Source organism: Carcharodon carcharias, chromosome 35 (genome assembly GCF_017639515.1).
Source record: "Carcharodon carcharias isolate sCarCar2 chromosome 35, sCarCar2.pri, whole genome shotgun sequence".
NCBI classification, from domain to species: Eukaryota; Metazoa; Chordata; class Chondrichthyes; order Lamniformes; family Lamnidae; genus Carcharodon; species Carcharodon carcharias.
Window position 1 is genome coordinate 6,703,506 of NC_054501.1, and position 67,056 is coordinate 6,770,561.

At 56.6% G+C, this 67,056-nt stretch overlaps 1 protein-coding gene across 1 annotated transcript; it reads left to right on the forward strand.

The window, feature by feature from the left end:
• Positions 1-20,865: 20,865 nt before the first annotated feature.
• Positions 20,866-26,508, forward strand: LOC121272793 (trichohyalin-like; the record flags this gene model as incomplete). The annotated part of the gene is made up of 7 exons (XM_041179566.1): positions 20,866-21,282; positions 21,760-22,356; positions 22,768-23,109; positions 23,521-23,952; positions 24,400-25,158; positions 25,534-25,758; positions 26,044-26,508. Coding segments are annotated over exons 1-7 (3,237 nt in total), but the record flags the coding sequence as incomplete, so codon positions are not given.
• Between the last annotated feature and the right edge of the window lie 40,548 nt (positions 26,509-67,056).

Genomic DNA, 67,056 nt, shown 5'->3' on the forward strand with positions numbered 1-67,056 from the left:
TGGGATGGGGTGTGAGTGTGTGGGTGAGAATGTGCATGTGTGGGTGAGAATGTGCGTGCATGGACGAGAGTGAGTGTGTGGGTGGGTGGGTGTGTGAGGGTCTGGGTGAGAGTGTGTGAGTGTGGGGGTGAGACTGAGTCTGCGGGTGCAAGTGAGAGTGTGAGTGTGCGGGTAAGAGTGTGAGTGTGGGGGTGACAGTGTCAGTGTGGGGGTGTGAGTGTGAGTGTATGGGTGAGAATGTGAGTGTATGGGTGAGAGTGTGAGTAAGAATGTGAGTGAGTGTGTGAGTGTGAGAGAGTGAGTGAGGGTGTGGGTGAGAGTGAACGAAAGTGTGAATGTGTGGGTGGGTGTGTGTGTGTGCATGTCAGAGTGTGAGTGTGTGGCTGAGAGTGTGAGTGTGTGGGTGAGAATGTGCATGTGTGGGTGAGAATGTGCATGTGTGGGTGAGAGAGCTTAAGTGTGTGGATGGGTGTGTGAGGGTCTGGGTGAGAGGGTGTGAGTGTGGGGGTGCAGGTGAGAGTGTGAATGTGCGGGTGAGAATGTGAGTGTGTGGGTGAGAATGTGCATGTGTGGGTGAGAGTGTGTGAGTGTGTGGGTGGTTGTGTGTGTGTGTGGATGAGAGTGTGTGAGTGTGGGGCGTGAATGTGCATGTGTGGGTGAGAGTGAAAGTGTGTGGGTGAAAGTGTGAGTGTGCGGGTGAGACTGTGAGTGTCAGCGTGTGGGTGTAAGTGTGTGGATGAGAGTGTGAGTGAGAGTGTGAGTGTGTGGGTGAGAATGTGCTTGTGTGGGTGAGAATATGAGTGTGTGGGTGAGAGTGTGAGTGTGTGAACAAGTGTGTGAGTGTGTGGGTGGGCATGTGAGTGTACATGTGAGAGTGTGAGTGTGTGGCTGAGAGTATGAGTGTGTTGGTGAGAATGTGCATGTGCGTGTGAGGAGTGTACGTGTGAGGGTGAGAATGTGAGTGTGCAGGTGAGAGTGTGAGCATGTGGATGAGAATGTGAGTGTGTGGATGAGAGTGTGAGTGTGTGGATAGTTGTGTGAGTGTGTGGGTGAGAATGTGAGTGTGTGGGTGAGTGTGTGAGTGTGTGGCAGGGTGTGTGTGTGTGGGTGAGAATGTGAGTGTGTGAGTGTGCATGTGAGAGTGTGATTGTGTGGCTGAGAGTGTGCGTGTGTGGCAGGGTGTGTGTGTGTGTGGGTGAGAATGTGCATGTGTGGGTGAGAATATGAGTGTGGCTGAGAGTGTGAGTGTGTGGGTGAGAATGTGCGTGTGTGGGTGAGAATGTGAGTGTGTGGACGGGTGTGTGAGGGTCTGTGTGAGTGTTGTGGTGAGTGTGAGCATGCGGGTGAGAGTGTGAGTATGTGGGTGAGAGTGTGAGTGTGGGGATGAGAGTGTGAGTGTGGGGGTGAGCATGTGAGTGTGCAGGTGAAAGTGTGAGTATGCGGTTGAGAGTGTGAGTGTCTGTGTGAGAGTGTGTGAGTGTCTGTGTGAGAGTGTGTGAGTGCATGGGTGAGAATGGGAGTGTGTGGGTGAGACTGTGAGTGTGGGGGTGAGTGTGAGTGTGTGGGTGAGTGTGAGTGTGCGGGTGAGAGTGTGCAGTGTGAGTGTAAGTGTGGGGGTGAGAGTGTGAGTGTGTGACTGAGAGTGTGAATCTGTGGGTGAGAGTGTGCGTGCGTGGGTGAGAGTGTGAGTGTGTGGTTGAGAGTGTGAGTGTGCGGGTGAGACTATGAGTGTGAGTGTGAGGGTGAGAGTGTGAGGGTGAGAGTGTGAGGGTGAGAGTGAGTGTGACTGTGAGTGTGCGGGTGAGAGTGTGAGTTTGTGGATGTGAGTGTGAGTGTGAGGGTGAGACTGTGAGTGTGCAGGTGAGACTGTGAGTGTGAGTGTGAGGGTGAGATTCTGTAGGTGAGAGTGTGCGGGTGAGAGTGTGAGTGTGCGGTTGAGAGCGTGAGTATGAGGGTGAGAGTGTGAGTGTGCGGGTGAGAGTGTGAGTGTGAGTGTGAGGGTGAGAGTGTGAGTGTGTGTGTGAGAGTGTGAGAGTGCGGGTGAGATTGTGAGTGTGAGTGTGAGGGTGAGAGTGTGAGTGTGTGGGTGAGAGTGTGAGTGTGCGGTTGAGAGCGTGAGTATGAGGGTGAGAGTGTGAGTGTGCGGGTGAGAGTGTGAGTGTGAGTGTGTGGATGAGAGTGAGAGTGTGTGGGTGGGTGTGTGAGTGTGTGGGTGAGAATGTGAGTGTGAACGTGTGGGTGAGAATATGAGTGTGTGGGTGGGTGTGTGAGTGTGTGGGTGAGAATGTGAGTGTGAACGTGTGGGTGAGGATGTGCGTGTGTGGGTGAGCGTGTGAGTGCACGGGTGTGAGTGTGAGTGTGTGGATGAGAGTGAGAGAGTGTGGGTGGGTGTGTGAGTGTGTGGGTGAGAATGTGCATTTGTGGGTGAGTGTGTGAGTGTGTGGGTAAGAGTGTGAGTGTGTGGATGAGATTGTGTGTGTGAACGAGAGTGTGAGCATGTGAGTGAGAGTGTGAGTGTGTGTGTGAGTGTGTGAGTGAGAGTGTGAGTGCGTGGTTGAGTGTGAGTGTGTGGGAGGGTGTGTGAGTGTGGGTGAGAATGTGTGAGTGTGGGTGAGAATGTGCATGTGTGGGTGAGAATGTGCATGTGCGGGTGAGAGTGTGAGTCTGTGGGTGGGTGTGTGAGTGTGGGGGTGAGAGTGTTTGAGTGTGTGGGTGCAAATGTCCAAGTGTGGGTGAGAGTGTAAATGTGTGGGTGGGTGTTTGAGGGTCTGGGTGAGTGTGTGTGAGCATGGGGGGTGAGAGTATGAATGTGTGGGTGCAGGTGAGAGTGTGAGTGTGCGGGTGAGAATATGAGTGTGCAGGTGAGAGTATGAGTGTGTGGGTGAGAGTGTGAGTGTGCGGGTGAGAGTGTGAGTGTGAGTGTGAGGGTGAGAGTGTGAGTGTGTGGGTGAGACTGTGAGTGTGAGTGTGAGGGTGAGAGTGTGTGGGTGAGAGTGTGCGGGTGAGAGTGTGAGTGTGAGGGTGAGAGTGTGTGGGTGAGAGTGTGCGGGTGAGAGTGTGTGTGTGCGGGTGAGACTGTGAGTGTGAGTGTGAGGGTGAGAGTGTGAGTGTGAGTGTGAGTGTGAGTGTGAGTGTGAGTGTGAGTGTGCGGGCGAGAGTGTGAGTGCGTGGATGAGAGTGTGAGTGTGAGGGTGAGACTGTGAGTGTGCGGGTGAGAGTGTGAGTGTGAGTGTGTGGATGAGAGTGAGAGTGTGTGGGTGGGTGTGTGAGTGTGTGGGTGAGAATGTGAGTGTGAACGTGTGGGTGAGAATATGAGTGTGTGGGTGGGTGTGTGAGTGTGTGGGTGAGAATGTGAGTGTGAACGTGTGGGTGAGGATGTGCGTGTGTGGGTGAGCGTGTGAGTGCACGGGTGTGAGTGTGAGTGTGTGGATGAGAGTGAGAGAGTGTGGGTGGGTGTGTGAGTGTGTGGGTGAGAATGTGCATTTGTGGGTGAGTGTGTGAGTGTGTGGGTAAGAGTGTGAGTGTGTGGATGAGATTGTGTGTGTGAACGAGAGTGTGAGCATGTGAGTGAGAGTGTGAGTGTGTGTGTGAGTGTGTGAGTGAGAGTGTGAGTGCGTGGTTGAGTGTGAGTGTGTGGGAGGGTGTGTGAGTGTGGGTGAGAATGTGTGAGTGTGGGTGAGAATGTGCATGTGTGGGTGAGAATGTGCATGTGCGGGTGAGAGTGTGAGTCTGTGGGTGGGTGTGTGAGTGTGGGGGTGAGAGTGTTTGAGTGTGTGGGTGCAAATGTCCAAGTGTGGGTGAGAGTGTAAATGTGTGGGTGGGTGTTTGAGGGTCTGGGTGAGTGTGTGTGAGCATGGGGGGTGAGAGTATGAATGTGTGGGTGCAGGTGAGAGTGTGAGTGTGCGGGTGAGAATATGAGTGTGCAGGTGAGAGTATGAGTGTGTGGGTGAGAGTGTGAGTGTGCGGGTGAGAGTGTGAGTGTGAGTGTGAGGGTGAGAGTGTGAGTGTGTGGGTGAGACTGTGAGTGTGAGTGTGAGGGTGAGAGTGTGTGGGTGAGAGTGTGCGGGTGAGAGTGTGAGTGTGAGGGTGAGAGTGTGTGGGTGAGAGTGTGCGGGTGAGAGTGTGTGTGTGCGGGTGAGACTGTGAGTGTGAGTGTGAGGGTGAGAGTGTGAGTGTGAGTGTGAGTGTGAGTGTGAGTGTGAGTGTGAGTGTGCGGGCGAGAGTGTGAGTGCGTGGATGAGAGTGTGAGTGTGAGGGTGAGACTGTGATTGTGCCGGTAAGAGTGTGCGGGTGAGAGTGTGAGTGTGCTGGTGAGAGGGTGCGCGTGAGTGTGAGGGTGCGTTTGTGAGTGTGCGGGTGAGAGTGTGAGTGTGTGGGTGAGAGTGTGAGTGTGAGGGTGAGAATGTGAGTGTGCGGGTGAGAGTGTGAGTATGCGGTTGAGAGTGTGAGGGTGAGAGTGTGAGTGTGCGGGTGAGAATGTGAGTGTGAGGGTGCGATTGTGAGTGTGTGGGTGAGAGTGTGAGTGTGAGGGTGAGAGTGTGAGTGTGTGGGTGAGAGTGTGAGTGTGCGGGTGAGACTGTGAGTGTGAGTGTGAGGGTGAGACTGTGTGGGTGAGAGTGTGAGTGTGGGAGTGAGCATGTGAGTGTGCAGGTGAAAGTGTGAGTATGCGGTTGAGAGTGTGAGTGTCTGTGTGAGAGTGTGTGAGTGTCTGTGTGAGAGTGTGAGTGGATGGGTGAGAGTTGGAGTCTGTGGGTGAGAGTGTGAGTGTACGGGTGAGAATGTCCATCTGTGGGTGAGATTGTGAGTGCGTTGGTGAGAGTGTGTGGGTGAGAGTGTGAGTGTGGGGGTGAGAGTGTGAGTGTGTGACTGAGAGTGTGTGTATCTGTGGGTGAGAGTGTGCGTGTGGGGGTGAGAGTAAGTGTGGGGGTGAGAGTGAGTGTGTGGGTGAGTGTGAGTATGCGGGTGAGAGTGTGAGTGTGTGTGTGAGTGTGAGTGTGCAGGTGAGAAAGTGCATGCGTGGGTGAGAGTGTGAGTGTGGGGGTGAGAGTGAGTGTGGGAGTGAGAGTGTGTGCGTGTGACTGAGAGTGTGAATCTGTGGGTGAGAAAGTGTGTGTGCGGGTGAGAGTGTGTGTGTGTGGGTGGGTGTGTGAGTGTGTGGGTGGGTGTGGGAGTGTGTAGGTGAGAGTGTGAGTGTGCAGGTGAGAATGGGCAAGCGTGGGTGAGAGTGTGAGTGTGTTGGTGAGAATCTGCGGGTGAGAGTGTGAGTGTCTGCGTGAGATTGAGTGTGGGGGCGAGAGTGTGGGGGTACGGGTGAGAGTGTGAGTAGGCGGGTGAGAGTGTAAGTGTGCAATGTGAGGGTGAGAGTGTCAGTGTGCAGGTGAGAGTGTGAGTCTGTGGGTGTGTGTGTGAGTGTTGGGGTGAGAGTGTTTGAGTGTGTGTGTGCGAATGACCATGTGTGGGTGAGAGAGTAAATGTGTGGGTGGGTGTTTGAGGGTCTGGGTGAGTGTCTGTGAGCGTGGGGGGTGAGAGTATGAATGTGTGGTTGCAGGTGAGAGTGTGAGTGTGTGGGTGAGAGTGTGAGTGTGCGGGTGAGAGTGTGAGTGTGAGTGTGCGGGTGAGACTGTGAGCGTGAGTGTGAGTGTGAGAGTGTGTGGGTGAGAGTGTGCGGGTGAGAGTGTGAGTGTGCGGGTGAGAGTGTGCGGGTGAGAGCGTGAGTGTGCGGGTGAGACTGTGAGTGTGAGTGTGAGGGTGAGAGTGAGTGTGAGTGTGAGTGTGAGGGTGAGAGTGTGAGTTTGCGGATGAGAGTATAAGTGTGAGTGTGAGGGTGAGACTGTGAGTGTGCAGGTGAGACTGAGTGTGCGGGTGAGAGCGTGCGGATGAGAGCGTGAGTGTGCGGGTGAGAGTGTGAGTGTGAGGGTGCGATTGTGAGTGTGCGGGTGAGAGTGTGAGTGTGTGGATGAGAGTGTGAGTGTGCAGGTGAGACTGTGAGTGTGAGTGTGAGGGTGAGATTCTGTGGGTGAGAGTGTGTGGGTGAGAGTGTGAGTGTGCGGGTGAGAGTGTGAATGTGAGTGTGAGGGTGAGAGTGTGAGTGTGTGGGTGAGAGTGTGAGTGTGTGAGTGAGATTGTGAGTGTGAGTGTGAGGGTGAGAGTGTGAGTGTGCGGGTGAGAGTGTGAGTGTGAGGGTGAGAGTGTGAGTGTGCGGGTGAGAGAGTGAGTGTGCGGGTGAGATTGTGAGTGTGAGTGTGAGGGTGAGAGTGTGAGTGTGCGGGCGAGACTGTGAGTGTGTGGATGAGAGTGAGAGTGTGTGGGTGGGTGCGTGAGTGTGTGGGTGAGAATGTGAGTGTGAACGTGTGGGTGAGAATATGAGTGTGTGGGTGGGTGTGTGAGTGTGTGGGTGAGAATGTGAGTGTGAACGTGTGGGTGAGGATGTGCGTGTGTGGGTGAGCGTGTGAGTGCACGGGTGTGAGTGTGAGTGTGTGGATGAGAGTGAGAGTGTGTGGTGAGTGTGTGAGTGTGTGGGTGAGAATGTGCATTTGTGGGTGAGTGTGTGAGTGTGTGGGTAAGAGTGTGAGTGTGTGGATGAGATTGTGTGTGTGAACGAGAGTGTGAGCATGTGAGTGAGAATGTGAGTGTGTGTGTGAGTGTGTGAGTGAGAGTGTGAGTGCGTGGCTGAGCGTGAGTGTGTGGGAGGGTGTGTGAGTGTGGGTGAGAATGTGTGAGTGTGGGTGAGAATGTGCATGTGCGGGTGAGAGTGTGAGTCTGTGGGTGGGTGTGTGAGTGTGGGGGTGAGAGTGTTTGAGTGTGTGGGTGCGAATGTCCATGTGTGGGTGAGAGTGTAAATGTGTGGGTGGGTGTTTGAGGGTCTGGGTGAGTGTGTGTGAGCGTGGGGGGTGAGAGTATGAATGTGTGGGTGCAGGTGAGAGTGTGAGTGTGCAGGTGAGAATGTGAGTGTGCAGGTGAGAGTGTGAGTGTGTGGGTGAGAGTGTGAGTGTGCAGGTGAGAGTGTGAGTGTGAGTGTGAGGGTGAGAGTGTGAGTGTGCGGGTGAGACTGTGAGTGTGAGTGTGAGGGTGAGAGTGTGTGGGTGAGAGTGTGAGTGTGTGGGCGAGAGTGTGAGTGTGTGGGTGAGAGTGTGAGTGTGCGGGTGAGAGTGTGAGTGTGAGTGTGAGTGTGCGGGTGAGACTGTGAGTGTGAGTGTGAGGGTGAGAGTGTGTGGGTGAGAGTGTGTGGGTGAGAGTGTGAGTGTGCGGGTGAGAGTGTGCGGGTGAGAGTGTGAGTGTGCGGGTTAGACTATGAGTGTGAGTGTGAGGGTGAGAGTGTGAGGGTGAGAGTGTGAGGGTGAGAGTGAGTGTGACTGTGAGTGTGCGGGTGAGAGTGTGAGTTTGCGGATGAGAGTGTGAGTGTGAGGGTAAGAGTGTGTGGGTGAGAGTGTGCGGATGAGAGTGTGAGTGTGCGGGTGAGAGTTTGAGTGTGCGGGTGAGAGTGTGTGTGCGGGTGAGACTGTGAGTGTGAGTGTGAGGGTGAGAGTGTGACTGTGAGTGTGAGTGTGAGTGTGCGGGTGAGAGTGTGAGTGCGCGGATGAGAGTGTGAGTGTGAGGGTGAGACTGTGAGTGTGCGGGTGAGACTGTGATTGTGCCGGTGAGAGTGTGCGGGTGAGAGTGTGAATGTGCTGGTGAGAGGGTGCGCGTGAGTGTGAGGGTGCGATTGTGAGTGTGCGGGTGAGAGTGTGAGTGTGAGGGTGAGAGTGTGAGTGTGTGGGTGAGAGTGTGAGTGTGAGGGTGAGACTGTGAGTGTGAGTGTGAGAGAGAGTGTGCTTGTGAGAGTGTGAGTGTGTGGGTGAGAGTGTGAGTGTGAGGGTGAGAATGTGAGTGTGCTGGTGAGAGTGTGAGTATGCGGTTGAGAGTGTGCGGGTGAGAGTGTGAGTGTGCAGGTGAGAATGTGAGTGTGAGGGTGCGATTGTGAGTGTGCGGGTGAGAGTGTGAGTGTGTGGGTGAGAGTGTGAGTGTGTGGGTGAGAGTGTGAGTGTGCGGGTGAGACTGTGAGTGTGAGTGTGAGGGTGAGAGTGTGTGGGTGAGAGTGAGTGTGGGGGTGAGCATGTGAGTGTGCAGGTGAAAGTGTGAGTATGCGGTTGAGAGTGTGAGTGTCTGTGTGAGAGTGTGTGAGTGTCTGTGTGAGAGTGTGAGTGCATGGGTGAGAGTGGGAGTGTGTGGGTGAGAGTGTGAGTGTACGGGTGAGAATGTCCATCTGTGGGTGAGATTGTGAGTGCGTTGGTGAGAGTGTGTGGGTGAGAGTGTGAGTGTGGGGGTGAGAATGAGGGTGGGGGTGAGAGTGAGTGTGTGGGTGAGTGTGAGTGTGCGGCTGAGAGTGTGAGTATGCGGGTGAGAGTGTGACTGTGCAGTGTGAGTGTAAGTGTCGGGGTGAGAGTGTGCGTGTGTGACTGAGAGTGTGAATCTGTGGGTGAGAGTGTGCGTGCGTGGGTGAGAGTGTGAGTGTGGGAGTGAAAGTGTGAGTGTGTGACTGAGAGTGTGTGTATCTGTGTGTGAGAGTGTGCGTGTGGGGGTGAGAGTAAGTGTGGGGGTGAGAGTGAGTGTGTGGGTGAGTGTGAGTATGCGGGTGAGAGTGTGAGTGCGTGTGTGAGTGTGAGTGTGCAGGTGAGAAAGTGCATGCGTGGGTGAGAGTGTGAGTGTGGAGGTGAGAGTGAGTGTGGGAGTGAGAGTGTGTGTGTGTGACTGAGAGTGTGAATCTGTGGGTGAGAAAGTGTGTGTGCGGGTGAGAGTGTGTGTGTGTGGGTGGGTGGGTGAGTGTGTGGGTGGGTGTGGGATTGTGTAGGTGAGAGTGTGAGTGTGCAGGTGAGAATGTGCAAGCGTGGGTGAGAGTGTGAGTGTGTTGGTGAGAATCTGCGGGTGAGAGTGTGAGTGTCTGCGTGAGAGTGAGTGTGGGGGCGAGAGTGTGGGGGTACGGGTGAGAGTGTGAGTAGGTGGGTGAGATTGTAAGTGTGCAATGTGAGGGTGAGAGTGTCAGTGTGCGGGTGAGAGTGTGAGTCTGTGGGTGGGTGTGTGAGTGTTGGGGTGAGAGTGTTTGAGTGTGTGTGTGCGAATGTCCATGTGTGGGTGAGAGAGTAAATGTGTGGGTGGGTGTTTGAGGGTCTGGGTGAGTGTGTGTGAGCGTGGGGGGTGAGAGTATGAATGTGTGGTTGCAGGTGAGAGTGTGAGTGTGTGGGTGAGAATGTGAGTGTGCAGGTGAAAGTGTGAGTGTGTGGGCGAGAGTGTGAGTGTGTGGGTGAGAGTGTGAGTGTGCGGGTGAGAGTGTGAGTGTGTGGGTGAGACTGTGAGCGTGAGTGTGAGGGTGAGAGTGTGTGGGTGAGAGTGTGCGGGTGAGAGTGTGAGTTTGCGGATGAGAGTATAAGTGTGAGTGTGAGGGTGAGGGTGAGAATGTGAGTTTGCGGATGAGAGTATAAGTGTGAGTGTGAGGGTGAGACTTTAAGTGTGCAGGTGAGACTGTGAGTGTGCGGGTGAGAGCGTGCGGGTGAGAGCGTGAGTGTGCGGGTGAGAGTGTGCGTGTGAGGGTGCGATTGTGAGTGTGCGGGTGAGAGTGTGAGTGTGAGTGTGAGGGTGAGAGTGTGAGTGTGTGGATGAGAGTGTGAGTGTGCAGGTGAGACAGTGAGTGTGAGTGTGAGGGTGAGATTCTGTGGGTGAGAGTGTGCGGGTGAGAGTGTGAGTGTGCGGGTGAGAGCGTGAGTGTGAGGGTGAGAGTGTGAGTGTGCGGGTGAGAGTGTGAGTGTGAGTGTGAGGGTGAGAGTGTGAGTGTGTGGGTGAGAGTGTGAGTGTGTGAGTGAGATTGTGAGTGTGAGTGTGAGGGTGAGAGTGTGTGGGTGAGAGTGTGCGGGTGAGAGTGTGAGTGTGCGGGTGAGAGTGTGAGTGTGAGGGTGAGAGTGTGAGTGTGCGGGTGAGAGAGTGAGTGTGCGGGTGAGATTGTGAGTGTGAGTGTGAGGGTGAGAGTGTGAGTGTGCGGGCGAGACTGTGAGTGTGTGGAGGAGAGTGAGAGTGTGTGGGTGGGTGCGTGAGTGTGTGGGTGAGAATGTGAGTGTGAACGTGTGGGTGAGGATGTGAGTGTGTGGGTGAGCGTGTGAGTGCACGGGTGTGAGTGTGAGTGTGTAGATGAGAGTGAGAGTGTTTGGGTGGGTGTGTGAGTGTGTGGGTGAGAATGTGCATTTGTGGGTGAGTGTGTGAGTGTGTGGGTAAGAGTGTGAGTGTGTGGATGAGATTGTGTGTGTGAACGAGAGTGTGAGCATGTGAGTGAGAGTGTGAGTGTGTGTGTGAGTGAGAGTGTGAGTGCGTGGCTGAGTGTGAGTGTATGGGAGGGTGTGTGAGTGTGGGTGAGAATGTGTGAGTGTGGGTGAGAATGTGCATGTGCGGGTGAGAATGTGCATGTGCGGGTGAGAGTGTGAGTCTGTGGGTGGGTGTGTGAGTGTGGGGGTGAGAGTGTTTGAGTGTGTGGGTGCGAATGTCCATGTGTGGGTGAGAGTGTAAATGTGTGGGTGGGTGTTTGAGGGTCTGGGTGAGTGTGTGTGAGCGTGGGGGGTGAGAGTATGAATGTGTGGGTGCAGGTGAGAGTGTGAGTGTGCGGGTGAGAATGTGAGTGTGCAGGTGAGAGTGTGAGTGTGAGGGTGAGAGTGTGAGTGTGCGGGTGAGAGTGTGAGTGTGAGTGTGAGGGTGAGAGTGTGTGGGTGAGAGTGTGCGGGTGAGAGTGTGAGTGTGCGGGTGAGAGCGTGAGTGTGAGGGTGAGAGTGTGAGTGTGCGGGTGAGAGTGTGAGTGTGAGTGTGAGGGTGAGAGTGTGAGTGTGTGGGTGAGAGTGTGAGTGAGATTGTGAGTGTGAGGGTGAAAGTGTGTGGGTGAGAGTGTGCGGGTGAGAGTGTGAGTGTGCGGGTGAGAGTGTGAGTGTGAGGGTGAGAGTGTGAGTGTGTGGGTGAGAGTGTGAGTGTGCGGGTGAGATTGTGAGTGTGAGTGTGCGGGTGAGACTATGAGTGTGAGTGTGAGGGTGAGAGTGTGAGGGTGAGAGTGTGAGGGTGAGAGTGAGTGTGACTGTGAGTGTGCGGGTGAGAGTGTGAGTTTGCGGATGAGAGTGTGAGTGTGAGGGTGAGAGTGTGTGGGTGAGAGTGTGCGGATGAGAGTGTGAGTGTGCGGGTGAGAGTGTGAGTGTGCGGGTGAGAGTGTGTGTGCGGGTGAGACTGTAAGTGTGAGTGTGAGGGTGAGAGTGTGACTGTGAGTGTGAGTGTGAGTGTGAGTGTGCGGGTGAGAGTGTGAGTGCGCGGATGAGAGCGTGAGTGTGAGGGTGAGACTGTGAGTGTGCGGGTGAGACTGTGATTGTGCCGGTGAGAGTGTGCGGGTGAGAGTGTGAATGTGCTGGTGAGAGGGTGCGCGTGAGTGTGAGGGTGCGATTGTGAGTGTGCGGGTGAGAGTGTGAGTGTGCTGGTGAGAGGGTGCGCGTGAGTGTGAGGGTGCGATTGTGAGTGTGCGGGTGAGAGTGTGAGTGTGAGGGTGAGAGTGTGAGTGTGTGGGTAAGAGTGTGAGTGTGAGGGTGAGACTGTGAGTGTGAGTGTGAGAGAGAGTGTGCTGGTGAGAGTGTGAGTGTGTGGGTGAGAGTGTGAGTGTGAGGGTGAGAATGTGAGTGTGCAGGTGAGAGTGTGAGTATGCGGTTGAGAGTGTGCGGGTGAGAGTGTGAGTGTGCAGGTGAGAAAGTGAGTGTGAGGGTGCGATTGTGAGTGTGCGGGTGAGAGTGTGAGTGTGAGGGTGAAAGTGTGAGTGTGTGGGTGAGAGTGTGAGTGTGCGGGTGAGACTGTGAGTGTGAGTGTGAGGGTGAGAGTGTGTGGGTGAGAGTGAGTGTGGGGGTGAGCATGTGAGTGTGCAGGTGGAAGTGTGAGTATGCGGTTGAGAGTGTAAGTGTCTGTGTGAGAGTGTGTGAGTGTCTGTGTGAGAGTGTGAGTGCATGTGTGAGAGTGGGTGTGTGTGGGTGAGTGTGTGAGTGAGTGTGAGTGCGTGGTTGAGTGTGAGTGTGTGGGAGGGTGTGTGAGTGTGGGTGAGAATGTGTGAGTGTGGGTGAGAACGTGCATGTGTGGGTGAGAATGTGCATGTGCGGGTGAGAGTGTGAGTCTGTGGGTGGGTGTGTGAGTGTGGGGGTGAGAGTGTTTGAGTGTGTGGGTGCGAATGTCCATGTGTGGGTGAGAGTGTAAATGTGTGGGTGGGTGTTTGAGGGTCTGGGTGAGTGTGTGTGAGCGTGGGGCATGAGAGTATGAATGTGTGGGTGCAGGTGAGAGTGTGAGTGTGCGGGTGAGAATGTGAGTGTGCAGGTGAGAGTGTGAGTGTGTAGGTGAGAGTGTGAGTGTGCGGGTGAGAGTGTGAGTGTGAGTGTGAGGGTGAGAGTGTGAGTGTGCGGGTGAGACTGTGAGTGTGAGTGTGAGGGTGAGAGTGTGTGGGTGAGAGTGTGCGGGTGAGAGTGTGAGTGTGCGGGTGAGAGTGTGAGTGTGCGGGTGAAAGTGTGTGTGCGGGTGAGACTGTGAGTGTGAGTGTGAGGGTGAGAGTGTGCGTGTGAGTGTGAGTGTGCGGGTGAGAGTGTGAATGCGCGGATGAGAGTGTGAGTGTGAGGGTGAGACTGTGAGTGTGCGGGTGAGACTGTGATTGTGCCGGTGAGAGTGTGCGGGTGAGAGTGTGAGTGTGCTGGTGAGTGGGTGCGCATGAGTGTGAGGGTGCGTTTGTGAGTGTGCGGGTGAGAGTGTGAGTGTGAGGGTGAGAGTGTGAGTGTGTGGGTGAGAGTGTGAGTGTGAGGGTGAGATTGTGAGTGTGAGTGTGAGAGAGAGTGTGCTGGTGAGAGTGTGAGTGTGCGGGTGAGAGTGTGAGTGTGAGGGTGAGAATGTGAGTGTGCGGGTGAGAGTGTGAGTATGCAGTTGAGAGTGTGCGGGTGAGAGTGTGAGTGTGCGGGTGAGAATGTGAGTGTGAGGGTGCGATTGTGAGTGTGCGGGTGAGAGTGTGAGTGTGTAGATGAGAGTGAGAGAGTGTGGGTGGGTGTGTGAGTGTGTGGGTGAGAATGTGCATTTGTGGGTGAGTGTGTGAGTGTGTGGGTAAGAGTGTGAGTGTGTGGATGAGATTGTGTGTGTGAACGAGAGTGTGAGCATGTGAGTGAGAGTGTGAGTGTGTGTGTGAGTGTGTGAGTGAGAGTGTGAGTGCGTGGTTGAGTGTGAGTGTGTGGGAGGGTGTGTGAGTGTGGGTGAGAATGTGTGAGTGTGGGTGAGAATGTGCATGTGTGGGTGAGAATGTGCATGTGCGGGTGAGAGTGTGAGTCTGTGGGTGGGTGTGTGAGTGTGGGGGTGAGAGTGTTTGAGTGTGTGGGTGCGAATGTCCATGTGTGGGTGAGAGTGTAAATGTGTGGGTGGGTGTTTGAGGGTCTGGGTGAGTGTGTGTGAGCGTGGGGCATGAGAGTATGAATGTGTGGGTGCAGGTGAGAGTGTGAGTGTGCGGGTGAGAATGTGAGTGTGCAGGTGAGAGTATGAGTGTGTGGGTGAGAGTGTGAGTGTGTGGGTGAGAGTGTGAGTGTGAGTGTGAGGGTGAGAGTGTGAGTGTGCGGGTGAGACTGTGAGTGTGAGTGTGAGGGTGAGAGTGTGTGGGTGAGAGTGTGCGGGTGAGAGTGTGAGTGTGCGGGTGAGAGTGTGAGTGTGCGGGTGAAAGTGTGTGCGCGGGTGAGACTGTGAGTGTGAGTGTGAGGGTGAGAGTGTGCGTGTGAGTGTGAGTGTGAGTGTGAGTGTGCGGGTGAGAGTGTGAGTGCGTGGATGAGAGTGTGAGTGTGAGGGTGAGACTGTGAGTGTGCGGGTGAGACTGTGATTGTGCCGGTGAGAGTGTGCGGGTGAGAGTGTGAGTGTGCTGGTGAGAGGGTGCGCATGAGTGTGAGGGTGCGTTTGTGAGTGTGCGGGTGAGAGTGTGAGTGTGAGGGTGAGAGTGTGAGTGTGTGGGTGAGAGTGTGAGTGTGAGGGTGAGACTGTGAGTGTGAGTGTGAGAGAGAGTGTGCTGGTGAGAGTGTGAGTGTGCGGGTGAGAGTGTGAGTGTGAGGGTGAGAATGTGAGTGTGCGGGTGAGAGTGTGAGTATGCGGTTGAGAGTGTGCGGGTGAGAGTGTGAGTGTGTGGGTGAGAGTGTGAGTGTGAGGGTGAGACTGTGAGTGTGAGTGTGAGAGAGAGTGTGCTGGTGAGAGTGTGAGTGTGTGGGTGAGAGTGTGAGTGTGCGGGTGAGACTGTGAGTGTGAGTGTGAGGGTGAGAGTGTGTGGGTGAGAGTGTGAGTGGGGGTGAGCATGTGAGTGTGCAGGTGAAAGTGTGAGTATGCGGTTGAGAGTGTGAGTGTCTGTGTGAGAGTGTGTGAGTGTCTGTGTGAGAGTGTGAGTGCATGGGTGAGAGTGGGAGTGTGTGGGTGAGAGTGTGAGTGTACGGGTGAGAATGTCCATCTGTGGGTGAGATTGTGAGTGCGTTGGTGAGAGTGTGTGGGTGAGAGTGTGAGTGTGGGGGTGAGAATGAGGGTGGGGGTGAGAGTGAGTGTGTGGGTGAGTGTGAGTGTGCGGCTGAGAGTGTGAGTATGCGGGTGAGAGTGTGAGTATGCGGGTGAGAGTGTGAGTGTGCAGTGTTAGTGTAAGTGTGGGGGTTAGAGTGTGCGTGTTTGACTGAGAGTGTGAATCTGTGGGTGAGAGTGTGCGTGCGTGGGTGAGAGTGTGAGTGTGTGGTTGAGAGTGTGGGTGAGAGTGTGCGTGTGCGGGTGAGTGTGTGAGTGTGGTGGTGAGAGTGTGAGTGTGTGACTGAGAGTGTGTGTATCTGTGGGTGAGAGTGTGCGTGTGGGGGTGAGAGTAAGTGTGGGGGTGAGAGTGAGTGTGTGGGTGAGTGTGAGTATGCGGGTGAGAGTGTGAGTGTGTGTGTGAGTGTGATTGTGCAGGTGAGAAAGCGCATGCGTGGGTGAGAGTGTGAGTGTGGGGGTGAGAGTGAGTGTGGGAGTGAGAGTGTGTGTGTGTGACTGAGAGTGTGAATCTGTGGGTGAGAAAGTGTGTGTGCGGGTGAGAGTGTGTGTGTGTGGGTGGGTGTGTGAGTGTGTGGGTGGGTGTGGGATTGTGTAGGTGAGAGTGTGAGTGTGCAGGTGAGAATGTGCAAGCGTGGGTGAGAGTGTGAGTGTGTTGGTGAGAATCTGCGGGTGAGAGTGTGAGTGTCTGCGTGAGAGTGAGTGTGGGGGCGAGAGTGTGGGGGTACGGGTGAGAGTGTGAGTAGGCGGGTGAGATTGTAAGTGTGCAATGTGAGGGTGAGAGTGTCAGTGTGCGGGTGAGAGTGTGAGTCTGTGGGTGGGTGTGTGAGTGTTGGGGTGAGAGTGTTTGAGTGTGTGTGTGCGAATGTCCATGTGTGGGTGAGAGAGTAAATGTGTGGGTGGGTGTTTGAGGGTCTGGGTGAGTGTGTGTGAGCATGGGGGGTGAGAGTATGAATGTGTGGTTGCAGGTGAGAGTGTGAGTGTGTGGGTGAGAATGTGAGTGTGCAGGTGAAAGTGTGAGTGTGTGGGCGAGAGTGTGAGTGTGTGGGTGAGAGTGTGAGTGTGCGGGTGAGAGTGTGAGTGTGAGTGTGCGGGTGAGACTGTGAGCGTGAGTGTGAGGGTGAGAGTGTGTGGGTGAGAGTGTGCGGGTGAGAGTGTGAGTGTGCGGGTGAGAGTGTGCGGGTGAGAGCGTGAGTGTGCGGGTGAGACTGTGAGTGTGAGTGTGAGGGTGAGAGTGAGTGTGAGTGTGAGTGTGCGGGTGAGAGTGTGAGTTTGCGGATGAGAGTATAAGTGTGAGTGTGAGGGTGAGACTGTGAGTGTGCAGGTGAGACTGTGAGTGTGCGGGTGAGAGCATGTGGGTGAGAGCGTGAGTGTGCGGGTGAGAGTGTGAGTGTGAGGGTGCGATTGTGAGTGTGCGGGTGAGAGTGTGAGTGTGAGTGTGAGGGTGAGAGTGTGAGTGTGTGGATGAGAGTGTGAGTGTGCAGGTGAGACAGTGAGTGTGAGTGTGAGGGTGAGATTCTGTGGGTGAGAGTGTGCGGGTGAGAGTGTGAGTGTGCGGGTGAGAGCGTGAGCGTGAGGGTGAGAGTGTGAGTGTGCGGGTGAGAGTATGAGTGTGAGTGTGAGGGTGAGAGTGTGAGTGTGTGGGTGAGAGTGTGAGTGAGATTGTGAGTGTGAGGGTGAGAGTGTGTGGGTGAGAGTGTGCGGGTGAGAGTGTGAGTGTGCGGGTGAGAGTGTGAGTGTGAGGGTGAGAGTGTGAGTGTGCGGGTGAGAGTGTGAGTGTGCGGGTGAGATTGTGAGTGTGAGTGTGAGGGTGAGAGTGTGAGTGTGCGGGCGAGACTGTGAGTGTGTGGATGAGAGTGAGAGTGTGTGGGTGGGTGCGTGAGTGTGTGGGTGAGAATGTGAGTGTGAACGTGTGGGTGAGGATGTGCGTGTGTGGGTGAGCGTGTGAGTGCACGGGTGTGAGTGTGAGTGTGTAGATGAGAGTGAGAGTGTGTGGGTGGGTGTGTGAGTGTGTGGGTGAGAATGTGCATTTGTGGGTGAGTGTGTGAGTGTGTGGGTAAGAGTGTGAGTGTGTGGATGAGATTGTGTGTGTGAACGAGAGTGTGAGCATGTGAGTGAGAGTGTGAGTGTGTGTGTGAGTGTGTGAGTGAGAGTGTGAGTGCGTGGCTGAGTGTGAGTGTGTGGGAGGGTGTGTGAGTGTGGGTGAGAATGTGTGAGTGTGGGTGAGAATGTGCATGTGTGGGTGAGAATGTGCATGTGCGGGTGAGAGTGTGAGTCTGTGGGTGGGTGTGTGAGTGTGGGGGTGAGAGTGTTTGAGTGTGTGGGTGCGAATGTCCATGTGTGGGTGAGAGTGTAAATGTGTGGGTGGGTGTTTGAGGGTCTGGGTGAGTGTGTGTGAGCGTGGGGGGTGAGAGTATGAATGTGTGGGTGCAGGTGAGAGTGTGAGTGTGCGGGTGAGAATGTGAGTGTGCAGGTGAGAGTGTGAGTGTGTGGGTGAGAGTGTGAGTGTGCGGGTGAGAGTGTGAGTGTGAGGGTGAGAGTGTGAGTGTGCGGGTGAGAGTGTGAGTGTGAGTGTGAGGGTGAGAGTGTGTGGGTGAGAGTGTGCAGGTGAGAGTGTGAGTGTGCGGGTGAGAGCGTGAGTGTGAGGGTGAGAGTGTGAGTGTGCGGGTGAGAGTGTGAGTGTGAGTGTGAGGGTGAGAGTGTGAGTGTGTGGGTGAGAGTGTGAGTGAGATTGTGAGTGTGAGGGTGAGAGTGTGTGGGTGAGAGTGTGCGGGTGAGAGTGTGAGTGTGCGGGTGAGAGTGTGAGTGTGAGGGTGAGAGTGTGAGTGTGCGGGTGAGAGTGTGAGTGTGCGGGCGAGACTGTGAGTGTGTGGATGAGAGTGAGAGTGTGTGGGTGGGTGCGTGAGTGTGTGGGTGAGAATGTGAGTGTGAACGTGTGGGTGAGGATGTGAGTGTGTGGGTGAGCGTGTGAGTGCACGGGTGTGAGTGTGAGTGTGTGGATGAGAGTGAGAGTGTGTGGGTGGGTGTGTGAGTGTGTGGGTGAGAATGTGCATTTGTGGGTGTGAGTGTGAGTGTGAGTGTGAGGGTGAGAGTGTGAGTGTGAGTGTGAGTGTGCAGGTGAGAGTGTGAGTTCACGGATGAGAGTGTGAGTGTGAGGGTGAGACTGTGAGTGTGCGGGTGAGACTGTGATTGTGCCGGTGAGAGTGTGCGGGTGAGAGTGTGAGTGTGCTGGTGAGAGGGTGCGTGTGAGTGTGAGGGTGCGATTGTGAGTGTGCGGGTGAGAGTGTGAGTGTGAGGGTGAGAGTGTGAGTGTGTGGGTGAGAGTGTGAGTGTGAGGGTGAGACTGTGAGTGTGAGTGTGAGAGAGAGTGTGCTGGTGAGAGTGTGAGTGTGCGGGTGAGAGTGTGAGTATGCGGTTGAGAGTGTGCGGGTGAGAGTGTGAGTGTGCGGGTGAGAATGTGAGTGTGAGGGTGCGATTGTGAGTGTGTGGGTGAGAGTGTGAGGGTGAGAGTGTGAGTGTGTGGGTGAGAGTGTGAGTGTGCGGGTGAGACTGTGAGTGTGAGTGTGAGGGTGAGAGTGTGTGGGTGAGAGTGTGAGTGTGGGGGTGAGCATGTGAGTGTGCAGGTGAAAGTGTGAGTATGCGGTTGAGAGTGTGAGTGTCTGTGTGAGAGTGTGTGAGTGTCTGTGTGAGAGTGTGAGTGCATGGGTGAGAGTGGGAGTGTGTGGGTGAGAGTGTGAGTGTGCGGGTGAGAATGTCCATCTGTGGGTGAGATTCTGAGTGCGTTGGTGAGAGTGTGTGGGTGAGAGTGTGAGTGTGGGGGTGAGAATGAGGGTGGGGTGAGAGTGAGTGTGTGGGTGAGTGTGAGTGTGCGGCTGAGAGTGTGAGTATGCGGGTGAGAAAGTGCATGCGTGGGTGAGAGTGTGAGTGTGGGGGTGAGAGTGAGTGTGGGAGTGAGAGTGTGTGTGTGTGACTGAGAGTGTGAATCTGTGGGTGAGAAAGTGTGCGTGCGGGTGAGAGTGTGTGTGTGTGGGTGGGTGTTTGAGTGTGTGGGTGGGTGTGGGATTGTGTAGGTGAGAGTGTGAGTGTGCAGGTGAGAATGTGCAAGCGTGGGTGAGAAAGTGTGTGTGCGGGTGAGAGTGTGTGTGTGTGGGTGGGTGTGTGAGTGTGTGGGTGGGTGTGGGAGTGTGTAGGTGAGAGTGTGAGTGTGCAGGTGAGAATGTGCAAGCGTGGGTGAGAGTGTGAGTGTGTTGGTGAGAATCTGCGGGTGAGAGTGTGAGTGTCTGCGTGAGAGTGAGTGTGGGGGCAAGAGTGTGGGGGTACGGGTGAGAGTGTGAGTATGCGGGTGAGAGTTTGAGTGTGCAGTGTGAGGGTGAGAGTGTCAGTGTGGGGGTGAGAGTGTGAGTGTGCGGGTGAGAATGTGAGTGTGAACGTGTGGGTGAGAGTGAGTGTGTGGGTGGGTGTGTGAGTGTGTGGGTGAGAATGTGAGTGTGAACGTGTGGGTGAGAATGTGAGTGTGTGGGTGAGCGTGTGAGTGCACGGGTGCGAGTGTGAGTGTGTGGATGAGAGTGAGAGTGTGTGGGTGGGTGTGTGAGTGTGTGGGTGAGAATGTGAGTGTGAACGTGTGGGTGAGAATATGAGTGTGTGGGTGGGTGTGTGAGTGTGTGGGTGAGAATGTGCATTTGTGGGTGATTGTGTGAGTGTGTGGGTAAGAGTGTGAGTGTTTGGATGAGAGTGTGAGTGTGTGAACGAGAGTGTGAGCATGTGAGTGAGAGTGTGAGTGTGTGTGTGAGTGTGTGAGTGAGAGTGTGAGTGCGTGGCTGAGTGTGAGTGTGTGGGAGGGTGTGTGAGTGTGGGTGAGAATGTGTGAGTGTGGGTGAGAATGTGCATGTTTGGGTGAGAATGTGTGTGTGCGGGTGAGAGTGTGAGTCTGTGGGTGGGTGTGTGAGTGTGGGGGTGAGAGTGTTTGAGTGTGTGGGTGCGAATGTCCATGTGTGGGTGAGAGTGTAAGTGTGTGGGTGGGTGTTTGAGGGTCTGGGTGTGTGTGAGCGTGGGGGGTGAGACTATGAATGTGTGGGTGCAGATGAGAGTGTGAGCGTGCGGGTGAGAATGTGAGTGTGCAGGTGAGAGTGTGAGTGTGTGGGTGAGAGTGTGAGTGTGCGGGTGAGAGTGTGAGTGTGAGTGTGAGGGTGAGAGTGTGAGTGTGCGGGTGAGAGTGTGAGTGTGAGTGTGCGGGTGAGACTGTGAGTGTGCGGGTGAGACTGTGAGTGTGAGGGTGAGAGTGTGTGGGTGAGAGTGTGCGGGTGAGAGTGTGAGTGTGCGGGTGAGAGTGTGAGTGTGCGGGTGAGAGTGTGAGTGTGCGGGTGAGAGTGTGAGTGTGAGGGTGAGAGTGTGAGTGTGTGGGTGAGAGTGTGAGTGTGCGGGTGAGACTGTGAGTGTGAGGGTGAGAATGTGAGTGTGCGGGTGAGAGTGTGAGTGTGAGGGTGCTATTGTGAGTGTGCGGGTGAGAGTGTGGGTGTGAGTGTGAGGGTGAGAGTGTGAGTGTGTGGGTGAGAGTGTGAGTGTGTGGGTGAGACTGTGAGTGTGAGGGTGAGAGTGTGTGGGTGAGAGTGTGCGGGTGAGAGTGTGAGTGTGCGGGTGAGAGTGTGAGTGTGAGGGTGAGAGTGAGAGTGTGTGGGTGAGAGTGTGAGTGTGCGGGTGAGACAGTGAGTGTGAGTGTGAGGGTGAGAGTGTGAAGGTGAGAGTGTGAGTGTGAGTGTGAGGGTGAGAGTGTGAGTGTGCGGGTGAGACTGTGAGTGAGTGTGAGGGTGAGAGTGTGCGGGTGAGAGTGTGAGTGTGCGGGTGAGACTGTGAGTGTGAGTGTGAGGGTGAGAGTGTGCGGGTGAGAGTGTGAGGGTGGGGGTGCCTTCTGCATGGGGGAGGGGTTATGCTGGGTCAGGCACTTGTGACATCAGATGCTGATGCTCATTGGGTCACACACTGACAAACCATCATGACATCACAAACCCGGGACAGCTCACACAAATGTCCGTCTGAAACTAGACAGGACGCCATGCAGAATAATAAAGTATAATAGCTAATCCTCCATCTCTCCAAAGATAACAACTCGTCCGTGAGGAAGAATCAAGACAAACTGACCGGTTCTGTGACCACACTCCTCATGAGAAGACCTTTGGTGTGTCAGATGGGATTGGTGTTCAGTTATGTGAGAAGCAAGACCTGGATCCAGTGAAAGAGACCAACCTTCCAGTGACAACCAAGAGCTGGAAGAACAGCCTTCAAGCTACCCATAAGCTGAGCACCCTGCAACAGTGAAAAGCAGAAGAGATGGGGGATAACCAGGAGGGAGAGAGGGTGAAGGAGGGTCTGGCACCACAGGAGGAGGGGAAGATGGAGGGCAAAAACGAGCAAAGTGAAGCAAAGAAGGAGCAGGAGGAAGAGGCGGAGAAATCGGTACAGGATAACAAGGTTGAGAGTGAAGAGGTGGAACAAGCTGAGGACAATGCTGAGGGCAAGAAGGATGAAGCAAATGCCAAGGGGGAGGGAGAGAAAACAGATGTGGCGGAAAAAGAGGAGGAAACAAAAGAGAGCAAGGAGGACAATAAGGAGGGAGAAGGCATAGAAAATGAGAAGGGGGCCAAGGGCATCGAGGAGGAGAAGCAAGACAAGGAGAAGGAAGAGGAGCAAGAAGTGAAGGAAGAAAGAGTGGCCGCGGAAGAGACGGAGCAGAAAGAAGGGCAGCCAGCAGGGGGAGAGAAAGGAGGAGAGGGAGAGAAAGGAGGAGAGGAAGAGAAAGGAGGAGAGGGAGAGAAAGGAGGAGAGGAAGAGAAAGGAGGAGAGGGAGAGAAAGGAGCAGAGGGAGAGAAAGGAGCAGAGGAAGAGAAAGGAGGAGAGGAAGAGAAAGGAGCAGAGGAAGAGAAAGGAGGAGAGGGAGAGAAAGGAGGAGAGGGAGAGAAAGGAGGAGAGGGAGAGAAAGCAGCAGAGGGAGAGAAAGGAGGAGAGGGAGAGAAAGGAGAAGAAGAGAAAGCAGCAGAGGGAGAGAAAGGAGGAGAGGAAGAGAAAGTGGGAGAAGAAGAGAAGCCGACAGAGGAAGAGAAGCCGGCAGAGGGAGAGAAAGTGGGAGAGGAAGAGAAGCCGGCAGAGAGAGAGAAAATGGGAGAGGAAGAGAAAGTGGGAGAGGAAGAGAAGCCGACAGAGGAAGAGAAGCCAGCAGAGGGAGAGAAAGTGGGAGAGGAAGAGAAGCCAGCAGAGGAAGAGAAAGCAGCAGAGGAAGGGAAGCTGGCAGAGGAAGAGAAAGCAGCAGAGGAAGGGAAGCTGGCAGAGGAAGAGAAGCCGACAGAGGAAGAGAAAGCAGCAGAGGAAGGGAAGCCGGCAGAGGGAGAGAAAGTGGGAGAGGAAGAGAAGCCGACAGAGGAAGAGAAAGAGGGAGGGGAAGAGAAAGTGGGAGAGGAAGAGAAGCTAGCAGAGGAAGAGAAGCCGACAGAGGAAGAGAAAGCAGCAGAGGAAGGGAAGCCGACAGAGGAAGAGAAGCCGGCAGAGGGAGAGAAAGTGGGAGAGGAAGAGAAAGCAGCAGAGGAAGAGAAAGCAGCAGAGGAAGAGAAGCCAGCAGAGGAAGAGAAGCTGGCAGAGGGAGAGAAAGTGGGAGAGGAAGAGAAGCCAGCAGAGGAAGAGAAAGCAGCAGAGGAAGGGAAGCCGACAGAGGAAGAGAAGCCGGCAGAGGGAGAGAAAGTGGGAGAGGAAGAGAAAGCAGCAGAGGAAGAGAAAGCAGCAGAGGAAGAGAAGCCAGCAGAGGAAGAGAAGCTGGCAGAGGGAGAGAAAGTGGGAGAGGAAGAGAAGCCAGCAGAGGAAGAGAAAGTGGGAGAGGAAGAGAAAGTAGGAGAGGAAGAGAAGCCGACAGAGGAAGAGAAGCTGGCAGAGGAAGAGAAAGTGGGAGAAGAGAAGCCGGCAGAGGGAGAGAAAGTAGCAGAGGAAGGGAAGCTGGCAGAGGGAGAGAAAGTGGGAGAGGAAGAGAAGCCGGCAGAGGAAGAGAAGCCAGCAGAGGAAGAGAAAGTGGCAGAGGGAGAGAAAGTGGGAGAGGAAGAGAAGCCGGCAGAGGGAGAGAAAGTGGGAGAGGAAGAGAAGCCAGCAGAGGAAGAGAAAGTGGGAGAGGAAGAGAAAGTGGGAGAGGAAGAGAAAGTGGGAGAGGAAGAGAAGCCAGCAGAGGAAGAGAAAGTGGGAGAGGAAGAGAAGCCAGCAGAGGGAGAAAAAGTGGGAGAGGAAGAGAAGCCGACAGAGGAAGAGAAGCCGGCAGAGGGAGAAAAAGTGGGAGAGGAAGAGAAAGTGGGAGAGGAAGAGAAGCCAGCAGAGGGAGAAAAAGTGGGAGAGGAAGAGAAGCCGACAGAGGAAGAGAAGCCGGCAGAGGGAGAAAAAGTGGGAGAGGAAGAGAAGCCGGCAGAGGAAGAAAAAGTGGGAGAGGAAGAGAAGCCGGCAGAGGAAGAGAAAGTAGGAGAGGAAGAGAAGCCGGCAGAGGAAGAAAAAGTGGGAGAGGAAGAGAAGCCGACAGAGGAAGAGAAGCCGGCAGAGGGAGAAAAAGTGGGAGAGGAAGAGAAAGTGGCAGAGGGAGAGAAAGTGGGAGAGGAAGAGAAGCTGGCAGAGGGAGAGAAAGTGGGAGAGGAAGAGAAGCCAGCAGAGGAAGAGAAAGTGGGAGAGGAAGAGAAAGTGGGAGAGGAAGAGAAGCCAGCAGAGGAAGAGAAAGTGGGAGAGAAAGAGAAGCCAGCAGAGGGAGAAAAAGTGGGAGAGGAAGAGAAGCCGACAGAGGAAGAGAAGCCGGCAGAGGGAGAAAAAGTGGGAGAGGAAGAGAAGCCAGCAGAGGAAGAAAAAGTGGGAGAGGAAGAGAAGCCAGCAGAGGAAGAGAAGCCGGCAGAGGGAGAAAAAGTGGGAGAGGAAGAGAAGCCGGCAGAGGAAGAAAAAGTGGGAGAGGAAGAGAAGCCGGCAGAGGGAGAGAAAGTAGGAGAGGAAGAGAAGCCGGCAGAGGAAGAGAAAGTAGGAGAGGAAGAGAAGCTGGCAGAGGAAGAGAAAGTAGGAGAGGAAGAGAAGCCGGCAGAGGAAGAAAAAGTGGGAGAGGAAGAGAAGCCGGCAGAGGAAGAGAAAGTAGGAGAGGAAGAGAAGCCGGCAGAGGAAGAGAAGCCGGCAGAGGGAGAAAAAGTGGGAGAGGAAGAAAAGCCGGCAGAGGAAGAGAAGCTGACAGAGGAAGAGAAGCCAGCAGAGGAAGAGAAAGTGGGAGAAGAGAAGCCGGCAGAGGAAGAGAAAGCGGCAGAGGAAGAAATGCTGATGGAGGAAGAGAAAGTAGGAGAGGAAGAGAAGCCGGCAGAGGAAGAGAAAGTGGGAGAGGAAGAGAAGCCGGCAGAGGAAGAGAAGCTGGCAGAGGAAGAGAAAGTGGGAGAGGAAGAGAAGTTGGCAGAGGAAGAGAAAGTGGGAGAGGAAGAGAAAGTGGGAGAGGAAGAGAAAGTGGGAGAGGAAGAGAAGCCGGCAGAGGAAAAGAAAGTGGGAGAGGAAGAGAAAGTGGGAGAGGAAGAGAAGCCGGCAGAGGAAGAGAAAGTGGGAGAGGAAGAGAAAGTGGGAGAGGAAGAGAAGCCGGCAGAGGAAAAGAAAGTGGGAGAGGAAGAGAAAGTGGGAGAGGAAGAGAAGCCGGCAGAGGAAGAGAAAGTGGGAGAGGAAGAGAAAGTGGGAGAGGAAGAGAAAGTGGGAGAGGAAGAGAAGCCGACAGAGGAAGAGATGACGGCAGAGGGAGAGAAAGTGGGAGAGGAAGAGAAAGTGGGAGAGGAAGAGAAAGTGGGAGAGGAAGTGAAAGTGGGAGAGGAAGAGAAGCCGGCAGAGGAAGAGAAAGTGGGAGAGGAAGAGAAGCTGGCAGAGGAAGAGCAGCTGGCAGAAGGAGAGAAAGTGGGAGAGGAAGAACAGCTGCCAGGGGCAAAGAAAGTGTCAAAGGAAGAGAAACTGGGTGAAGAAGAGAAGCCAGCAGAGGAAGAGAAAGTGGCAGAAGAAGAGCAGCCAGCAGAAGGAGAGAAAGTGGCAGAGGAAGAGAAAGCAGCAGAGGAAGAGAAGCTGGCAGAGGAAGAGAAGCCGGCAGAAGAATGGAAAGTGGGAGGGGAAGAGAAGCCGGCACAGGAAGAGAAGCCAGCAGAGGAAGACAGACCAGCAGAGGAAGAGAAAGTGGCAGAGGAAGAGAAGCCGGCAGAAGGAGAGCAGCCGGTAGAGGGAGAGAAGCTGGCAGAGGAAGAGCAGCTGGCAGAAGAATGGAAAGTGGGAGGGGAAGAGAAGCCGGCAGAGGAAGAGAAGCCAGCAGAGGAAGAGAGACCAGCAGAGGAAGAGAAAGCGGCAGAGGAAGAGAAGCCGGCAGAGGAAGAGAGGCCAGCAGAGGAAGAGAAAGCAGCAGAGGAAGAGAAGCCTGTGGAGGAAGAGAAGCCGGTTGAGGAAGAGAAGCCGGCAGAGGAGGAGAGGGTGGGCGAGGAAGAGAAGGTGGCAGAGGAAGCAATGCCGGCAGAGGAAGAGAAGCCGGCAGAGGAAGAGAAGCCAGCAGAGGAAGAGAAAGCGGGAGAGGGAGAGAAAGCAGGAGAGGAGGAGAAGCCGGCAGAGGAGGAGACAGTGGGAGAGGAAGAGAAGCCGGGAGAGGAAGAAAGAGCGGCAGAGGAAGAGAAAGTGGAAAAAGCAGAGGAGTTACAAGGAAAAGCTGAAGAGAGATTGGATGAAGAAGCCCAAAGAAAGGCAAGTGAAGCCATGGAAAGTGTGGGAACAGTGCCAATACCAGGCGGAATTCAGTTAGGGGCTGAGGAAGTGGGGGGAAAGAGAGAGGAGGAGATAGAGGAGCAGAAGGAAATGAAAAAGGAGGCTGAAGAAAAAATGAGGGCAGAATCTCTAAAAGGTGTATGTGAGTGGCAGGATGACCTGAGTGAGGAGTGGAGCGAGTCACAATCAGATAGGGTAACCACAGCATCATCAATTGAAGATGTGTGTGAACAGCCATTGGTGGAGAAGAGTGAAGAGGGGGAAGAAAAAGGCAAAGATAAAGAGGGAGCAGAGAAACATGATAAAATAGAGATAGTGGACCAAGAAAAAGAAGAAAAGATGGAGGAGAAAGGGCCAGAAGATGAGGAGAAGGCTGTAGAGGAAACAGAGAAGGTAGAGCAGGAGGTGGAGGCAGCAGAAGAAGAAATAGCAACGGAGGAAGAGAAAGCAGTGGAAGAAGTGAAAGAGGAAGAGGAAGAGAAGCCAGCAGAGGAAGTGGGAGAGGAAGAGAAGCCAGCGGAGGAAGTGGAAGAGGAGGAGAAGCCAGCAGAGGAAGTGGGAGAGGAAGAGAAGCCAGCAGAGGAAGTGGGAGAGGAAGAGAAGCCAGCAGAGGAAGTGGGAGAGGAAGAGAAGCCAGCAGAGGAAGTGGGAGAGGAGGAGAAGCCAGCAGAGGAAGTGGGAGAGGAAGAAAAGCCAGCAGAGGAAGTGGGAGAGGAAGAGAAGCCAGCAGAGGAAGTGGGAGAGGAAGAAAAGCCAGCAGAGGAAGTGGGAGAGGAGGAGAAGCCAGCAGAGGAAGTGGGAGAGGAGGAGAAGCCAGCAGAGGAAGTGGGAGAGGAAGAGAAGCCAGCAGAGGAAGTGGGAGAGGAGGAGAAGCCAGCAGAGGAAGTGGGAGAGGAAGAGAAGCCAGCAGAGGAAGTGGGAGAGGAAGAGAAGCCAGCAGAGGAAGTGGGAGAGGAAGAAAAGCCAGCAGAGGAAGTGGGAGAGGAAGAGAAGCCAGCAGAGGAAGTGGGAGAGGAAGAGAAGCCAGCAGAGGAAGTGGGAGAGGAAGAGAAGCCAGCAGAGGAAGTGGGAGAGGAAGAAAAGCCAGCAGAGGAAGTGGGAGAGGAGGAGAAGCCAGCAGAGGAAGTGGGAGAGGAGGAGAAGCCAGCAGAGGAAGTGGGAAAGGAAGAGAAGCCAGCAGAGGAAGTGGGAGAGGAGGAGAAGCCAGCAGAGGAAGTGGGAGAGGAAGAGAAGCCAGCAGAGGAAGTGGGGGCCCCAGTAGAGGAGGAGAAGCCGGCAGAGGAAGAAAGAGTGGCAGAGGAAGAGAAAGTCGGAGAGGGGGAAGAACCAGCAGAGGAAGAGAAAGCAGCAGAAAAAGAGAAAGTGGTAAAGGAAGGAGAGGTCATTGCGAAAGAGTTGAAAGTGGAAGGCTCTGCGGCAGAATTTTGTGAGTTGCAAGATGAGGAACTGGAAGAGGGGCTCGCAAAAGTAATGTCTGACACACTAACAGTATCAATATCATCATCAATCGATGAAGTGTGTGAGCAGCCATCAGTGGAGGAGATGGCAAAGGAATCGGAGGAAGCTGGCGAAGACAAAGAGATAGCAGAGAAAGTTGCAGAGCTGGAAGCAGAACCTGAGAAAGCAGCAGAGGAAGCAGAGAAGCCAGGAGAGGAGAAGCTGGCAGAGGAAGAGAAAGTGGCAGAGGAAGAGAAGGTAGCAGAGGAAGAGAAAGTGGCAGAGGAGGAGAAAGCAGCAGAGGTAGAGAAGGAAGCAGAGGAAGAGAAAGTGGCAGAGGAAGAAAAGGTGGCAGAGGAGGAGAAAGTAGCAGAGGAAGAGAAAGCAGCAGAGGAAGAAAAAGTGGCAGAGGAAGAGAAGCCAGCAGAGGAAGAGAAGGCACCAGGGGAAGAGAAGGCGCCAGAGGAAGAGAAAGTAGCAGAGGAAGAGAAAGTGGCAGAGGAAGAGAAGGTAGCAGAGGAAGAGAAAGCAGCAGAGGAAGAGAAAGCAGCAGAGGAGGAGAAACTGGCAGACGAAGAGGAGGTAGCAGAGGAAGAGAAAGCGCCAGAAGAAGAGAAAGTGCCAGAGGAAGAGAAAGTAGCAGAGGAAGAGGAGGTAGCAGAGGAAGAGAAAGTGGCAGAGGAAGAGAAAGTGGCAGAGGAAGAGAAGCCAGCAGAGGAAGAGAAGCTGGCAGAGGAAGAGAAAGTGGCAGAGGAAGAGAAGCCAGCAGAGGAAGAGAAGCCGGCAGAGGAAGAGAAAGTGGCAGAGGAAGAGAAAGCAGCAGAGGAGGAGAAGCTGGCAGAGGAAGAGAAAGCAGCAGAGGAAGAGAAAGCGGCAGAGGAAGAGAAGGTAGCAGAGGAAAAGAAAGTGGCAGAGGAAGAGAAGCTGGCAGAGGAAGAGAAGCCGGCAGAGGAAGAGAAAGTGGCAGAGGAAGAGAAGGTGGCAGAGGAAGAGAAAGCAGCAGAGGAAGAGAAGCTGGCAGAGGAAGAGAAAGCGGCAGAGGAAGAGAAGGTGGCAGAGGAAGAGAAAGCAGCAGAGGAAGAGAAGCTGGCAGAGGAAGAGAAAGCGGCAGAGGAAGAGAAGCTGGCAGAGGAAGAGAAAGCGGCAGAGGAAGAGAAGCTGGCAGAGGAACAGAAAGCGGCAGAGGAAGAGAGGCTGGCAGAGGAAGAGAAAGCGGCAGAGGAAGAGAAGCTGGCAGAGGAAGAGAAAGCGGCAGAGGAAGAGAGGCTGGCAGAGGAAGAGAAAGCGGCAGAGGAAGAGAAGCTGGCAGAGGAAGAGAAAGCAGCATGGGAAGAGAAGCTGGCAGAGGAAGAGAAAGCAGCAGAGGAAGAGAGGCTGGCAGAGGAAGAGAAAGCGGCAGAGGAAGAGAGGCTGGCAGAGGAAGAGAAAGCAGCAGAGGAAGAGAAGCTGGCAGAGGAAGAGAAAGCGGCAGAGGAAGAGAGGCTGGCAGAGGAAGAGAAAGCAGCAGAGGAAGAGAGGCTGGCAGCAGAGGAGAAGGCGCCAGAGGAAGAGGAGCCAGCAGCGGAAGGGGTAGTGGTAGCGGAAGAGAAAGCGGTGGAGAAAGAAGTAGTGAAAGAGATAGAAAAAGAAGCAGAAGAGAAGCTGGTGAAAGAAGAAGATAGGGCAGCAGAGGAAGAGATCACAGCCAAAAAGAGGGATGAAGAAATGAGGAAAGGTGAAGAGAAGGGCGCAGAGGGAGAGAAAAGAATGGAAAAGATGGACAGTGTGGTAAAGATGGTGGTGAAAGTGGTGGAAGGAGTGGTGGACAGGGTTATGGAAAAGGCAATAGAGAAGATGGTGGCTGTTGGAAAGAACAAGTTCGGGGAGAAGGAGAAGATGGTGAAGGTGGTGGAGAAGGTGGTGGAGAACGTGGTGGAGAAGGTGGAGAAGATCATGGAAGACTTGGCGAAGATGGAAGATGTGCCGGAGAAAAAGATTGAAAGGATGGTGGACCTGGTAGTGGAGGAGGGGCAGAGGATGTTTGAGAAAATGATGGAGAAGATGGGGAGGATCGTGGAGGATGAGAAGGTGGAAAGCATGGCGCCAGACTCGTGTGAAAGGCAACTGCAGCAGACAAGGAGGGAGCTAGAGATGCTGAAAGAACAGCGGAAGGCGAAAGCGGAAGCACCGGCAAAGGAGGCGGCTCCGGCAAAAGAGAAGGTGCCAGTGAAGGAAAAGGCACCGACGAAGGAGAAGGCACCAGCCAGGCTAAAGACAAAGGCAAAGGACGAGGGACCGGTAAAGTCCGAGGGATCGGTAAGGTCCGAGGGATCGGTAAAGTCCGAGAGATCGGTAAAGTCCGAGGGATCGGTAAAAGAGAAGGCACGAGGAGCAGCGAAAGAGAAAGGGGCGTCAAAGAAACAGGCAAAAGGGCAGGGGTCGTCGAAAAAGCAGGTGAAGGAGCACGAGGCGGAGAAGAGGGTGGACCCGGAACAGGAGCCACCCCTGTCACCGGAGCAACACCAAGAGTTCCGCCAAATCTACGACATGCTCGTCGAGAAAGCCGGGGGCCCGATCGATTTCGGCAGCTACCAGCTCCTGCTGAAGAAGGAGAGCTTCGCTGCCGGCGAAGCCAGGGCTCGTGAGACGTTCAGGCGGCTGGACGCCGACGGGGACGGCAAGGTGGGCTTCGAGGACTTTGTGAACACCATGACCAACACCAAACTCTTCATCCAGTTCTTCTCAGAGCTCCCGAACAACTGTGAGGACTCGGAGCTACAGAAGGGCTACATGGACAACACTGTGTTTTTCGAGATCATTGCCAAGCTCCTGGGTGCCCACATCATCTCGGAGGATTCGACCGCCCGGATCATAGAGTACTTCTACCGGAAGAAGAAAGGTGCCAAGCTGAAGACGAAGAAGGACACCAAAGGGGCCTGCCCCAGCATAGGAGACAGCACCTTCCTGGGAGTCTCAGTGTACAGCCTGATCCAGTACCTGGACATCCTGGGACCGGACGAGCACTACAAGGAGGTCACCCTGAAGCCCGAGCAGATCACAGCCTTCTGCGAGGTCTTCCAGATCTTCGCTACCAACAGCGAGGAGTGCATTGACGTCACGGCCTTGGTCACGATGATGAACCAGCTGAAGATCCCAATGCGGAACCCCTTTGTGCCCAACGACCTCAAGTGTGCGGCTGTCAACCACGGCAAGCCGGTGGATTTCCGGGACTTCCTCACCATCGTGACGGACACCGGCACCTTTGCGCAGTATCTGTACCCGCAGTACCCCGACGCCGGGCACGTTCTGTCGCCGGAGGTCATGCCCTTCGAGGTCCTACTGCGGGTCATTGACAACCCGCTGATCGGGGCGCAGACCAGAGACACCCTCACCGCCTACTACCAGGCCAAACTCGAAGGCTTCAAACCCCGTGCGCCACACAAACCCCGAGCGGCCAGCAAGACCCCGGCCGCCCACGGCGCCGGAGCCAGCCGGCCGCCCTCCTTCCCGCAGCAGTCGACGCAGGCTTCCGGGCACGCGCCGTCCCCCAAGCTGCCCAAGCCGGGCAGCCCCAAGCCCAGACCCAAGCGGTCGGCCTCGCCCAGCAAGGCCGCCCGGCCTGTCGCCAGCTCCGGCAGCCAGGTGCTGCGCGAGAGGGCGAAGGAGAAGACGGAGGAGTACGGCCGCAATGTGCTGGCCAACCGGCAGTACTACGAAAAGAAGTTCCGGCCGGTCATGAGGAACCCGGCATTTCACAACGCCTTCCGCGAGTACACATGGACGTGGCGGACACCATCGGTAGATAGGAGCCGGACAGCAGGGTCTAAGAAGAAGAGAGAAGATAAGGGGAGAAAGGAAAAATAGGATTAACTATTAGTGAGCGGGCACAGGCCTGGGGGAAGCTTGCACTCATCCTGACTTAGCCCAGACTGTGCTCTTTAATACTGTACCGAAGGGATAGCTTCAATTGCCCGTATGTGAAATAAAATCCCAAAAACCCAACATCTCTACAAACGGCTCTGGCGTCTTTTCAATCTGAAGGGGGTGGAGGACTGGACGGGGTTGGGGGGGTTGGGGGGGGAAACGACAAGGCCGCCGGACGCCGGAAAGGGAAAATGCAGGATTCATCTGTGGGGAGAGAGGGAGAGAGGGAGACACACAGGAACAGTCCCCCTCTGGCCATTTCTGCCATTCGTTGCCCATTCTGCAGCCGAAAGGAACACGTCCGGGCCCTGCGCCCGTTTTGTTTAAGAATTAAAGAAGAGCGCGGTGCGTTCGTCCTGGCAACGCCTTGACCAATCACGGTCGAGTTGCCAAACCGATCTGCGCCCTTTTCTCATGCGGTATAAATTGTTGCCCCCTCTGAAATTTGGCATTCTTGCGCCTGTCCCGGCGAGTGCCAGGTGAAAAGCTTCTCTCTCCTTTTCAGCAAAATTCGATGGGCACTTGACTGATACGTGGCCCAGCTCGCCCTTCCCCTGCCCATACCCTCAGGAACTCCCATGTTGCTGGTGGGGGGAGCTGCCGCTCTGTGTTTCCATGGTGCTGCGGCTGGACATTTAACCGATCAGGGTGGGGTGGCGCTGGAGATGGGTGCGGGGCCGGGGGGGAGGGGGGGTGTGTGAAAGTGGTGGGGGGGGGGGTGCGTGAAAGTAAGGGAAGGTCATTTACCTGAAACATACACTGTTTCACCCTCTCTCTGTCTCTCTTTCTCTCCAGGCCATACAGCTTGCCACATTTCTCTGTCTCATTTCAATATGGTTGTTTGTCACCACTAGAGTTGATTCAGAAACCGTCTGTTTGCGCATTGCGAGGGGAACTTTTTCTCTCCAGCACTTCTCAAGGTGCCCCACAGCACCGGCCAGCCAAAAAAGGGCTTTTCCTCAAGTGTGCTCATTGTTGTAATGCGGGGAAAATGGCAGCAAATTTGCACACAGCAAGTTCCCACAGCGATGCAATAAATGACCTGGATAATTTTGGTGTGGTGCTGCTGGAGATAAAAAGAAATTAGCCAAAAATTACCAGCGCTCCCTTCGTATTAACCATCCGACAGTATGGTTTTCCCTCGATACTGACCCTCCGGCAGGGTAGCACTCCCTCAGCACTGACCCTACGACAGTATGGCGCTCCCTCAGCACTAATCCTCTGATAGTTCGGCGCTCCCTCAGCACTGACCCTCCGACAGTGTGGTGCTCCCTCAGCACTGACCCTCCGACAGTGCGGCGCTCCCTCAGTACTGACCCTCCGACAGTGTGGTGCTCCCTCAGCACTGAACCTCCGACAGTGCGGCACTCCCTCAGCACTGACCCTCCGACAGTGCGGTGCTCCCTCAGCACTGACCCTCCGACAGTGCGGCGCTCCCGCAGCCACTGACCCTCCGACAGTGCGACGCTCCCTTAACACTGACCCTCCGACATTGTGGCGCTCCCTTAGCACTGACCCTCTGACAGCGCGGCGCTCCCTCAGCACTGACCCTCCGACAGCGCGGCGCTCCCTTAGTACTGACCCTCCGACAGTGCGGCGCTCCCTCAGTACTGACCCTCCGACAGTGCGGCGCTCTCTCAGTACTGACCCTCCGACAGTGCGGTGCTCCCTCAGCACTGACCCTCCGACAGCGCGGCGCTCCCTTAGTACTGACCCTCCGACAGTGTGGCGCTCCCTTAACACTGACCCTCCGACAGTGTGGCGCTCCCTTAGCACTGACCCTCCGACAGCGCGGCGCTCCCTTAGTACTGACCCTCCGACAGTGCGGCGCTCCCTTAGTACTGACCCTCCGACAGTGCGGCGCTCCCTCAGTACTGACCCTCCGACAGTGCGGCGCTCTCTCAGTACTGACCCTCCGACAGTGCGGCGCTCCCTCAGCACTGACCCTCCGGCATTGTGGCGCTCCCTTAGCACTGACCCTCCGACAGCGCGGCGCTCCCTCAGCACTGACCCTCCGACAGTGCGGCGCTCCCTCAGCACTGACCCTCCGACAGTGCGGCGCTCCCTCAGCTCTGATCCTCTGATAGTTCGGCGCTCCCGCAGCACTGACCCTCCGACAGTGCGGCGCTCCCTCAGCACTGACCCTCCGGCATTGTGGCGCTCCCTTAGCACTGACCCTCCGACAGCGCGGTGCTCCCTCAGCACTGACCCTCCGACAGTGTGGCGCTCCCTTAACACTGACCCTCCGACAGTGTGGCGCTCCCTTAACACTGACCCTCCGACAGTGCGGCTCTCCCTCAGCACTGACCCTCCGACAGTGCGGCACTCCCTCAGCACTGACCCTCCGACAGTGCGGCACTCCCTCAGCACTGACCCTACGACAGTATGGCGCTCCCTCAGCACTGACCCTCCGACAGTGTGGTGCTCCCTCAGCACTGACACTCCGACAGTGCGGCGCTCCCTCAGTACTGACCCTCCGACAGTGTGGTGCTCCCTCAGCACTGACCCTCCGACAGTGCGGCACTCCCTCAGCACTGACCCTCCGACAGTGCGGTGCTCCCTCAGCACTGACCCTCCGACAGTGCGGCGCTCCCGCAGCCACTGACCCTCCGACAGTGCGACACTCCCTTAACACTGACCCTCCGACATTGTGGCGCTCCCTTAGCACTGACCCTCTGACAGCGCGGCGCTCCCTCAGCACTGACCCTCCGACAGCGCGGCGCTCCCTTAGTACTGACCCTCCGACAGTGCGGCGCTCCCTCAGTACTGACCCTCCGACAGTGCGGCGCTCTCTCAGTACTGACCCTCCGACAGTGCGGTGCTCCCTTAGTACTGACCCTCCGACAGTGTGGCGCTCCCTTAGCACTGACCCTCCGACAGCGCGGCGCTCCCTTAGTACTGACCATCCGACAGTGCGGCGCTCCCTCAGTACTGACCCTCCGACAGTGCGGCGCTCTCTCAGTACTGACCCTCTGACAGTGCGGCGCTCCCTCAGCACTGACCCTCCGGCATTGTGGCGCTCCTTTAGCACTGACCCTCCGACAGCGCGGCGCTCCCTCAGCACTGACCCTCCGACAGTGCGGCGCTCCCTCAGCACTGACCCTCCGACAGTGCGGTGCTCCCTCAGCATTGACCCTCCGACAGTGCGGCACTCCCTCAGCACTGACCCTCCGACAGTGTGGCGCTCCCTCAGCTCTGATCCTCTGATAGTTCGCCGCTCCCGCAGCACTGACCCTCCGACAGTGCGGCGCTCCCTCAGCACTGACCCTCCGGCATTGTGGCGCTCCCTTAGCACTGACCCTCCGACAGCGCGGTGCTCCCTCAGCACTGACCCTCCGACAGTGTGGCGCTCCCTTAACACTGACCCTCCGACAGTGTGGCGCTCCCTTAACACTGACCCTCCGACAGTGCGGCTCTCCCTCAGCACTGACCCTCCGACAGTGCGGCACTCCCTCAGCACTGACCCTCCGACAGTGCGGCACTCCCTCAGCACTGACCCTCCGACAGTGCGGCTCTCCCTCAGCACTGACCCTCCGACAGCACAGCGCTCCCTCAGCACTGACACTCCGACAGTGCGGCGCTCCCTCAGCACTGACCCTCCGACAGTGCGGCGCTCCCTTAGCACTGACCCTCCGACAGTGCGGCTCTCCCTCAGCACTGACCCTCCGACAGTGCGGCAATCCCTCAGCACTGACCCTCCGACAGTGTGGCACTCCCTCAGCACTGACCCTCCGACAGTGCGGCTCTCCCTCAGCACTGACCCTCCGACAGCACGGCGCTCCCTCAGCACTGACACTCCGACAGTGCGGCGCTCCCTCAGCACTGACCCTCCGACAGTGCGGCGCTCCCTTAGCACTGACCCTCCGACAGTGCGGCGCTCTCTCAGTACTGACCCTCCAACAGTGCGGTGCTCCCTCAGCATTGACCCTCCGACAGTGCGGCGCTCCCTCAGTACTGACCCTCCGACAGTGCGGCGCTCTCTCAGTACTGACCCTCCAACAGTGCGGTGCTCCCTCAGTGCTGACCCTCCGACAGTGTCGGTGCTCGTAGTCCCTCGTTGCAAAGTGGCACTAACTTGGCAGTCTTAGCCTGGGGTTACATATACCAGGGGCTGCTCCATTAAGGCTTGGAGCTGACCTGCTTTGCAGGGGATGAGTAGCAGTAACTTTGCACCCAGGAACACACTGGCGGAAATACTCTGTATAAAATGGGTGCCTGTTCCCCTGTTGCTGAAACCCTCGTTGGCTTTGTGCAGCGATGCCCTGACTTTCTAGGATTCTCCCCCTTGCTTTCAAATTGCTCCATGGCCTCCCCATTGCTGTAGCTTCCTCCAGCCCCTACACTCCTCCCTATCTCTGTAACCTCCTCCAGCCCCTACACCCCTCCCTAATCTCTGTAACCTCCTCCAGTCCCTACACCCCTCCCTATCTCTGTAACCTCCTCCAGCCCCTACACCCCTCTCTATCTCTGTAACATACTCCAGCCTCCTACAACCCTCCCTATCCCTGTAACCTCCTCCAGCCCCTACACTCCACCCTATCTCTGTAACCTCCTCCAGCCCCTACACCGCACCCTATCTCGGTAACCTCCTCCAGCCCCTACACCCCACCCTATCTCTGTAACCTCCTCCAGTCCCTACACCCCACCCTATCTCTGTAACCTCCTCCAGTCCCTACAACCCTGCCTAACTCTGTAACCTCCTCCAGCCCCACACCCCTCCTTATCTCTGTAACCTCCTCCAGCCCCTACAACCCTCCCTATCTCTGTAACCTCCTCCAACCCTCCCTATGTCTGTAACCTCCTCCAGCCCCTACACCCCTCCTTATCTCTGTAACCTCCTCCAGCCCCTACAACCCTACCTATCTCTGTAACCTCCTACAACCCTCTGAGATCTCTGCGCTCCTCCAGTTCCAGCCTCTTGCGCATCCCCCAATTCCCATCGCTCCACCATTGGTGGCCGTACCTTCAGCTGCCTGGAGGCCCTGTGCTCTGGAATTGCCCCCTTAAAACTCTCCACCTCTCTCTCTCCTCTTTTAAGACGCTCCTTAAAAACCGACCTCTTTGACCAAGCTTCTGTTCACGTGTCCCTAAAATCTCCTGAATGTGGCTCGGGGTCTCAGTTTGCTTGGTAATGCTTTTGCGAACTGCTTTGGAACTATGTTAAAGGCACAAAATAAATACAAGATGTTGGTATTTTGAGGCCTCAATGAGTGAAGGTGCTGGGAGGCTGGATCTGTTGCTGAATACCTGCAGTGATGGGGCGATGGTGGGGGGTGGGATGGGGTGGGGGGAGCATTAAAGGAAAATCTGCTGCTTGTTTCCATCTGTCGAGTGCTAGGAGGTCATTCCCCAACATTAATGGCTCCCACCCATGGCCAATGGTCTTCATCCTGCAATGGGACCTTCCCATTGAGCGAAGCATCAATGCCCCAAAGCGCAGAAGTGGCTGCACCATCCCAGCTTCCCCATTTCCCCTTCCCTCATCTCCAGCCCAGTCTCAGTCGCTGGTGGGCTTGTCTTATCAGTGTGTGGAGGGGGGGGAGGGGGGCGTAGGGGGCAGAGGGGACTGACCCATTCTGAAGACATACGAACATCTGAATTAGGAGCAGGAGTAGGCCACTCGGCCACTCCAGTCAGCTGTGGTAGAGGATGAGGTGTTGCCCCCTGTGGTAGAGGATGAGGTGCTGCCCCCTGTGGTAGAGGGTGAGGTGTTGCCCCCTGTGGTAGAGGATGAGGTGTTGCCCCCTGTGGTAGAGGATGAGGTGCTGCCCACTGTGGTAGAGGATGAGGTGCTGACACCTGTGGTAGAGGATGAGGTGTTGCCCCCTGTGGTACAGGATGAGGTGCTGTTCCTGTGATAGAGGATGAGGTGCTGTTCCTGTGATAGAGAATGAGGTGCTGCCCCCTGTGGTAGAGGATGAGGTGTTGGTCCTGTGGCAGAGGATGAGGTGTTGCCCCCTGTGGTAGAGGATGAGGTGCTGTTCCTGTGGTAGAGGATGAGGTGTTGCCCCCTGTGGTAGAGGATGAGGTGCTGTTCCTGTGGCAGAGGATGAGGTGTTGCCCCCTGTGGTAGAGGATGAGGTGCTGCCCCCTGTGGTAGAGGATGAGGTGCTGTTCCTGTGATAGAGGATGAGGTGCTGTTCCTGTGATAGAGGATGAGGTGCTGTTCCTGTGGCAGAGGATGAGGTGTTGCCCCCTGTGGCAGAGGATGAGGTGTTGCCCCCTGTGATAGAGGATGAGGCGCTGCCCCCTGTGATAGAGGATGAGGTGCTGTTCCTGTGATAGAGGATGAGGTGCTGTTCCTGTGGTAGAGGATGAGGTGCTGCCCCCTATGGTAGAGGATGAGGTGCTGACACCTGTGGTAGAGGATGTGGTGCTGCCCCCTGTGGTAGAGGATGAGGTGCTGAGCCTGTGGTAGAGGATGAGGTGCTGTTCCTGTGGTACAGGATGAGGTGCTGCCCCCTGTGGTAGAGGATGAGGTGCTGTTCCTGTGGTAGAGGATGAGGTGCTGTTCCTGTGATAGAGGATGAGGTGCTGCGCCCTGTGGTACAGGATGAGGTGTTGCCCCCTGTGGTAGAGGATGAGGTGCTGTTCCTGTGATAGAGGATGAGGTGCTGCCCGCTGTGATAGAGGATGAGGTGCTGTTCCTGTGGTAGAGGATGAGGTGCTGTTCCTGTGGTAGAGGATGAGGTGCTGCCCCCTGTGGTACAGGATGAGGTGCTGACCCCTGTGGTACAGGATGAGGTGCTGCCCCCTGTGGTAGAGGATGAGGTGCTGTTCCTGTGGTAGAGGATGAGGTGCTGCACCCTGTGGTAGAGGATGAGGTGCTGAAACCTGTGAAAGAGGTTGAGGTGCTGCCCCCTGTGGTAGAGGATGAGGTGCTGCCCCCTGTGGTAGAGGATGAGGTGCTGACACCTGTGATAGAGGTTGAGGTGCTGCCCCCTGTGGTACAGGATGAGGTGTTGCCCCCTGTGGTACAGGATGAGGTGCTGCCCCCTGTGGTAGAGGATGAGGTGCTGACACCTGTGATAGAGGTTGAGGTGCTGCCCCCTATGGTACAGGATGAGGTGTTGCCCCCTGTGGTACAGGATGAGGTGCTGCCCCCTGTGGTAGAGGATGAGGTGCTGCCCCCTGTGGTAGAGGATGAGGTGTTGCCCCCTGTGGTAGAGGATGAGGTGTTGTTCCTGTGGTAGAGGATGAGGTGCTGCCCCCTGTGGTAGAGGATGAGGTGTTGCCCCCTGTGGTAGAGGATGAGGTGCTGCCCCCTATGGTAGAGGATGAGGTGCTGACACCTGTGGTAGAGGATGAGGTGCTGCCCCCTGTGGTAGAGGATGAGGTGCTGAGCCTGTGGTAGAGGATGAGGTGCTGTTCCTGTGGTACAGGATGAGGTGCTGCCCCCAGTGGTAGAAGATGAGGTGCTGTTCCTGTGGTAGAGGATGAGGTGCTGTTCCTGTGATAGAGGATGAGGTGCTGCCCCCTGTGGTACAGGATGAGGTGTTGCCCCCTGTGGTAGAGGATGAGGTGCTGTTCCTGTGATAGAGGATGAGGTGCTCTTCCTGTGGTAGAGGATGAGGTGCTGTTCCTGTGGTAGAGGATGAGGTGCTGCACCCTGTGGTAGAGGATGAGGTGCTGACACCTGTGATAGAGGTTGAGCTGCTGCCCCCTGTGGTAGAGGATGAGGTGCTGCCCCCTGTGGTAGAGGATGAGGTGCTGACACCTGTGATAGAGGTTGAGGTGCTGCCCCCTGTGGTACAGGATGAGGTGTTGCCCCCTGTGGTACAGGATGAGGTGCTGCCCCCTGTGGTAGAGAATGAGGTGCTGACACCTGTGGGAGAGGATGAGGTGCTGCCCCCTGTGGTAGAGGATGAGGTGTTGCCCCCTGTGGTAGAGGATGAGGTGTTGTTCCAGTGGTAGAGGATGAGGTGCTGCTCCCTGTGTTAGAGGATGAGGTGTTGCCCTCTGTGGTGGAGGATGAGGTGTTGCCCCCTGTGGTAGAGGATGAGGTGCTGTTCCTGTGATAGAGGATGAGGTGCTGCCCCCTGTGGTAGAGGACGAGGTGCTGCCCCCTGTGGTAGAGGATGAGGTGTTGCCCCCTGTGGTAGAGGATGAGGCGCTGCCCCCTGTGGTAGAGGAAGAGGTGCTGTTCCTGTGGTAGAGGATGAGGTGCTGTTCCTGTGATAGAGGATGAGGTGCTGCCCCCTGTGGTAGAGGATGAGGTGCTGCCCCCTGTGGAAGAGGATGAGGTGTTGCCCCCTGTGGTAGAGGATGAGGCGCTGCCCCCTGTGGTAGAGGATGAGGTGCTGTTCCTGTGGTGGAGGATGAGGTGCTGTTCCTGTGGTGGAGGATGAGGTGCTGTTCCTGTTGTAGAGGATGAGGTGCTGCCCCCTGTGGTAGAGGATGAGGTGCTGCCTCCTGTGGTAGAGGATGAGGTGCTGTTCCTGTGGCAGAGGATGAGGTGCTGTTCCTGTGGTACAGGATGAGGTGCTGAGCCTGTGGTAGAGGATGAGCTGCTAACCCCTGTGGTACAGGATGAGGTGCTGCCCCCTGTGGTAGAGGATGAGGTGTTGCCCCCTGTGGTAGAGGATGAGGTGTTGCCCTCTGTGGTAGAGGATGAGGTGTTGCCCCCTGTGGTAGAGGATGAGGTGCTGTTCCTGTGATAGAGGATGAGGTGCTGCCCCCTGTGGTAGAGGATGAGGTGCTGCCCCCTGTGGTAGAGGATGAGGTGCTGTTCCTGTGGTAGAGGATGAGGTGTTGCCCCCTGTGGTAGAGGATGAGGTGCTGTTCCTGTGGCAGAGGATGAGGTGTTGCACCCTGTGGTAAAGGATGAGGTGCTGTTCCTGTGATAGAGGATGAGGTGCTGCCCCCTGTGGTAGAGGATGAGGTGCTGCCCCCTGTGGTAGAGGATGAGGTGTTGCCCCCTGTGGTAGAGGATGAGGCGCTGCCCCCTGTGGTAGAGGATGAGGTGCTGTTCCTCTGGTAGAGGATGAGGTGCTGTTCCTGTGATAGAGGATGAGGTGCTGCCCCCTGTGGTAGAGGATGAGGTGCTGCCCCCTGTGGTAGAGGATGAGGTGTTGCCCTCTGTGGTAGAGGATGAGGCGCTGCCCCCTGTGGTAGAGGATGAGGTGCTGTTCCTGTGGTGGAGGATGAGGTGCTGTTCCTGTGGTAGAGGATGAGGTGCTGCCCCCTGTGGTAGAGGATGAGGTGCTGCCTCCTGTGGTAGAGGATGAGGTGCTGTTCCTGTGGCAGAGGATGAGGTGCTGTTCCTGTGGTACAGGATGAGGTGCTGAGCCTGTGGTAGAGGATGAGGTGCTGACCCCTGTGGTACAGGATGAGGTGCTGCCCCCTGTGGTAGAGGATGAGGTGTTGCCCCATGTGGTAGAGCATGAGGTGTTGCCCTCTGTGGTAGAGGATGAGGTGTTGCCCCCTGTGGTAGAGGATGAGGTGCTGTTCCTGTGATAGAGGATGAGGTGCTGCCCCCTGTGGTAGAGGATGAGGTGCTGCCCCCTGTGGCAGAGGATGAGGTGCTGTTCCTGTGATAGAGGATGAGGTGCTGTTCCTGTGATAGAGGATGAGGTGCTGTTCCTGTGGCAGAGGATGAGGTGTTGCCCCCTGTGATAGAGGATGAGGCGCTGCCCCCTGTGATAGAGGATGAGGTGCTGTTCCTGTGGTAGAGGATGAGGTGCTGCCCCCTATGGTAGAGGATGAGGTGCTGACACCTGTGGCAGAGGATGAGGTGCTGCCCCCTGTGGTAGAGGATGAGGTGCTGAGCCTGTGGTAGAGGATGAGGTGCTGTTCCTGTGGTACAGGATGAGGTGCTGCCCCCTGTGGTAGAGGATGAGGTGCTGTTCCTGTGGTAGAGGATGAGGTGCTGTTCCTGTGATAGAGGATGAGGTGCTGCCCCCTGTGGTACAGGATGAGGTGCTGACACCTGTGGTAGAGGATGAGGTGCTGCCCCCTGTGGTAGAGGATGAGGTGCTGAGCCTGTGGTAGAGGATGAGGTGCTGTTCCTGTGGTACAGGATGAGGTGCTGCCCCCTGTGGTAGAGGATGAGGTGCTGTTCCTGTGGTAGAGGATGAGGTGCTGTTCCTGTGATAGAGGATGAGGTGCTGCCCCCTGTGGTACAGGATGAGGTGTTGCCCCCTGTGGTAGAGGATGAGGTGCTGTTCCTGTGATAGAGGATGTGGTGCTGTTCCTGTGGTAGAGGATGAGGTGCTGTTGCTGTGGTAGAGGATGAGGTGCTGCACCCTGTGGTAGAGGATGAGGTGCTGACACCTGTGATAGAGGTTGAGGTGCTGCCCCCTGTGGTAGAGGATGAGGTGCTGCCCCCTGTGGTAGAGGATGAGGTGCTGACACCTGTGATAGAGGTTGAGGTGCTGCCCCCTGTGGTACAGGATGAGGTGTTGCCCCCTGTGGTACAGGATGAGGTGCTGCCCCCTGTGGTAGAGGATGAGGTGCTGCCCCCTGTGGTAGAGGATGAGGTGTTGCCCCCTGTGGTAGAGGATGAGGTGTTGTTCCTGAGGTAGAGGATGAGGTGCTGCCCCCTGTGGTAGAGGATGAGGTGTTGCCCTCTGTGGTAGAGGATGAGGTGTTGCCCCCTGTGGTAGAGGATGAGGTGCTGTTCCTGTGATAGAGGATGAGGTGCTGCCCCCTGTGGTAGAGGATGAGGTGCTGCCCCCTGTGGTAGAGGATGAGGTGTTGCCCCCTGTGGTAGAGGATGAGGCGCTGCCCCCTGTGGTAGAGGATGAGGTGCTGTTCCTGTGGTAGAGGATGAGGTGCTGTTCCTGTGGTAGAGGATGAGGTGCTGTTCCTGTGGTAGAGGATGAGGTGTTGCCCTCTGTGGTAGAGGATGAGGTGTTGCCCCCTGTGGTAGAGGATGAGGTGCTGTTCCTGTGATAGAGGATGAGGTGCTGCCCCCTGTGGTAGAGGATGAGGTGCTGCCCCCTGTGGTAGAGGATGAGGTGTTGCCCCCTGTGGTAGAGGATGAGGCGCTGCCCCCTGTGGTAGAGGATGAGGTGCTGTTCCTGTGGTGGAGGATGAGGTGCTGTTCCTGTGGTAGAGGATGAGGTGCTGTTCCTGTGGTAGAGGATGAGGTGTTGCCCCCTGTGGTAGAGGATGAGGCGCTGCCCCCAGTGATAGAGGATGAGGTGCTGTTCCTGTGATAGAGGATGAGGTGCTGTTCCTGTGGTAGAGGATGAGGTGCTGACACCTGTGATAGAGGATGAGGTGCTGCCCCCTGTGGTAGAGGATGAGGTGCTGAGCCTCTGGTAGAGGATGAGGTGCTGTTCCTGTGATAGAGGATGAGGTGCTGTTCCTGTGGTAGAGGATGAGGTGCTGACACCTGTGATAGAGGATGAGGTGCTGCCCCCTGTGGTAGAGGATGAGGTGCTGAGCCTCTGGTAGAGGATGAGGTGCTGTTCCTGTGGTACAGGATGAGGTGCCGCCCCCTGTGGTACAGGATGAGGTGTTGCCCCCTGTGGTAGAGGATGAGGTGCTGTTCCTGTGATAGAGGATGAGGTGCTGTTCCTGTGGTAGAGGATGAGGTGCTGTTCCTGTGGTAGAGGATGAGGTGCTGCACCCTGTGGTAGAGGATGAGGTGCTGACACCTGTGATAGAGGTTGAGGTGCTGCCCCCTGTGGTAGAGGATGAGGTGTTGCCCCCTGTGGTAGAGGATGAGGTGTTGCCCTCTGTGGTAGAGGATGAGGTGTTGCCCCCTGTGGTAGAGGATGAGGTGTTGCCCTCTGTGGTAGAGGATGAGGTGTTGCCCCCTGTGGTAGAGGATGAGGCGCTGCCCCCTGTGGTAGAGGATGAGGTGCTGTTCCTGTGGTGGAGGATGAGGTGCTGTTCCTGTGGTAGAGGATGAGGTGCTGCCCCCTGTGGTAGAGGATGAGGTGCTGCCTCCTGTGGTAGAGGATGAGGTGCTGTTCCTGTGGCAGAGGATGAGGTGCTGTTCCTGTGGTACAGGATGAGGTGCTGAGCCTGTGGTAGAGGATGAGGTGCTGACCCCTGTGGTACAGGATGAGGTGCTGCCCCCTGTGGTAGAGGATGAGGTGTTGCCCCATGTGGTAGAGGATGAGGTGTTGCCCTCTGTGGTAGAGGATGAGGTGTTGCCCCCTGTGGTAGAGGATGAGGTGCTGTTCCTGTGATAGAGGATGAGGTGCTGCCCCCTGTGGTAGAGGATGAGGTGCTGCCCCCTGTGGTAGAGGATGAGGTGTTGCCCCCTGTGGTAGAGGATGAGGTGCTGTTCCTGTGGTAGAGGATGAGGTGTTGCCCACTGTGGTAGAGGATGAGGTGCTGTTCCTGTGGCAGAGGATGAGGTGCTGTTCCTGTGGTACAGGATGAGGTGCTGAGCCTGTGGTAGAGGATGAGGTGCAGACCCCTGTGGTACAGGATGAGGTGCTGCCCCCTGTGGTAGAGGATGAGGTGTTGCCCCTGTGGTAGAGGATGAGGTGTTGCCCTCTGTGGTAGAGGATGAGGTGTTGCCCCCTGTGGTAGAGGATGAGGTGTTGCCCTCTGTGGTAGAGGATGAGGTGTTGCCCCCTGTGGTAGAGGATGAGGTGCTGTTCCTGTGGTAGAGGATGAGGTGTTGCCCCCTGTGGTAGAGGATGAGGTGCTGTTCCTGTGGCAGAGGATGTGGTGCTGTTCCTGTGGTACAGGATGAGGTGCTGAGCCTGTGGTAGAGGATGAGGTGCTGACCCCTGTGGTACAGGATGAGGTGCTGCCCCCTGTGGTAGAGGATGAGGTGTTGCCCCCTGTGGTAGAGGATGAGGTGTTGCCCTCTGTGGTAGAGGATGAGGTGTTGCCCCCTGTGGTAGAGGATGAGGTGCTGTTCCTGTGGTAGAGGATGAGGTGTTGCCCCCTGTGGTAGAGGATGAGGTGCTGTTCCTGTGGCAGAGGATGAGGTGCTGTTCCTGTGGTACAGGATGAGGTGCTGAGCCTGTGGTAGAGGATGAGGTGCTGACCCCTGTGGTACAGGATGAGGTGCTGCCCCCTGTGGTAGAGGATGAGGTGTTGCCCCTGTGGTAGAGGATGAGGTGTTGCCCTCTGTGGTAGAGGATGAGGTGTTGCCCCCTGTGGTAGAGGATGAGGTGTTGCCCTCTGTGGTAGAGGATGAGGTGTTGCCCCCTGTGGTAGAGGATGAGGTGCTGTTCCTGTGGTAGAGGATGAGGTGTTGCCCCCTGTGGTAGAGGATGAGGTGCTGTTCCTGTGGCAGAGGATGAGGTGCTGTTCCTGTGGTACAGGATGAGGTGCTGAGCCTGTGGTAGAGGATGAGGTGCTGACCCCTGTGGTACAGGATGAGGTGCTGCCCCCTGTGGTAGAGGATGAGGTGTTGCCCCTGTGGTAGAGGATGAGGTGTTGCCCTCTGTGGTAGAGGATGAGGTGTTGCCCCCTGTGGTAGAGGATGAGGTGCTGTTCCTGTGATAGAGGATGAGGTGCTGCCCCCTGCGGTAGAGGATGAGGTGCTGCCCCCTGTGGTAGAGGATGAGGCGCGGCCCCCTGTGGTAGAGGATGAGGTGCTGTTCCTGTGATAGAGGAGGAGGTGCTGTTCCTGTGGTAGAGGATGAGGTGCTGTTCTTGTGGTAGAGGATGAGGTGCTGCCCCCTGTGGTAGAGGATCAGGTGCTGCCCCCTGTGGTAGAGGATGAGGTGCTGTTCCTGTGGCAGAGGATAAGGTGGTGTTCCTGTGCTGGAGGGTGAGGTGCTGCCCCCTGTGGTAGAGGATGAGGTGCTGACACCTGTGGTACAGGATGAGGTGCTGCCCCCTGTGGTAGAGGATGAGGTGTTGCCCCCTGTGGTAGAGGATGAGGTGCTGCCCCCTGTGGTAGAGGATGAGGTGCTGTTCCTGTGGTAGAGGATGAGGTGTTGCCCCCTGTGGTAGAGGATGAGGTGTTGCCCCCTGTGGTACAGGATGAGGCGCTGCCCCCTGTGGTAGAGGATGAGGTGCTGTCCCCTGTGATAGGGGATGAGGTGCTGTTCCTGTGATAGAGGATGAGGTGCTGTTCCTGTGGCAGAGGATGAGGTGTTGCCCCCTGTGATAGAGGATGAGGCGCTGCCCCCTGTGATAGAGGATGAGGTGCTGTTCCTGTGATAGAGGAGGAGGTGCTGTTCCTGTGGTAGAGGATGAGGTGCTGACCCCTATGGTAGAGGATGAGGTGCTGACACCTGTGGTAGAGGATGAGGTGCTGCCCCCTGTGGTAGAGGATGAGGTGCTGAGCCTGTGGGAGAGGATGAGGTGCTGTTCCTGTGGTACAGGATGAGGTGCTGCCCCCTATGGTAGAGGATGAGGTGCTGTTCCTGTGGTAGAGGATGAGGTGCTGTTCCTGTGATAGAGGATGAGGTGCTGCCCCCTGTGGTACAGGATGAGGTGTTGCCCCTGTGGCAGAGGATGAGGTGCTGTTCCTGTGATAGAGTATGAGGTGCTGCCCGCTGTGGTAGAGGATGAGGTGCTGACACCTGTGATAGAGGTTGAGGTGCTGCCCCCTGTGGTACAGGATGAGGTGTTGCCACCTGTGGTACAGGATGAGGTGCTGCCCCCTGTGGTAGAGGATGAGGTGCTGCCCCCTCTGGTAGAGGATGAGGTGTTGCCCCCTGTGGTAGAGGATGAGGTGTTGTTCCTGTGGTAGAGGATGAGGTGCTGCCCCCTGTGGTAGAGGATGAGGTGTTGCCCTCTGTGGTAGAGGATGAGGTGTTTCCCCCTGTGGTAGAGGATGAGGTGTTGCCCTCTGTGGTAGAGGATGAGGTGCTGTTCCTGTGATAGAGGATGAGGTGCTGCCCCCTGTGGGAGAGGATGAGGTGCTGCCCCCTGTGGTAGAGGATGAGGTGCTGTTCCTGTGGTAGAGGATGAGGTGTTGCGACCTGTGGTAGAGGATGAGGTGCTGTTCCAGTGGCAGAGGATGAGGTGTTGCCCCCTGTGGTAGAGGATGAGGTGCTGCCCCCTGTGGTAGAGGATGAGGTGCTGATCCTGTGATAGAGGATGAGGTGCTGTTCCTGTGATAGAGGATGAGGTGCTGTTCCTGTGGCAGAGGATGAGGTGTTGCCCCCTGTGATAGAGGATGAGGCGCTGCCCCCTGTGATAGAGGATGAGGTGCTGTTCCTGTGATAGAGGATGAGGTGCTGTTCCTGTGGTAGAGGATGAGGTGCTGCCCCCTATGGTAGAGGATGAGGTGCTGACACCTGTGGCAGAGGATGAGGTGCTGCCCCCTGTGGTAGAGGATGAGGTGCTGAGCCTGTGGTAGAGGATGAGGTGCTGTTCCTGTGGCAGAGGATGAGGTGCTGCCCCCTATGGTAGAGGATGAGGTGCTGACACCTGTGGCAGAGGATGAGGTGCTGCCCCCTGTGGTAGAGGATGAGGCGCTGCCCCCTGTGGTACAGGATGAGGTGCTGCCCACTGTGGTAGAGGATGAGGTGCTGTTCCTGTGGTAGAGGATGAGGTGCTGTTCCTGTGATAGAGGATGAGGTGCTGCCCCCTGTGGTACAGGATGAGGTGTTGCCCCCTGTGGTAGAGAATGAGGTGCTGTTCCTGTGATAGAGGATGAGGTGCTGTTCCTGTGGTAGAGGATGAGGTGCTGTTCCTGTGATAGAGGATGAGGTGCTGCACCCTGTGGTAGAGGATGAGGTGCTGACACCTGTGATAGAGGTTGAGGTGCTGCCCCCTGTGGTAGAGGATGAGGTGCTGCCCCCTGTGGTAGAGGATGAGGTGCTGACACCTGTGATAGAGGTTGAGGTGCTGCCCCCTGTGGTACAGGATGAGGTGTTGCCCCCTGTGGTAGAGGATGAGGTGCTGCCCCCTGTGGTAGAGGATGAGGTGCTGACACCTGTGATAGAGGTTGAGGTGCTGCCCCCTGTGGTACAGGATGAGGTGTTGCCCCCTGTGGTACAGGATGAGGTGCTGCCCCCTGTGGTAGAGGATGAGGTGCTGCCCCCTGTGGTAGAGGATGAGGTGTTGCCCCCTGTGGTAGAGGATGAGGTGTTGTTCCTGTGGTAGAGGATGAGGTGCTGCCCCCTGTGGTAGAGGATGAGGTGTTGCCCTCTGTGGTAGAGGATGAGGTGTTGCCCCCTGTGGTAGAGGATGAGGTGCTGTTCCTGTGATAGAGGATGAGGTGCTGCCCCCTGTGGTAGAGGATGAGGTGCTGCCCCCTGTGGTAGAGGATGAGGTGTTGCCCCCTGTGGTAGAGGATGAGGCGCTGCCCCCTGTGGTAGAGGATGAGGTGCTGTTCCTGTGGTAGAGGATGGGGTGCTGTTTGTGTGGTAGAGGATGAGGTGCTGTACCTGTGGTAGAGGTGCCTGGTAGAGGATGAGGTGTTGCCCTCTGTGGTAGAGGATGAGGTGTTGCCCCCTGTGGTAGAGGATGAGGTGCTGTTCCTGTGATAGAGGATGAGGTGCTGCCCCCAGTGGTAGAGGATGAGGTGCTGACCCCTGTGGTACAGGATGAGGTGCTGCCCCCAGTGGTAGAGGATGAGGTGTTGCCCCCTGTGGTAGAGGATGAGGTGTTGCCCCCTGTGGTAGAGGATGAGGTGTTGCCCTCTGTGGTAGAGGATGAGGTGTTGCCCCCTGTGGTAGAGGATGAGGTGCTGTTCCTGTGATAGAGGATGAGGTGCTGCCCCCTGTGGTGGAGGATGAGGTGCTGCCCCCTGTGGTAGAGGATGAGGCGCTGCCCCCTGTGGTAGAGGATGAGGTGCTGTTCCTGTGATAGAGGAGGAGGTGCTGTTCCTGTGGTAGAGGATGAGGTGCTGTTCCTGTGGTAGAGGATGAGGTGCTGCCCCCTGTGGTAGAGGATGAGGTGCTGACACCTGTGATAGAGGTTGAGCTGCTGCCCCCTGTGGTAGAGGATGAGGTGCTGCCCCCTGTGGTAGAGGATGAGGTGCTGACACCTGTGATAGAGGTTGAGGTGCTGCCCCCTGTGGTACAGGATGAGGTGTTGCCCCCTGTGGTACAGGATGAGGTGCTGCCCCCTGTGGTAGAGAATGAGGTGCTGACACCTGTGGGAGAGGATGAGGTGCTGCCCCCTGTGGTAGAGGATGAGGTGTTGCCCCATGTGGTAGAGGATGAGGTGTTGGTCCAGTGGTAGAGGATGAGGTGCTGCTCCCTGTGTTAGAGGATGAGGTGTTGCCCTCTGTGGTGGAGGATGAGGTGTTGCCCCCTGTGGTAGAGGATGAGGTGCTGTTCCTGTGATAGAGGATGAGGTGCTGCCCCCTGTGGTAGAGGACGAGGTGCTGCCCCCTGTGGTAGAGGATGAGGTGATGCCCCCTGTGGTAGAGGATGAGGCGCTGCCCCCTGTGGTAGAGGAAGAGGTGCTGTTCCTGTGGTAGAGGATGAGGTGCTGTTCCTGTGATAGAGGATGAGGTGCTGCCCCCTGTGGTAGAGGATGAGGTGCTGCCCCCTGTGGTAGAGGATGAGGTGTTGCCCCCTGTGGTAGAGGATGAGGCGCTGCCCCCTGTGGTAGAGGATGAGGTGCTGTTCCTGTGGTGGAGGATGAGGTGCTGTTCCTGTGGTGGAGGATGAGGTGCTGTTCCTGTTGTAGAGGATGAGGTGCTGCCCCCTGTGGTAGAGGATGAGGTGCTGCCTCCTGTGGTAGAGGATGAGGTGCTGTTCCTGTGGCAGAGGATGAGGTGGTGTTCCTGTGGTACAGGATGAGGTGCTGAGCCTGTGGTAGAGGATGAGCTGCTAACCCCTGTGGTACAGGATGAGGTGCTGCCCCCTGTGGTAGAGGATGAGGTGTTGCCCCCTGTGGTAGAGGATGAGGTGTTGCCCTCTGTGGTAGAGGATGAGGTGTTGCCCCCTGTGGTAGAGGATGAGGTGCTGTTCCTGTGATAGAGGATGAGGTGCTGCCCCCTGTGGTAGAGGATGAGGTGCTGCCCCCTGTGGTAGAGGATGAGGTGCTGTTCCTGTGGTAGAGGATGAGGTGTTGCCCCCTGTGGTAGAGGATGAGGTGCTGTTCCTGCGGCAGAGGATGAGGTGTTGCCCCCTGTGGTAAAGGATGAGGTGCTGTTCCTGTGATAGAGGAGGAGGTGCTGCCCCCTGTGGTAGAGGATGAGGTGCTGCCCCCTGTGGTAGAGGATGAGGTGTTGCCCCCTGTGGTAGAGGATGAGGCGCTGCCCCCTGTGGTAGAGGATGAGGTGCTGTTCCTCTGGTAGAGGATGAGGTGCTGTTCCTGTGATAGAGGATGAGGTGCTGCCCCCTGTGGTAGAGGATGAGGTGCTGCCCCCTGTGGTAGAGGATGAGGTGTTGCCCTCTGTGGTAGAGGATGAGGCGCTGCCCCCTGTGGTAGAGGATGAGGTGCTGTTCCTGTGGTGGAGGATGAGGTGCTGTTCCTGTGGTAGAGGATGAGGTGCTGCCCCCTGTGGTAGAGGATGAGGTGCTGCCTCCTGTGGTAGAGGATGAGGTGCTGTTCCTGTGGCAGAGGATGAGGTGCTGTTCCTGTGGTACAGGATGAGGTGCTGAGCCTGTGGTAGAGGATGAGGTGCTGACCCCTGTGGTACAGGATGAGGTGCTGCCCCCTGTGGTAGAGGATGAGGTGTTGCCCCATGTGGTAGAGCATGAGGTGTTGCCCTCTGTGGTAGAGGATGAGGTGTTGCCCCCTGTGGTAGAGGATGAGGTGCTGTTCCTGTGATAGAGGATGAGGTGCTGCCCCCTGTGGTAGAGGATGAGGTGCTGACACCTGTGATAGAGGTTGAGGTGCTGCCCCCTGTGGTAGAGGATGAGGTGTTGCCCCCTGTGGTAGAGGATGAGGTGTTGTTCCTGAGGTAGAGGATGAGGTGCTGCCCCCTGTGGTAGAGGATGAGGTGTTGCCCTCTGTGGTAGAGGATGAGGTGTTGCCCCCTGTGGTAGAGGATGAGGTGCTGTTCCTGTGATAGAGGATGAGGTGCTGCCCCCTGTAGTAGAGGATGAGGTGCTGCCCCCTGTGGTAGAGGATGAGGTGTTGCCCCCTGTGGTAGAGGATGAGGCGCTGCCCCCTGTGGTAGAGGATGAGGTGCTGTTCCTGTGGTAGAGGATGAGGTGCTGTTCCTGTGGTAGAGGATGAGGTGCTGTTCCTGTGGTAGAGGATGAGGTGTTGCCCTCTGTGGTAGAGGATGAGGTGTTGCCCCCTGTGGTAGAGGATGAGGTGCTGTTCCTGTGATAGAGGATGAGGTGCTGCCCCCTGTGGTAGAGGATGAGGTGCTGCCCCCTGTGGTAGAGGATGAGGTGTTGCCCCCTGTGGTAGAGGATGAGGCGCTGCCCCCTGTGGTAGAGGATGAGGTGCTGTTCCTGTGGTGGAGGATGAGGTGCTGTTCCTGTGGTAGAGGATGAGGTGCTGTTCCTGTGGTAGAGGATGAGGTGTTGCCCCCTGTGGTAGAGGATGAGGCGCTGCCCCCAGTGATAGAGGATGAGGTGCTGTTCCTGTGATAGAGGATGAGGTGCTGTTCCTGTGGTAGAGGATGAGGTGCTGACACCTGTGATAGAGGATGAGGTGCTGCCCCCTGTGGTAGAGGATGAGGTGCTGAGCCTCTGGTAGAGGATGAGGTGCTGTTCCTGTGGTACAGGATGAGGTGCTGCCCCCTGTGGTAGAGGATGAGGTGCTGTTCCTGTGGTAGAGGATGATGTGCTGTTCCTGTGATAGAGGATGAGGTGCCGCCCCCTGTGGTACAGGATGAGGTGTTGCCCCCTGTGGTAGAGGATGAGGTGCTGTTCCTGTGATAGAGGATGAGGTGCTGTTCCTGTGGTAGAGGATGAGGTGCTGTTCCTGTGGTAGAGGATGAGGTGCTGCACCCTGTGGTAGAGGATGAGGTGCTGACACCTGTGATAGAGGTTGAGGTGCTGCCCCCTGTGGTAGAGGATGAGGTGTTGCCCCCTGTGGTAGAGGATGAGGTGTTGCCCTCTGTGGTAGAGGATGAGGTGTTGCCCCCTGTGGTAGAGGATGAGGTGTTGCCCTCTGTGGTAGAGGATGAGGTGTTGCCCCCTGTGGTAGAGGATGAGGCGCTGCCCCCTGTGGTAGAGGATGAGGTGCTGTTCCTGTGGTGGAGGATGAGGTGCTGTTCCTGTGGTAGAGGATGAGGTGCTGCCCCCTGTGGTAGAGGATGAGGTGCTGCCTCCTGTGGTAGAGGATGAGGTGCTGTTCCTGTGGCAGAGGATGAGGTGCTGTTCCTGTGGTACAGGATGAGGTGCTGAGCCTGTGGTAGAGGATGAGGTGCTGACCCCTGTGGTACAGGATGAGGTGCTGCCCCCTGTGGTAGAGGATGAGGTGTTGCCCCATGTGGTAGAGGATGAGGTGTTGCCCTCTGTGGTAGAGGATGAGGTGTTGCCCCCTGTGGTAGAGGATGAGGTGCTGTTCCTGTGATAGAGGATGAGGTGCTGCCCCCTGTGGTAGAGGATGAGGTGCTGCCCCCTGTGGTAGAGGATGAGGTGTTGCCCCCTGTGGTAGAGGATGAGGTGCTGTTCCTGTGGTAGAGGATGAGGTGTTGCCCCCTGTGGTAGAGGATGAGGTGCTGTTCCTGTGGCAGAGGATGAGGTGCTGTTCCTGTGGTACAGGATGAGGTGCTGAGCCTGTGGTAGAGGATGAGGTGCAGACCCCTGTGGTACAGGATGAGGTGCTGCCCCCTGTGGTAGAGGATGAGGTGTTGCCCCTGTGGTAGAGGATGAGGTGTTGCCCTCTGTGGTAGAGGATGAGGTGTTGCCCCCTGTGGTAGAGGATGAGGTGCTGTTCCTGTGGTAGAGGATGAGGTGTTGCCCCCTGTGGTAGAGGATGAGGTGCTGTTCCTGTGGCAGAGGATGAGGTGCTGTTCCTGTGGTACAGGATGAGGTGCTGAGCCTGTGGTAGAGGATGAGGTGCTGACCCCTGTGGTACAGGATGAGGTGCTGCCCCCTGTGGTAGAGGATGAGGTGTTGCCCCTGTGGTAGAGGATGAGGTGTTGCCCTCTGTGGTAGAGGATGAGGTGTTGCCCCCTGTGGTAGAGGATGAGGTGTTGCCCTCTGTGGTAGAGGATGAGGTGTTGCCCCCTGTGGTAGAGGATGAGGTGCTGTTCCTGTGGTAGAGGATGAGGTGTTGCCCCCTGTGGTAGAGGATGAGGTGCTGTTCCTGTGGCAGAGGATGAGGTGCTGTTCCTGTGGTACAGGATGAGGTGCTGAGCCTGTGGTAGAGGATGAGGTGCTGACCCCTGTGGTACAGGATGAGGTGCTGCCCCCTGTGGTAGAGGATGAGGTGTTGCCCCTGTGGTAGAGGATGAGGTGTTGCCCTCTGTGGTAGAGGATGAGGTGTTGCCCCCTGTGGTAGAGGATGAGGTGCTGTTCCTGTGATAGAGGATGAGGTGCTGCCCCCTGCGGTAGAGGATGAGGTGCTGCCCCCTGTGGTAGAGGATGAGGCGCGGCCCCCTGTGGTAGAGGATGAGGTGCTGTTCCTGTGATAGAGGAGGAGGTGCTGTTCCTGTGGTAGAGGATGAGGTGCTGTTCTTGTGGTAGAGGATGAGGTGCTGCCCCCTGTGGTAGAGGATCAGGTGCTGCCCCCTGTGGTAGAGGATGAGGTGCTGTTCCTGTGGCAGAGGATGAGGTGGTGTTCCTGTGCTGGAGGGTGAGGTGCTGCCCCCTGTGGTAGAGGATGAGGTGCTGACACCTGTGGTACAGGATGAGGTGCTGCCCCCTGTGGTAGAGGATGAGGTGTTGCCCCCTGTGGTAGAGGATGAGGTGCTGCCCCCTGTGGTAGAGGATGAGGTGCTGTTCCTGTGGTAGAGGATGAGGTGTTGCCCCCTGTGGTAGAGGATGAGGTGTTGCCCCCTGTGGTACAGGATGAGGCGCTGCCCCCTGTGGTAGAGGATGAGGTGCTGTCCCCTGTGATAGGGGATGAGGTGCTGTTCCTGTGATAGAGGATGAGGTGCTGTTCCTGTGGCAGAGGATGAGGTGTTGCCCCCTGTGATAGAGGATGAGGCGCTGCCCCCTGTGATAGAGGATGAGGTGCTGTTCCTGTGATAGAGGAGGAGGTGCTGTTCCTGTGGTAGAGGATGAGGTGCTGACCCCTATGGTAGAGGATGAGGTGCTGACACCTGTGGTAGAGGATGAGGTGCTGCCCCCTGTGGTAGAGGATGAGGTGCTGAGCCTGTGGGAGAGGATGAGGTGCTGTTCCTGTGGTACAGGATGAGGTGCTGCCCCCTATGGTAGAGGATGAGGTGCTGTTCCTGTGGTAGAGGATGAGGTGCTGATCCTGTGATAGAGGATGAGGTGCTGCCCCCTGTGGTACAGGATGAGGTGTTGCCCCTGTGGCAGAGGATGAGGTGCTGTTCCTGTGATAGAGTATGAGGTGCTGCCCGCTGTGGTAGAGGATGAGGTGCTGACACCTGTGATAGAGGTTGAGGTGCTGCCCCCTGTGGTACAGGATGAGGTGTTGCCACCTGTGGTACAGGATGAGGTGCTGCCCCCTGTGGTAGAGGATGAGGTGCTGCCCCCTCTGGTAGAGGATGAGGTGTTGCCCCCTGTGGTAGAGGATGAGGTGTTGTTCCTGTGGTAGAGGATGAGGTGTTGCCCCATGTGGTAGAGGATGAGGTGTTGCCCTCTGTGGTAGAGGATGAGGTGTTGCCCCCTGTGGTAGAGGATGAGGTGCTGTTCCTGTGATAGAGGATGAGGTGCTGCCCCCTGTGGTAGAGGATGAGGTGCTGCCCCCTGTGGTAGATGATGAGGTGTTGCCCCCTGTGGTAGAGGATGAGGTGCTGTTCCTGTGGTAGAGGATGAGGTGTTGCCCCCTGTGGTAGAGGATGAGGTGCTGTTCCTGTGGCAGAGGATGAGGTGCTGTTCCTGTGGTACAGGATGAGGTGCTGAGCCTGTGGTAGAGGATGAGGTGCAGACCCCTGTGGTACAGGATGAGGTGCTGCCCCCTGTGGTAGAGGATGAGGTGTTGCCCCTGTGGTAGAGGATGAGGTGTTGCCCTCTGTGGTAGAGGATGAGGTGTTGCCCCCTGTGGTAGAGGATGAGGTGTTGCCCTCTGTGGTAGAGGATGAGGTGTTGCCCCCTGTGGTAGAGGATGAGGTGCTGTTCCTGTGGTAGAGGATGAGGTGTTGCCCCCTGTGGTAGAGGATGAGGTGCTGTTCCTGTGGCAGAGGATGAGGTGCTGTTCCTGTGGTACAGGATGAGGTGCTGAGCCTGTGGTAGAGGATGAGGTGCTGACCCCTGTGGTACAGGATGAGGTGCTGCCCCCTGTGGTAGAGGATGAGGTGTTGCCCCTGTGGTAGAGGATGAGGTGTTGCCCTCTGTGGTAGAGGATGAGGTGTTGCCCCCTGTGGTAGAGGATGAGGTGTTGCCCTCTGTGGTAGAGGATGAGGTGTTGCCCCCTGTGGTAGAGGATGAGGTGCTGTTCCTGTGGTAGAGGATGAGGTGTTGCCCCCTGTGGTAGAGGATGAGGTGCTGTTCCTGTGGCAGAGGATGAGGTGCTGTTCCTGTGGTACAGGATGAGGTGCTGAGCCTGTGGTAGAGGATGAGGTGCTGACCCCTGTGGTACAGGATGAGGTGCTGCCCCCTGTGGTAGAGGATGAGGTGTTGCCCCTCTGGTAGAGGATGAGGTGTTGCCCTCTGTGGTAGAGGATGAGGTGTTGCCCCCTGTGGTAGAGGATGAGGTGCTGTTCCTGTGATAGAGGATGAGGTGCTGCCCCCTGCGGTAGAGGATGAGGTGCTGCCCCCTGTGGTAGAGGATGAGGCGCGGCCCCCTGTGGTAGAGGATGAGGTGCTGTTCCTGTGATAGAGGAGGAGGTGCTGTTCCTGTGGTAGAGGATGAGGTGCTGTTCTTGTGGTAGAGGATGAGGTGCTGCCCCCTGTGGTAGAGGATCAGGTGCTGCCCCCTGTGGTAGAGGATGAGGTGCTGTTCCTGTGGCAGAGGATGAGGTGGTGTTCCTGTGCTGGAGGGTGAGGTGCTGCCCCCTGTGGTAGAGGATGAGGTGCTGACACCTGTGGTACAGGATGAGGTGCTGCCCCCTGTGGTAGAGGATGAGGTGTTGCCCCCTGTGGTAGAGGATGAGGTGCTGCCCCCTGTGGTAGAGGATGAGGTGCTGTTCCTGTGGTAGAGGATGAGGTGTTGCCCCCTGTGGTAGAGGATGAGGTGTTGCCCCCTGTGGTACAGGATGAGGCGCTGCCCCCTGTGGTAGAGGATGAGGTGCTGTCCCCTGTGATAGGGGATGAGGTGCAGTTCCTGTGATAGAGGATGAGGTGCTGTTCCTGTGGCAGAGGATGAGGTGTTGCCCCCTGTGATAGAGGATGAGGCGCTGCCCCCTGTGATAGAGGATGAGGTGCTGTTCCTGTGATAGAGGAGGAGGTGCTGTTCCTGTGGTAGAGGATGAGGTGCTGACCCCTATGGTAGAGGATGAGGTGCTGACACCTGTGGTAGAGGATGAGGTGCTGCCCCCTGTGGTAGAGGATGAGGTGCTGAGCCTGTGGGAGAGGATGAGGTGCTGTTCCTGTGGTACAGGATGAGGTGCTGCCCCCTATGGTAGAGGATGAGGTGCTGTTCCTGTGGTAGAGGATGAGGTGCTGTTCCTGTGATAGAGGATGAGGTGCTGCCCCCTGTGGTACAGGATGAGGTGTTGCCCCTGTGGCAGAGGATGAGGTGCTGTTCCTGTGATAGAGTATGAGGTGCTGCCCGCTGTGGTAGAGGATGAGGTGCTGACACCTGTGATAGAGGTTGAGGTGCTGCCCCCTGTGGTACAGGATGAGGTGTTGCCACCTGTGGTACAGGATGAGGTGCTGCCCCCTGTGGTAGAGGATGAGGTGCTGCCCCCTCTGGTAGAGGATGAGGTGTTGCCCCCTGTGGTAGAGGATGAGGTGTTGTTCCTGTGGTAGAGGATGAGGTGCTGCCCCCTGTGGTAGAGGATGAGGTGTTGCCCTCTGTGGTAGAGGATGAGGTGTTTCCCCCTGTGGTAGAGGATGAGGTGTTGCCCTCTGTGGTAGAGGATGAGGTGCTGTTCCTGTGATAGAGGATGAGGTGCTGCCCCCTGTGGGAGAGGATGAGGTGCTGCCCCCTGTGGTAGAGGATGAGGTGCTGTTCCTGTGGTAGAGGATGAGGTGTTGCGCCCTGTGGTAGAGGATGAGGTGCTGTTCCAGTGGCAGAGGATGAGGTGTTGCCCCCTGTGGTAGAGGATGAGGTGCTGCCCCCTGTGGTAGAGGATGAGGTGCTGATCCTGTGATAGAGGATGAGGTGCTGTTCCTGTGATAGAGGATGAGGTGCTGTTCCTGTGGCAGAGGATGAGGTGTTGCCCCCTGTGATAGAGGATGAGGCGCTGCCCCCTGTGATAGAGGATGAGGTGCTGTTCCTGTGATAGAGGATGAGGTGCTGTTCCTGTGGTAGAGGATGAGGTGCTGCCCCCTATGGTAGAGGATGAGGTGCTGACACCTGTGGCAGAGGATGAGGTGCTGCCCCCTGTGGTAGAGGATGAGGTGCTGAGCCTGTGGTAGAGGATGAGGTGCTGTTCCTGTGGTACAGGATGAGGTGCTGCCCCCTGTGGTAGAGGATGAGGTGCTGTTCCTGTGGTAGAGGATGAGGTGCTGTTCCTGTGATAGAGGATGAGGTGCTGCCCCCTGTGGTACAGGATGAGGTGTTGCCCCCTGTGGTAGAGAATGAGGTGCTGTTCCTGTGATAGAGGATGAGGTGCTGTTCCTGTGGTAGAGGATGAGGTGCTGTTCCTGTGATAGAGGATGAGGTGCTGCACCCTGTGGTAGAGGATGAGGTGCTGACACCTGTGATAGAGGTTGAGGTGCTGCCCCCTGTGGTAGAGGATGAGGTGCTGCCCCCTGTGGTAGAGGATGAGGTGCTGACACCTGTGATAGAGGTTGAGGTGCTGCCCCCTGTGGTACAGGATGAGGTGTTGCCCCCTGTGGTAGAGGATGAGGTGCTGCCCCCTGTGGTAGAGGATGAGGTGCTGACACCTGTGATAGAGGTTGAGGTGCTGCCCCCTGTGGTACAGGATGAGGTGCTGCCCCCTGTGGTAGAGGATGAGGTGCTGCCCCTTGTGGTAGAGGATGAGGTGTTGCCCCCTGTGGTAGAGGATGAGGTGTTGTTCCTGTGGTAGAGGATGAGGTGCTGCCCCCTGTGGTAGAGGATGAGGTGTTGCCCTCTGTGGTAGAGGATGAGGTGTTGCCCCCTGTGGTAGAGGATGAGGTGCTGTTCCTGTGATAGAGGATGAGGTGCTGCCCCCTGTGGTAGAGGATGAGGTGCTGCCCCCTGTGGTAGAGGATGAGGTGTTGCCCCCTGTGGTAGAGGATGAGGCGCTGCCCCCTGTGGTAGAGGATGAGGTGCTGTTCCTGTGGTAGAGGATGGGGTGCTGTTTGTGTGGTAGAGGATGAGGTGCTGTACCTGTGGTAGAGGATGAGGTGTTGCCCTCTGTGGTAGAGGATGAGGTGTTGCCCCCTGTGGTAGAGGATGAGGTGCTGTTCCTGTGATAGAGGATGAGGTGCTGCCCCCAGTGGTAGAGGATGAGGTGCTGACCCCTGTGGTACAGGATGAGGTGCTGCCCCCAGTGGTAGAGGATGAGGTGTTGCCCCCTGTGGTAGAGGATGAGGTGTTGCCCCCTGTGGTAAAGGATGAGGTGTTGCCCTCTGTGGTAGAGGATGAGGTGTTGCCCCCTGTGGTAGAGGATGAGGTGCTGTTCCTGTGATAGAGGATGAGGTGCTGCCCCCTGTGGTGGAGGATGAGGTGCTGCCCCCTGTGGTAGAGGATGAGGCGCTGCCCCCTGTGGTAGAGGATGAGGTGCTGTTCCTGTGATAGAGGAGGAGGTGCTGTTCCTGTGGTAGAGGATGAGGTGCTGTTCCTGTGGTAGAGGATGAGGTGCTGCCCCCTGTGGTAGAGGATGAGGTGCTGCCCCCTGTGGTAGAGGATGAGGTGCTGTTCCTGTGGCAGAGGATGAGGTGGTGTTCCTGTGGTAGAGGATGAGGTGCTGCCCCCTGTGGTAGAGGATGAGGTGCTGACCCCTGTGGTACAGGATGAGGTGCTGCCCCCTGTGGTAGAGGATGAGGTGTTGCCCCCTGTGGTAGAGGATGAGGTGCTGCCCCCTGTGGTAGAGGATGAGGTGCTGTTCCTGTGATAGAGGATGAGGTGCTGCCCCCTGTGGTAGAGGATGAGGTGCTTTTCCTGTGGTAGAGGATGAGGTGTTGCCCCCTGTGGTAGAGGATGAGGTGTTGCCCCCTGTGGTACAGGATGAGGCGCTGCCCCCTGTGGTAGAGGATGAGGTGCTGTCCCCTGTGATAGGGGATGTGGTGCTGTTCCTGTGATAGAGGATGAGGTGCTGTTCCTGTGGCAGAGGATGAGGTGTTGCCCCCTGTGATAGAGGATGAGGCGCTGCCCCCTGTGATAGAGGATGAGGTGCTGTTCCTGTGATAGAGGATGAGGTGCTGTTCCTGTGGTAGAGGATGAGGTGCTGCCCCCTATGGTAGAGGATGAGGTGCTGACACCTGTGGTAGAGGATGAGGTGCTGCCCCCTGTGGTAGAGGATGAGGTGCTGAGCCTCTGGTAGAGGATGAGGTGCTGTTCCTGTGGTACAGGATGAGGTGCTGCCCCCTCTGGTAGAGGATGAGGTGCTGTTCCTGTGGTAGAGGATGAGGTGCTGTTCCTGTGATAGAGGATGAGGTGCTGCCCCCTGTGGTACAGGATGAGGTGTTGCCCCCTGTGGCAAAGGATGAGGTGCTGTTCCTGTGATAGAGGATGAGGTGCTGTTCCTGTGGTAGAGGATGAGGTGCTGTTCCTGTGGTAGAGGATGAGGTGCTGCACCCTGTGGTAGAGGATGAGGTGCGGACACCTGTGATAGAGCTTGAGGTGCTGCCCCCTGTGGTACAGGATGAGGTGTTGCCCCCTGTGGTACAGGATGAGGTGCTGCCCCCTGTGGTAGAGGATGAGGTGTTGCCCCCTGTGGTAGAGGATGAGGTGTTGTTCCTGTGGTAGAGGATGAGGTGCTGCCCCCTGTGGTACAGGATGAGGTGTTGCCCTCTGTGGTAGAGGATGAGGTTTTGCCCCCTGTGGTAGAGGATGAGGTGCTGTTCCTGTGATAGAGGATGAGGTGCTGCCCCCTGTGGTATAGGATGAGGTGCTGCCCCCTGTGGTAGAGGATGAGGTGTTGCCCCCTGTGGTAGAGGATGAGGCGCTGCCCCCTGTGGTAGAGGATGAGGTGCTGTTCCTGTGGTAGAGGATGAGGTGCTGTTCCTGTGGTAGAGGATGAGGTGTTGCCCTCTGTGGTAGAGGATGAGGTGTTGCCCCCTGTGGTAGAGGATGAGGTGCTGTTCCTGAGATAGAGGATGAGGTGCTGCCCCCTGTGGTAGAGGATGAGGTGCTGCCCCCTGTGGTAGAGGATGAGGTGTTGCCCCCTGTGGTAGAGGATGAGGCGCTGCCCCCTGTGGTAGAGGATGAGGTGCTGTTCCTGTGGTGGAGGATGAGGTGCTGTTCCTGTGATAGAGGATGAGGTGCTGCCCCCTGTGGTAGAGGATGAGGTGCTGCCTCCTGTGGTAGAGGATGAGGTGTTGCCCCCTGTGGTAGAGGATGAGGCGCTGCCCCCTGTGGTAGAGGATGAGGTGCTGTTCCTGTGGTGGAGGATGAGGTGCTGTTCCTGTGGTAGAGGATGAGGTGCTGCCCCCTGTGGTAGAGGATGAGGTGCTGCCTCCTGTGGTAGAGGATGAGGTGCTGTTCCTGTGGCAGAGGATGAGGTGCTGTTCCTGTGGTACAGGATGAGGTGCTGAGCCTGTGGTAGAGGATGAGGTGCTGACCCCTGTGGTACAGGATGAGGTGCTGCCCCCTGTGGTAGAGGATGAGGTGTTGCAACCTGTGGTAGAGGATGAGGTGTTGCCCTCTGTGGTAGAGGATGAGGTGTTGCCCCCTGTGGTAGAGGATGAGGTGCTGTTCCTGTGATAGAGGATGAGGTGCTGCCCGCTGTGGTAGAGGATGAGGTGCTGCCCCCTGTGGTATAGGATGAGGTGCTGTTCCTGTGATAGAGGATGAGGTGCTGTTCCTGTGATAGAGGATGAGGTGCTGTTCCTGTGGCAGAGGATGAGGTGTTGCCCCCTGTGATAGAGGATGAGGCGCTGCCCCCTGTGATAGAGGATGAGGTGCTGTTCCTGTGATAGAGGATGAGGTGCTGTTCCTGTGGTAGAGGATGAGGTGCTGCCCCCTATGGTAGAGGATGAGGTGCTGACACCTGTGGCAGAGGATGAGGTGCTGCCCCCTGTGGTAGAGGATGAGGTGCTGAGCCTGTGGTAGAGGATGAGGTGCTGTTCCTGTGGTACAGGATGAGGTGCTGCCCCCTGTGGTAGAGGATGAGGTGCTGTTCCTGTGGTAGAGGATGAGGTGCTGTTCCTGTGATAGAGGATGAGGTGCTGCCCCCTGTGGTACAGGATGAGGTGTTGCCCCCTGAGGTAGAGAATGAGGTGCTGTTCCTGTGATAGAGGATGAGGTGCTGTTCCTGTGGTAGAGGATGAGGTGCTGTTCCTGTGATAGAGGATGAGGTGCTGCACCCTGTGGTAGAGGATGAGGTGCTGACACCTGTGATAGAGGTTGAGGTGCTGCCCCCTGTGGTAGAGGATGAGGTGCTGCCCCCTGTGGTAGAGGATGAGGTGCTGACACCTGTGATAGAGGTTGAGGTGCTGCCCCCTGTGGTACAGGATGAGGTGTTGCCCCCTGTGGTAGAGGATGAGGTGCTGCCCCCTGTGGTAGAGGATGAGGTGCTGACACCTGTGATAGAGGTTGAGGTGCTGCCCCCTGTGTTACAGGATGATGTTTTGCCCCCTGTGGTACAGGATGAGGTGCTGCCCCCTGTGGTAGAGGATGAGGTGCTGCCCCCTGTGGTAGAGGATGAGGTGTTGCCCCCTGTGGTAGAGGATGAGGTGTTGTTCCTGTGGTAGAGGATGAGGTGCTGCCCCCTGTGGTAGAGGATGAGGTGTTGCCCTCTGTGGTAGAGGATGAGGTGTTGCCCCCTGTGGTAGAGGATGAGGTGCTGTTCCTGTGATAGAGGATGAGGTGCTGCCCCCTGTGGTAGAGGATGAGGTGCTGCCCCCTGTGGTAGAGGATGAGGTGTTGCCCCCTGTGGTAGAGGATGAGGCGCTGCCCCCTGTGGTAGAGGATGAGGTGCTGTTCCTGTGGTAGAGGATGAGGTGCTGTTTGTGTGGTAGAGGATGAGGTGCTGTTCCTGTGGTAGAGGATGAGGTGTTGCCCTCTGTGGTAGAGGATGAGGTGTTGCCCCTGTGGTAGAGGATGAGGTGCTGTTCCTGTGATAGAGGATGAGGTGCTGCCCCCAGTGGTAGAGGATGAGGTGCTGACCCCTGTGGTACAGGATGAGGTGCTGCCCCCAGTGGTAGAGGATGAGGTGTTGCCCCCTGTGGTAGAGGATGAGGTGTTGCCCTCTGTGGTAGAGGATGAGGTGTTGCCCCCTGTGGTAGAGGATGAGGTGCTGTTCCTGTGATAGAGGATGAGGTGCTGCCCCCTGTGGTAGAGGATGAGGTGCTGCCCCCTGTGGTAGAGGATGAGGCGCTGCCCCCTGTGGTAGAGGATGAGGTGCTGTTCCTGTGATAGAGGAGGAGGTGCTGTTCCTGTGGTAGAGGATGAGGTGCTGTTCCTGTGGTAGAGGATGAGGTGCTGCCCCCTGTGGTAGAGGATGAGGTGCTGCCCCCTGTGGTAGAGGATGAGGTGCTGTTCCTGTGGCAGAGGATGAGGTGGTGTTCCTGTGGTAGAGGATGAGGTGCTGCCCCCTGTCGTAGAGGATGAGGTGCTGACCCCTGTGGTACAGGATGAGGTGCTGCCCCCTGTGGTAGAGGATGAGGTGTTGCCCCCTGTGGTAGAGGATGTGGTGCTGCCCCCTGTGGTAGAGGATGAGGTGCTGTTCCTGTGATAGAGGATGAGGTGCTGCCCCCTGTGGTAGAGGATGAGGTGCTTTTCCTGTGGTAGAGGATGAGGTGTTGCCCCCTGTGGTAGAGGATGAGGTGTTGCCCCCTGTGGTACAGGATGAGGCGCTGCCCCCTGTGGTAGAGGATGAGGTGCTGTCCCCTGTGATAGGGGATGAGGTGCTGTTCCGGTGATAGAGGATGAGGTGCTGTTCCTGTGGCAGAGGATGAGGTGTTGCCCCCTGTGATAGAGGATGAGGCGCTGCCCCCTGTGATAGAGGATAAGGTGCTGTTCCTGTGATAGAGGATGAGGTGCTGTTCCTGTGGTAGAGGATGAGGTGCTGCCCCCTATGGTAGAGGATGAGGTGCTGACACCTGTGGTAGAGGATGAGGTGCTGCCCCCTGTGGTAGAGGATGAGGTGCTGAGCCTGTGGTAGAGGATGAGGTGCTGTTCCTGTGGTACAGGATGAGGTGCTGCCCCCTCTGGTAGAGGATGAGGTGCTGTTCCTGTGATAGAGGATGAGGTGCTGCCCCCTGTGGTAGAGGATGAGGTGCTTTTCCTGTGGTAGAGGATGAGGTGTTGCCCCCTGTGGTAGAGGATGAGGTGTTGCCCCCTGTGGTACAGGATGAGGCGCTGCCCCCTGTGGTAGAGGATGAGGTGCTGACACCTGTGGTAGAGGATGAGGTGTTGCCCCCTGTGGTAGAGGATGAGGTGTTGCCCCCTGTGGTACAGGATGAGGCGCTGCCCCCTGTGGTAGAGGATGAGGTGCTGACACCTGTGGTAGAGGATGAGGTGCTGTTCCGGTGATAGAGGATGAGGTGCTGTTCCTGTGGCAGAGGATGAGGTGTTGCCCCCTGTGATAGAGGATGAGGCGCTGCCCCCTGTGATAGAGGATGAGGTGCTGTTCCTGTGATAGAGGATGAGGTGCTGTTCCTGTGGTAGAGGATGAGGTGCTGCCCCCTATGGTAGAGGATGAGGTGCTGACACCTGTGGTAGAGGATGAGGTGCTGCCCCCTGTGGTTGAGGATGAGGTGCTGAGCCTGTGGTAGAGGATGAGGTGCTGTTCCTGTGGTACAGGATGAGGTGCTGCCCCCTCTGGTAGAGGATGAGGTGCTGTTCCTGTGGTAGAGGATGAGGTGCTGTTCCTGTGATAGAGGATGAGGTGCTGCCCCCTGTGGTACAGGATGAGGTGTTGCCCCCTGTGGCAGAGGATGAGGTGCTATTCCTGTGATAGAGGATGAGGTGCTGTTCCTGTGGTAGAGGATGAGGTGCTGTTCCTGTGGTAGAGGATGAGGTGCTGCACCCTGTGGTAGAGGATGAGGTGCTGACACCTGTGATAGAGCTTGAGGTGCTGCCCCCTGTGGTACAGGATGAGGTGTTGCCCCCTGTGGTACAGGATGAGGTGCTGCCCCCTGTGGTAGAGGATGAGGTGTTGCCCCCTGTGGTAGAGGATGAGGTGTTGTTCCTGTGGTAGAGGATGAGGTGCTGCCCCCTGTGGTAGAGGATGAGGTGTTGCCCTCTGTGGTAGAGGATGAGGTTTTGCCCCCTGTGGTAGAGGATGAGGTGCTGTTCCTGTGATAGAGGATGAGGTGCTGCCCCCTGTGGTATAGGATGAGATGCTGCCCCCTGTGGTAGAGGATGAGGTGTTGCCCCCTGTGGTAGAGGATGAGGCGCTGCCCCCTGTGGTAGAGGATGAGGTGCTGTTCCTGTGGTAGAGGATGAGGTGCTGTTCCTGTGGTAGAGGTTGAGGTGTTGCCCTCTGTGGTAGAGGATGAGGTGTTGCCCCCTGTGGTAGAGGATGAGGTGCTGTTCCTGAGATAGAGGATGAGGTGCTGCCCCCTGTGGAAGAGGATGAGGTGCTGCCCCCTGTGGTAGAGGATGAGGTGTTGCCCCCTGTGGTAGAGGATGAGGTGCTGTTCCTGTGATAGAGGAGGAGGTGCTGCCCCCTGTGGTAGAGGATGAGGTGCTGAGCCTGTGGTAGAGGATGAGGTGCTGCCCCCTGTGGTAGAGGATGAGGTGTTGCCCTCTGTGGTAGAGGATGAGGTGTTGCCCCCTGTGGTAGAGGATGAGGTGCTGTTCCTGTGATAGAGGATGAGGTGCTGCCCCCTGTGGTAGAGGATGAGGTGCTGCCCCCTGTGGTAGAGGATGAGGTGTTGCCCCCTGTGGTAGAGGATGAGGCGCTGCCCCCTGTGGTAGAGGATGAGGTGCTGTTCCTGTGATAGAGGATGAGGTGCTGCCCCCTGTGGTAGAGGATGAGATGCTGCCCCCTGTGGTACAGGATGAGGTGTTGCCCCCTGTGGCAGAGGATGAGGTGCTGTTCCTGTGATAGAGGATGAGGTGCTGTTCCTGTGGTAGAGGATGAGGTGCTGTTCCTGTGGTAGAGGATGAGGTGCTGCACCCTGTGGTAGAGGATGAGGTGCTGACACCTGTGATAGAGCTTGAGGTGCTGCCCCCTGTGGTACAGGATGAGGTGTTGCCCCCTGTGGTACAGGATGAGGTGCTGCCCCCTGTGGTAGAGGATGAGGTGTTGCCCCCTGTGGTAGAGGATGAGGTGTTGTTCCTGTGGTAGAGGATGAGGTGCTGCCCCCTGTGGTAGAGGATGAGGTGTTGCCCTCTGTGGTAGAGGATGAGGTTTTGCCCCCTGTGGTAGAGGATGAGGTGCTGTTCCTGTGATAGAGGATGAGGTGCTGCCCCCTGTGGTATAGGATGAGGTGCTGCCCCCTGTGGTAGAGGATGAGGTGTTGCCCCCTGTGGTAGAGGATGAGGCGCTGCCCCCTGTGGTAGAGGATGAGGTGCTGTTCCTGTGGTAGAGGATGAGGTGCTGTTCCTGTGGTAGAGGATGAGGTGTTGCCCTCTGTGGTAGAGGATGAGGTGTTGCCCCCTGTGGTAGAGGATGAGGTGCTGTTCCTGAGATAGAGGATGAGGTGCTGCCCCCTGTGGTAGAGGATGAGGTGCTGCCCCCTGTGGTAGAGGATGAGGTGTTGCCCCCTGTGGTAGAGGATGAGGCGCTGCCCCCTGTGGTAGAGGATGAGGTGCTGTTCCTGTGGTGGAGGATGAGGTGCTGTTCCTGTGATAGAGGATGAGGTGCTGCCCCCTGTGGTAGAGGATGAGGTGCTGCCTCCTGTGGTAGAGGATGAGGTGTTGCCCCCTGTGGTAGAGGATGAGGCGCTGCCCCCTGTGGTAGAGGATGAGGTGCTGTTCCTGTGGTGGAGGATGAGGTGCTGTTCCTGTGGTAGAGGATGAGGTGCTGCCCCCTGTGGTAGAGGATGAGGTGCTGCCTCCTGTGGTAGAGGATGAGGTGCTGTTCCTGTGGCAGAGGATGAGGTGCTGTTCCTGTGGTACAGGATGAGGTGCTGAGCCTGTGGTAGAGGATGAGGTGCTGACCCCTGTGGTACAGGATGAGGTGCTGCCCCCTGTGGTAGAGGATGAGGTGTTGCCCCCTGTGGTAGAGGATGAGGTGTTGCCCTCTGTGGTAGAGGATGAGGTGTTGCCCCCTGTGGTAGAGGATGAGGTGCTGTTCCTGTGATAGAGGATGAGGTGCTGCCCGCTGTGGTAGAGGATGAGGTGCTGCCCCCTGTGGTATAGGATGAGGTGCTGTTCCTGTGATAGAGGATGAGGTGCTGTTCCTGTGATAGAGGATGAGGTGCTGTTCCTGTGGCAGAGGATGAGGTGTTGCCCCCTGTGATAGAGGATGAGGCGCTGCCCCCTGTGATAGAGGATGAGGTGCTGTTCCTGTGATAGAGGATGAGGTGCTGTTCCTGTGGTAGAGGATGAGGTGCTGCCCCCTATGGTAGAGGATGAGGTGCTGACACCTGTGGCAGAGGATGAGGTGCTGCCCCCTGTGGTAGAGGATGAGGTGCTGAGCCTGTGGTAGAGGATGAGGTGCTGTTCCTGTGGTACAGGATGAGGTGCTGCCCCCTGTGGTAGAGGATGAGGTGCTGTTCCTGTGGTAGAGGATGAGGTGCTGTTCCTGTGATAGAGGATGAGGTGCTGCCCCCTGTGGTACAGGATGAGGTGTTGCCCCCTGTGGTAGAGAATGAGGTGCTGTTCCTGTGATAGAGGATGAGGTGCTGTTCCTGTGGTAGAGGATGAGGTGCTGTTCCTGTGATAGAGGATGAGGTGCTGCACCCTGTGGTAGAGGATGAGGTGCTGACACCTGTGATAGAGGTTGAGGTGCTGCCCCCTGTGGTAGAGGATGAGGTGCTGCCCCCTGTGGTAGAGGATGAGGTGCTGACACCTGTGATAGAGGTTGAGGTGCTGCCCCCTGTGGTACAGGATGAGGTGTTGCCCCCTGTGGTAGAGGATGAGGTGCTGCCCCCTGTGGTAGAGGATGAGGTGCTGACACCTGTGATAGAGGTTGAGGTGCTGCCCCCTGTGTTACAGGATGATTTTTTGCCCCCTGTGGTACAGGATGAGGTGCTGCCCCCTGTGGTAGAGGATGAGGTGCTGCCCCCTGTGGTAGAGGATGAGGTGTTGCCCCCTGTGGTAGAGGATGAGGTGTTGTTCCTGTGGTAGAGGATGAGGTGCTGCCCCCTGTGGTAGAGGATGAGGTGTTGCCCTCTGTGGTAGAGGATGAGGTGTTGCCCCCTGTGGTAGAGGATGAGGTGCTGTTCCTGTGATAGAGGATGAGGTGCTGCCCCCTGTGGTAGAGGATGAGGTGCTGCCCCCTGTGGTAGAGGATGAGGTGTTGCCCCCTGTGGTAGAGGATGAGGCGCTGCCCCCTGTGGTAGAGGATGAGGTGCTGTTCCTGTGGTAGAGGATGAGGTGCTGTTTGTGTGGTAGAGGATGAGGTGCTGTTCCTGTGGTAGAGGATGAGGTGTTGCCCTCTGTGGTAGAGGATGAGGTGTTGCCCCCTGTGGTAGAGGATGAGGTGCTGTTCCTGTGATAGAGGATGAGGTGCTGCCCCCAGTGGTAGAGGATGAGGTGCTGACCCCTGTGGTACAGGATGAGGTGCTGCCCCCAGTGGTAGAGGATGAGGTGTTGCCCCCTGTGGTAGAGGATGAGGTGTTGCCCTCTGTGGTAGAGGATGAGGTGTTGCCCCCTGTGGTAGAGGATGAGGTGCTGTTCCTGTGATAGAGGATGAGGTGCTGCCCCCTGTGGTAGAGGATGAGGTGCTGCCCCCTGTGGTAGAGGATGAGGCGCTGCCCCCTGTGGTAGAGGATGAGGTGCTGTTCCTGTGATAGAGGAGGAGGTGCTGTTCCTGTGGTAGAGGATGAGGTGCTGTTCCTGTGGTAGAGGATGAGGTGCTGCCCCCTGTGGTAGAGGATGAGGTGCTGCCCCCTGTGGTAGAGGATGAGGTGCTGTTCCTGTGGCAGAGGATGAGGTGGTGTTCCTGTGGTAGAGGATGAGGTGCTGCCCCCTGTGGTAGAGGATGAGGTGCTGACCCCTGTGGTACAGGATGAGGTGCTGCCCCCTGTGGTAGAGGATGAGGTGTTGCCCCCTGTGGTAGAGGATGTGGTGCTGCCCCCTGTGGTAGAGGATGAGGTGCTGTTCCTGTGATAGAGGATGAGGTGCTGCCCCCTGTGGTAGAGGATGAGGTGCTTTTCCTGTGGTAGAGGATGAGGTGTTGCCCCCTGTGGTAGAGGATGAGGTGTTGCCCCCTGTGGTACAGGATGAGGCGCT